General features: G+C 38.1%; 1 long non-coding RNA gene across 1 annotated transcript; it reads right to left on the bottom strand.

The window, feature by feature from the left end:
* Nucleotides 1–23,476: 23,476 nt before the first annotated feature.
* Nucleotides 23,477–52,653, bottom strand: LOC119626456 (uncharacterized). The gene is made up of 4 exons (XR_005242622.2): nucleotides 52,477–52,653; nucleotides 49,683–49,763; nucleotides 47,315–47,429; nucleotides 23,477–23,635 (listed from the first exon to the last, which is right to left on the bottom strand). It is a non-coding gene; the product is annotated as an uncharacterized lncRNA (long non-coding RNA).
* Nucleotides 52,654–72,089: the final 19,436 nt, after the last annotated feature.

Here is a 72,089-nt window from a genome sequence, read left to right as displayed (position 1 = left end):
ATGTTAAGAGAAATAAGCCAGGCACAGAAAGACACATACGGCATGTTCTTTCACATGTGGAAGCTGAGAGAAATGGATCTCATGGAGGTACTGAGTAGAATGGTGGTTACCAGAGGCTGGGAAGGTTATGGAGGGGGCATGAAGAGAAGTTGGTTAATGGGTGCAAAAATATAGTTAGTTAGAAGCAATATGTTCTAATCTGTAGTACAGTAGGGAGACAATAGTTAGCAATAGTTTCTTGTATATAAATTATCTATAATATAATTGTATTTGAATTGAAGTGTTCTCAGCATAAACCTATTTTTTTTAATGAACAAAAGTCATCAACAATATTCGGCCTGTGAACAGGTAACATGTCTTTATGTGGAGCTATTAAAAGTGGCCAAATATGGAGTCTCCTTTTGGACTAAAGTGATATTTTCTACAAACTGAAAAGGAACAGATGGCCCCGGCTTTCCTGCAGCAAATGACCCCATTTCTGGGTACACCGAGGGTGTTCCTCTGCCCACCTTTCTCTGTGTTCTTCATCTAGCGTACCCACAGACACATGGCCAGACTGGTATTCCCCAGGGCAGAACCTGACAGTGTGCTTCTCATCAGTTAAAACTCGGGCAACGGCTTCTTTTCTGTCTCTCTCCTTCCCCATTATCTACTCATGTTTTCTCTGACTTGGCGCTTTCTTGCATAAAACACTGTAATTGTGAACTCAAGCTTAGTATACCTGTTTCTATGAAGTGTTGAAGCTCAGTTGGGTGGGTTTATAAGCCCTTTCTGAAAATCCAAATCTTGGGGCTTAGAATGTATTCATTCTGTCTGAGGAGAGTCATTTACCCCTTCTTCCCTTTTTGCTCTGTCATTAGCCTTCCTTCCTCTAAGCCCAGCCCTCCTCCCTATGTCCTGTTTCTCTTCACCACCTCTGTCCCCACTACTCTGCATACACAGAGATAGAAAAGGATGGTTGTATTAACGTGGCCGGCGTAATGTGTTATTTCTACTGGGCAAAAGTCAGGAGTGAGCAATCAGAGTCTAGCAGATCAGAGGACACACAGAGAGAAGACGGTGACGGACTCATATTTCCGGGCCATGGAAGTGAGAGATGGAGAGTAAGAGGGATAGCACAGCAGATAGGAGGTAGTTTCGGTTTGGATTTAGGTCAGGATTTAGGCATTTCACACAAATGGGAAAGGGAAAACATTCTAACAAAAAAAGATTCACTTAGATCAGGATTTGATGTTTTGGGTTGAGAATCAAAGGAGTAGAACTGTAGTGGCTGCCTGAAGGGATAAAGGGAGAAGGAAATAAAAGCACTTTACTAACTCCTGCCACTGAAATGTGGTATTACCGTTTTTCCCCATTTATCTCCTGTTTACTTCCTCTCAGGGGAACCTCTTGCGTTGCCTCTTATCCAATGATTGTCAACTTCTTGAGGCTGGAAGTGTCACGTCAATCAGAAATAAATGGGGGTGGATGAAAGAAGAATTTGAAGCAGAGTTGTCTTAAGCTTTACTTAAGCCAAACAATGTTCGAATCTCCATGATTTTTTTTGTTTTCAGAAGAGGAAATCTCAGCAATAAGTGGAAAAGCTACAGCAGTATTAAACAGGAAGGTTTCTTGTCATCTTTTCTAATGAGTTTCTTTGATCTCTGGCTATACTCTTCCCTGCTAAAACCTGCTACTCTGAAGGAAGATGAGCTTTTGCCTTTATCTCCTTGTTCCATGGGTTCAGGGCCTGCAGTGGATGGAGCTAACTTCATTTCTTTCTTCTCAATGCTAGGGACGATTTCTATTAATTACTTCTTGTGAAGTCTTACACCCTGATGGATATCATGTATTTTCAGAAGTCATCTGGAAACATAATTCCATATCCTACTGATGTTGCTGATACAAACAGAAGGCAGGTAGATACTGGGTAGAAGAGGGCCGTTCCCCAGGAAAGCCTCAAGTGTGGAAACCCATGGCCCTAAATGGGAACAAGCATTCCTGTTTCTGCACCCAAATGTTGCCTTTTGGCCTGCCATGCCCCTCTATCTCGTCCCCATATAAACTCCAAACGCCAGGCTCCACGAGCAGAAGAGCAGAGGAACAGAAGAGTGGGAAGGCCAAGAAGGAGAGAAGAGAAGAAGCATCTGAACATCAAGAGGAGTTCAGCTGGTGGCAGTCGGAGAGGAGATCAGCTGCAGGATTGCTGAACTCCAGGTGAAGATCATCTTCCCACTCCATCCCCTTTCATCCCGCTGAGAGCCCCCTCCATCTGGCTATAAAATCCCCCGCATTTACCATCCTTCAATTTGTCTGTGTGACCTGACTCTTCCCGGATGACAGACAAGAACCCCGGTACCAAGATGGCACTGAGCTGGTTAACGTTTAAGCCGTCTGCGGATGCCAGAGCTAAAAGGAGCACTGTAACATGCCCGTCGAGGTTTCAGGAGTTGCAGGTACTCTCCCCAGATGCTACTGTGGGGCTGGAGCCCAAAAGTGCTCATCCCGGCTCCTGTGCCTGCCTGTCTGAATGGTCTCCCTCCTGGAAGGGGTCTGAGCATGTGGTGGCCAAACAGACAAGCCACACCCCTCCCGCACTTCCTGTGAGGGGGTCAGGGAACTCTCTGGTCTCATTGCTTCCTGTTCAGAAGATCTTCCATATGTAATTTGAATTCTCCATATTTGGAGTAAGCTCAGATCATCTTAATTTTGCTTTTGCTCTAGAATATCTTCTGCTTCCTATTTATGTGAGGAAACTTCACAGAGGAAGGTCCACATTCTAGACATAAAGTATCTCCTGGCTGGTATGCCAAAGTGGCTCATTTTCAAGGACCTGAATTACAGATAGGAAAAATATTGCCTATTACACCTTTCTCATAAAATCTAAGCATACCCTGCCTGGCCCTGTCTTTGTGGGAACGCAGCAGCTCATACGAATATCATTAGAAAAATAATAAACTGTGCCTACATCCATTTCACTCTCATGGCATTAAGCAAGACCAGGCCTTGATTATAAGGCACTGGGGCTTTTGTTCAAGAAGCAAAGTAAGTAAGTGGCCCTTTCAAGGAAAAAGAGGAATACAGTAGTACTCAGTGATATCACGGCTTCTGAGAGCAGCCTGTGATCAAAAGTAAAGGTGTACTCTGAGGAAAAAATGGTGCAATGAATGTGTGAATAAAAGTAGCCAGAAATTTGATCTAAGTTTTCAGATAGTAAATCAAAATAATTTATTTTAGTTTCTACATGATCTCTCTCTCTCTCTCCTGTTGGAATTAGATACTTAGATGTCATTAGTTATTTTATTTTGTTTACTCTGTGGCCTTTCCCTGTAGCAGGAACACTGAAGCTATTCAAAGGAGAAAAAGCCAAATAAATCAAATTCCGCAAGTCACAGCTTAGAGACACTTGCTGGTTCCTGTAGACCCTGAATCTCCAGAAAGATCTGGGATAATTTAAATGTGAGAGTAAGAGAGATTTAGAACTTTGTAACCATAAAACTTATATTTGACTGAAGATATGGGCCAGTGGATACAACTTCCTGAGGAATATAAATATGTCAAATATGCAAAAGAATATTTGATCACCCATGACTGGGGGAAAGCTACTAAGTGACTCTGTCAGGCCATACTGTTGACTTCAAAAAGGAGGAGGCTGGAAATATGAAAGACACCTTTAGAATTAAGTGAGAGTCGAGAAAATACAACAAGAGAGGAACGTATTCTCATCCACTGACTCCCATAGCACACAGACTTGGGAGTCAAAGGGTTGAGGGCTGTGTGACCTTCTCATAGTTGTGAACTGTTCTGAGCCTTCGCTAACATGATTGAGAATGAGAATCGTCATTGACTGGTTTCAGTGGATTGTTGGTGACCCAAAGCAGCAGAGCTCTGGGTGTTCTCAGGCTGCTAGATGTGCCTGAATGGGAGCATGCTGGAAGTTAGAAAGCTGATGAAACATTTTAATCTGAGCTTTGTGCCCTGAATGAGCTCTGTGTTCCTCCTGGTAGCGTACTTTACCTTAGGAATCAAAGTAGAGTTTGAACCATTTTCTTTATAAACTGTTCTCCTAACCCCCATCCCCTGCCATTCCCACACACACTGTGGCTAGCATGCTTTGGCCCACTGTGCCTTTCCCAGGCTTCAGGAGCCCAAGAGACACTAAAACCTGGATTTGTTGGAGTCGTCTATCCTGCAATTTCCCCAAACATATACTGAATAAAGAACTCTAAAACTAGTTTTCATGGGCTATTTGTTCTGTCTTCCCCCAATCTCTTTACACTTAAACTATGGCTGAAGTCAGCTCCAAAGCACTTAAGTGCCAGTGATTTTGCTATTTCGTATGCTATGTTTCTATTGACTTTAAAACTAATCTGATCATTCAAAAAGCTGCCAAACCCAGCCCCGAGGAATAAAGAAATAAGAGGCAACCTTTAAATGGGGGAGGGTTGGGCATCCATGGCTGCCGGCTAAGAGAGCACTTCCCCCAGGTGTGACTATATTAAAGCCGTATTTCACTTTAATGGGGAAAGACTGGAGGGGAATTGGGAGAAGGTGACCCCTCCTGATGCATGGGACTCCATTTGGGCTAATAAAAGACCACTTAGCTATGAGGGCACATTACAATTAAATTGTCTCTAAACAGTTGCTTGCTTGGTAAACTTCAAGAGTGGAACAGCTGGGGCATATGTAGGTTGGGGGACTGAGGTCTGTCCCTGCCCTGGAGCCAGCAGTGGATTTCAGGGGCCCTTGTAAATCTAACTGCATAGGAGGTGCTGTTGAATGTTCTTATAGTCCTTTTCTCTCAGCAGAGGACTCCCAGCCAAGTACCAAATCTGCCCCAAACCTAATATAAACTTTTTCCTTTCTCATGCTACCCTATTCTAGTTTGGTTTCAAGGTAATATTACCCTTGTTAAATGACTTGGGGATAATTCTCTCCTTTTCTATTTCCTGATACAATTTATAAAATAGAGACTATTTATTACTGGATAGTTAAATTGAACTTGCTATAAAACCTTAACGCAGTGACTTTGCTTATAGACTTCTATTTTTAATGTAAAATCAGAAAAGGTTTGATATCTGTGTATATTTGTGAGGCCATGACCATGATTAAGATAGTGAAAGCATCTGTAATCTCCCCAGATTTGCTCTTGTCCCTTTGTAATTTATCTTTCTGGATTCCCAAATCTCTACCTTAACCTAGGCCCCAGAGAACCATTAATCTATTTTCTGTTATCATAGTTTGAATTTCAATTATACATGCATTATAGACTTTATGTTATATTTTTATTTGTCTATTTAAACAACTAATTATCTTTTAAAAATCTTAAAGTAATAAAAAGTTGAATATATTTACTTATGTAATTAGGATTAAATAGTATTTTATTTCTTTGGTTTATTCATGTATCCATATGCTATCATTTTTCATCTGCCTTAAGGACTTTTTGTAACATTTCTCGTAGTTTAGGTCTTTTAGTGATGCATTATTTTAACTTGTAATGATACATTACATTACAATGATACAATACATTGTATCATTTTTAAAGATTTTTTCCTAGACACAACATTCTAGGTTTAGAGTGTTTTATTTCAGTACTTAAAGGATGTTGCTATACTGTCTCTGTGTTTGCATTGTTTCAGACAGTAAATCTGCTGCCAACCTTATGTTTTATGTAATGTTCCTTTTTCTTCAGGCTCCTTTTAAGATTTTCTCTTTATCACTAGTATTAATCAATTGGATTATGATCAGTCTTGGTGTAGTTTTCTAAATAATCCTTGTGCTTGAGATTGATTATGCTTCTTAGATTTGTGGATTTGTAGTTTTCCTCAAAATTTGAAATGTTATGACTGTTATTTTTAAAATATTTTTTTTTTCTGTCACTACCTTTCTTTTTCAGGAATTTAAGATACATGTGTTAGCTTACTTGAAACTGTTTCAGAGCTCACTGACGCTTTTTTCATCTTAGAAATTATTTTTTCTTTTATGTGAATCACTTGGATATTTAAATGTCTTCAAGATTACTTATCTTGATATTTAATCTGTGTTAATCTCTTTCAGTGTATTTTTTAATTGATACATAATATTTTTACATATTTGCTGTTCCCTTTTCCCTGCATCCTCGCCAGCATCTGTTGTTTTTTAGTCTTTTTAATAGCTATTCTAACTGAGGTAGGATGATATCTCTTTGTGGTTTTGATTTACATTTCCCTGACGATTAGTGATGTTGAGCATTTTTTTCATATACCTGTTGGCCATTTGTATGTCTTTTTTTGGAAAATGTCTATCCAGGACCTTTGCCCACTTTTTAATGAGATTATTGATTTTATTTGTTTATTTATTACCGTTGAGTTATTTTAATCCCTTGTCAGATGAATAATTTGCAAATATTTTCTCCTACTCAATACATTGTCTATTCACTTGCTGATTATTTTCTTTGCTGTGCAGAAGCTTCTTAGTTTAAAATAGTCTTGTCTTTCAATTTTTTTTTCTTGCCTATGCTTTTGAGGTCTTAGTCATAAAATATTTGCCTAGATAAATGTCCTGAAGTGTTTCCTCTATGTTTTCTTCCAGTTTTATAATTTCGGATCTTACATTTGTCTTTAATCCACTTTGAGTTGATTGTTGTGTATGGTGAGAGATAGTAATCCAGTTTCATTCTTCTGCAGATGAATATCCAATTTTCCTGGCACCATTTACTGAAGACGGTTTTTTCTCCAATGTGTGTTCTTGGTGAGTTTGTCAAAAATTATTTGACTGTGAGTAAATATGTGGATTTATTTATGGGTTCTCTATTCTGTTCCATTGGTCTATGTGTCTGTTTTTGTATCAGTACCATGTTGATACAAACTATGCAAAGTGACTATAGTTTTGTGATAAATTTTGAAGTCAGGTAGTGTGATATCTCCAGTTTTGTTATTTTTGCTTAGGATTGCGTTGGGCATTGAGAATCTTTTTCGGTTTGATGCAAATTTTAGGATTTTTTTTCTGGTTCATGACAAATGACATTGGTATTTTGATAGGGATTACATTAAATCCATGGATTGCTTTGGTTAGTTTGGTTATTTTAACAATATTAATTCTTCTGATCCATAAGCATGGAATGTCTTTCCATTTGTGTGTGTCCTATCCAATTTTTTAAATTAGTATTTTGTAGTTTTCCTTGAAGAGATTTTTCACCTCTTTGGTTAAATTTATTACTGTTTGTTGTTTTTTGGCAGCTACTGTAAATGGCACTGCATTCCTGGTTTCTTTCTCAGATAGTTCATTATTGGTATAACGGAAATGCTACTGATTTTTCTATGTTGATTTTGTATCCTACAACTTTAATGAATTTGTTTATCAGGTCTAATGCTACTGATTTTTGTATGTTGATTTTGTATCCTATAACTTTAATGAATTTGTTTATCAGGTCTAAGTGTGTTTTGGTGGAGTCTTTAGGTTTTTTTCTAGATATAAGATCTTGTCATCCACAAGGAGGGACAATTCAACTACCCCTTTTCTAATTTGGATACCTTTTATTTCTTAGCTTGCCTAATTGCTCTGGCTAGTATTTCTAGTACTATGTAGAATAGTAGTAGTGAAAATGGGCATTCTTTTCTTGTTCTAGTTCTTAGAGGAAAGGCTTTCAGCTTTTCCCCATTCGGTATGATGTTAGCTGTGGTTCTGTCATATCTGGTCTTTGCTATGTTGGGGTTGATAAAATTCAGCATCAATTCATGATAAAAACTTTTAACAAACTAGACATAGAAAGAACATACTTCACTCAGGTATTTTTATTCTTCAACATTGCAGTTTTTATCTCTAGACGTGTGATTTCATTTTTATTTATCTCAGGTGTCTATTACCTTTATGAACATTTGAAGCACAGTTATCCGGTAATTCTAACATCTATGTCAATTTTCTTTATTAGGTTTGATTGATTGATTTTTTTCCTTATTCAGGTCATATTTACTTGCTTCTCTTGTTGTGTGTTATCTTGAATTGGATTCCAGATCTTATACATTTTACATGGTTGGATGCTGGATATTTTCTTTAAATATTTCTGAATTTCATCTTGAGACTTGAAATACCTGTGAACAGTTTGATCCTTTTATTGCTGGCTTTGGAGATTTGTTGGGTAGGAAAAGAACAGCATTTAGTCTAGGCCTAGTTATGTTCCACTGTTGAGGTAAGACTTTCTGAGACTTTTACCTAATGCCCTATAAATTATAAGGTTTTCTCTCTGTCTGGAGCAATCCAGGCAGTGTTCCCATGCAGTGAGAATGTGAGCTACTATTTCTTCTCATCATTTTGGATGCTCTTTCTCCTGTCTCATGTAATTTCCTCATATACATATACTGATGAGTGCTCTTTTGAATAATCAAGGATAATATTCTGCTTGTCTCTAGTTTTCTTTCTGTGTGGCTCCCTCCTCTCTGGTATTTTGTTCTGGGAAGTCCAGCCATATTGATAATCCCAGATTTTCAGTTCTGTCTTCTCAACTCAGGATTTTCTCAGTCTTCATCTGGATTGCCTCTTCCTAAATTAAATCCTGGACACACTCTATAAAGAGTAAGGTAGGAAGGTCTTAGGCCTCAGCTCATTGCTTTCCTAGATCCCTCTGACAGATCATAATCTTTTGTTGTCTGATATTCAATTGTTCCAGGTATTTTGTCTGTTTACTTTTGGTTTGTTTGCTTCAGGTGGCTAGGCAAAAATGACTTCTGTTACTTTTACTTGGTGGAAAGTAGAATCTACATGGATTCCTTTTCTCTAATGGCTAATGAGTATATTTTGTTTTGTCTGTTAAATTTTTTCTTGAGGAGTTTTAAAATAATTTTTTAGTAAAAGTTCCATTACATTTAAGTTTTCAAATTTATTACACACTAATATTCTTTATATTGTCTTTTAATTTTTAAAAACGCATGTCATCTGCAATTATATCAATTTTTTTTTATTATACTTTAAGTTCTAGGGTACATGTGCACAACGTGCAGGTTTGTTATATATGTATACATGTGCCATGTTGGTGTGCTGCACCCATCAACTTGTCAGCACCCATCAACTCGTCATTTACATCAGGTATAACTCCCAATGCCATCCCTCCCACCTCCCGCTCCCCACAAAAGGCCCCGGTGTGTGATGTTCCCCTTCCTGTGTCCAAGTGATCTCATTGTTCAATTCCCACCTATGAGTGAGAACATGTGGTGTTTGGTTTTCTGTTCTTGCGATAGTTTGCTGAGAATGATGGTTTCCAGCTGCATCCATGTCCCTACAAAGGACACGAACTCATCCTTTTTTATGGCTGCATAGTATTCCATGGTGTATATGTGCCACATTTTCTTAATCCAGTCTGTCACTGATGGACATTTGGGTTGATTCCAACTCTTTGCTATTGTGAATAGTGCATTTTTACTCTTAGATTAATTACTTGAAAGTTCCATTTTGCATTGACCAATCCTGTCAACATTTTATGTATTTCATTTTCCTACTAATCTTTTCTGTTGTTTTTGGTGGTTTGTTTTGTTTAATGTTTCATTAATGTATTCTTTCATGTTTATTATTTTCTTCTATTTTTCTTGGAATTGCTCAAATTTTCTAAACTGTAGAAGTAACATTTTTACGAAATACTTTTTACTTCCTAAAATAGACACTTAAGACTATATGTTTCATTTTAAGAACTTTAGCACTGCTTTTATTACAATTCATTTGAAACATGTTATCAATTCTCATGATTTCTGTACTGACCCACGAATTACTTTAAAATATTTTAAAATAACACAAATACACAGAGTGAAGGTGAGAACGTAATTGTCTACCTTTGTTGGATTTGGTAGCTTTATTGTCTCATGATCTGAAAAAAAATCTAAGCTTAAGGTTAAACATATTTTGTTGCATAGTTTTCTTAAATCTTATCAATTATTTGGTTGATTTAATCTGTCGATTACCAGTATAATTTTTTTCACTGTCTTCTTACCTCCTTTCTTTCTGATGAGAAGTTAATAGTTATTTGAATCATCATTTTCTCCTTGTATGCAATGTGTTGTTTTTCTCTGATTGCTTTCAAAATATTAGTTTGTAGCACTTTGTGTGTGATATGTTGAGGTATGATCATCTTCATGTTTAGCTTCTTTGGGTGGCTGAATTTCTTCATTCTTTAAATTTCTGAAGTGCTTCAAATTTGTAAACTTCAGTTGTTAATTATTTGAAAAATGTTTTTTTGCCATTCTGTGTCCTCATTGTCTGAGATTTCAAATAATCATATTTTAGAATATTTAATATTGTCCCACAGGTCTCCGATACTTCTGCTGCTATTCTTTTCCTCTGAGTTCTTCAGATTGGATACTTTCTATTGATTCATCTTGATGTTCTTACGTTATTTTCATTACTTAGTTCAAACCACCTCATAATTTTTTAGAATTTTTGGTATTGTATTTTTTATTTTTATAAATTTAAGGGGTACAAATGTAATTTTGTTTCATAGGTTTATTGCAAAGTGATGAACTCAGAACTTTTTCTTTTTTTTGTTTTTTTGAGACAGAGTCTTGCCCTGTTCCCCAGGCTGGAGTGCAGTGGCACCATCTTGGCTCACTGCAAGCTCTACCTCCTGGGTTCACGCCATTCTCCTGCCTCAGCCCCCCAAGTAGCTGGGACTACAGGCACCCACCACCGCGCCTGGCTAATGTTTTGTATTTTTAGTAGAGATAGGGTTTCACCATGTTAGCCAGGATGGTCTCGATCTCCTGACCTCGTGATCCACCCGCCTCAGCCTCCCACAGTGCTGGGATTACAGGCTTAAGCCACTGCACCCGGCCTGGAACTTTTAATGTATCTATCACCCAACTAACATACATTGTACCCGTTAATTAATTTCTTTCATCCACCCTCCTCCAACCCCTCCACCTTTCCTAGTGTCTGTTGTCTATTATTGCACATTCTGTTCATGTGTACACATTAGTTAGCTCCCACTTATAAGTGAAAACATGCAGTATTTGTCTTTCTGTTTCTAGTTGATTTACTTAAGATAATGGCCTCTTGTTCCATCCATATTGCCACAAAAGACATAGTTTCATTCTTTTTTATGGCTAAATAGTAGTCCGTTGTGTATATGTATCACATTTTCTTTACCCAATTATCCATTGATGGACACTTAGGTTGATTCCATATCTTGGCTATTGTGAATGGTGCTGTAAGAAACATGCTAGTGATGGTATCTTTTTGATACAAGTATTTCTTTTCCTTTGGGTAGATACCCAGTAGTGGGATTGCTGGATTGAAGGGTAGTCCTATTTTTAGATGTTTGAGAAATTTCCACAGTGTTTTCCATAGAAGTTACATATCCACCAATAGTTATACGTGTTCCCTTTTCTCTGCATCTTTGCCAACATCTGTTATTTTTGTCTCTTTAATAATAATCATTCTGAGTTAGGATGATATCTCATTGTGGTTTTGATTTGCATTTTGCTGATGATTAGCAATGTTGAAAATTTTTCATATATCTGTTGGACATTTGTATGTCTTCTTTTTAAAAATGCCTATTCATGTCCTTTGCCCACTTTTTAATAAAATTGTTTCTGGTTTTTGTTTGTTTCTTTTTGAGTTGTTTGAATTCCTTGTAAATTCTGGATATTAGTCCCTGGTCAGATGCATAGTTTACAAATAGTTTATTTTATTGTATAGGTTGCCTATTCACCTTGCTAATTATTACTTTTGCTATGCAGAAGCTTTTTAGTTAATTAAGCCCTATTTGTTTATTTTTGTTTCTGTTACTTGTGTATTTGAAGTCCTAGTCATGAATTTTTTGCTGAGACCACACTTGTCCAACCTGTAGCCCATGAGCCACATGCAGCCCAGGTCGGCTTTGAATGTGACCCAATACAAATTCTTAAACTTTCTTAAAACATTATGTTTCATTAGTATCTTTTATGAGCTCATCAGCTATTGTTAGTGTTATTATATTTTATGTGTGGCCCAAGACAATTCTTCTCCCAGCGTGACCCAAGAAAGCCAAACGATTGTACACCCCTGGCCTACAACGATGTCTAGAACATTTTTTTTCTAGGCTTTCTTTTAGTATTGTTGTAGTTTCGGGTCTTACATTTAAGTATGTTATCCATCTTCAGTTGATTATTGTATATAGTGAGAGATAGGGGTCCAGTTTCATTCTTCTGTATATAGATATCCAATTTTCCAATTTTCCCAGAATTATTTGTTGAGAAGGGTATCCTCTCCTCAGTGTATGTTCTTGTCTATCTTGTCAAAGATCAGTTGGCTACAGAGATATGGCTTAATTTCTGGTTTCTCTGTTTGGTTTCATTGATTTATGTGTCCAGTTTTACACCAGTACCATACTGTTTTGGTTACCATAGCCTTGTATCATAATTTGAAGTCAGGTAATGTGATACCTTCAGCTTTGTTCTTTTGCTTAGGATTTTATTGGCTATTCAGGCTCTTTTTGGTTTCATATGAGTTTTAGGATTGTTTTTCTAATTCTGTAAAAAAGTAACATTGATATTTTGATAAGGATTTCATTGAATCTATAGATTGCTATGAGCAGTATGGTCATTTGAATAATTTATGAACATGGAATGCTTTCTATTTTCTGTGCCATGTACAATTTCTTTCATCACTGTTTTGTAGTTTTGCTTGTAAAGGTCTTTCACTTCCTTAATTAAATATGTTTGTAGGTATTTAATTTTATTTTGTTTTATTTTTGTAGCTATTGTAAATGATATTGCCTTCTAGATTTGCTTCTCAGCTTGATCATTTTTGATGTGCAGAAACGCTACTAATTTTTGTCAGTTTATTTTGTATCCTGTGAATTCAATACATTCATTTATCGAATCTAAGAGGCGTGTGTGTGTGTGTGTGTGTGTGTGTGTGTGTGTGTGAAGTCTTTCCAGGGAAGAGCCAGTACAAAAGCTCTCAGGTGGGAACACAAGTGGAAGACCAGAGGAACAGCGAGGAGTTAAGAGCAGCTGAAGCAATTGCAAAGGGAAGAGTAGGACAGGAGGCACTGAGCAAGTTTTGGGGCCAGTCCTCTGGGGAGGCAGGAAGCATGAGGGAGTTGAACAGAGACAGTTTAATATATACAAATAGGGGATTAACAGGAGACTGGAGTGACAAGGGATTGACTAGTACAGGGAAAAGAGGGGCTAAAGAACACAGAAATAGTAGCTCCAGGGAGAAGTTACTGCCTGTAGGACTGAGACAGTGTACCTGTATTAGTTCATTTTCACATTGCTGATAAAGACATACGCAAGACTGCGCAATTTACAAAAGAAAGAAGTTTGATAGACTTGCTCCAAGTGGCTGGGGAGGCCTCACAATCATGGCAGAAGGTGAAAGGCACATCACATGTGGCAGCAGACAAGAGAAGAGAGCTTGTGTGGGGAAACTCCTCTTTAAAAATCCATCGGATCTTGTGAAACTTATTCACTATCATGAGAACAGCATGGTAAAGACCTGCCCCCATGATTCAGTTAATTCCCACCGGGTACCTCCCACAAGTGGGAATTATGGGAGCTACAATTCAAGATGAGATTTGGGTAGGGACACAGCCAAACCACAGCCAAGCCATACCCAAGGGAGGAACAAACCTGGAGATGGGCCTTCGTCCTAGGGCTGAGAGCTAGACCTCGTGGGTTTGCAGGATTTCCAGTGTCTCACGATGCTCCTCTGTCTAATACATTTCTATGGTCAAGGTAAAAATGCAGTCTTCTACAGCAGGGTTTAAATAGCAGGCCCTGACCTGATTTGCCTGCATTCCAAATTGCAGCTTCATAGTTTACTCCTCTCATTTCTTAAGTGTCTTGCACAAGACAGTTAACCTCTCTGTACTTCTGTTACCTTATCTGTAAATAGGGATAATAATATTAAATCACATAGAATAACTGCTGTGAGAATTTATAAATTAATCTCTACAAAGCACTCAGAAGGATGTCGGGTGCCTAATCAGCATTCGTTCAGTGTAACTCTTATTAACATTATTGGACAGATTTCACATAATTTCTATGCCTCACAGAAATGAACAGATTTTTATGGTCATGATGATTAATTAGTTACGATAAATCTTTTGAGAAAAAATATCCTCCCCATTATGTTTTGATGCAGGGACAAGTTCAAGTTAATGCAGAGTTGATTGAAAACAGTCACTCCCTCCTCCAACCAATTAGTGGGAGTGAGTACAAGAGAGTCTTTTTAGGATACCCACATGTGAATATTCCCCTAAATTTTTTGTGGGCATGGGCTACTGGTTTCTACTTGTACCCACTGGGTTAAAAAGAGGGGAAATGGAGTGAGATGGTATGGCTTGGTATCATTGGAGAAAAACTGGGGAATAATATCTATTTTAGAAAGAAGATAACTGCACAGTCATGAACCCTGGGTACAGCCCCTTAGAAGGAGTAAACACTGAACCCAAGTGCATTAGCCCTTCTCCATGCACTCCCAATCAGTGCTGCAAAAATAAACAGTTTATACATTCAATGTAACCCTAGAAGACCCCCCTCACCAATTATTTTATAAGTATTCCTCGGAAGATAAACACATTTCTCTTGCATTTCTGTCTCTGGCAGGCATTCTTCTGCTTTCAGCTATGGAAGTGGAATGGTAGCCTGCTTACCCCGGCACCCCAAGGCCCAGAGCTATTTTGGGAAATAGGGTATCTATATATTTGCCACCCACTGGTGAAGTGTTTTATCTTCTTAAATTTCCGTCTCTATAAAGCTCTCCTACCTCTCCGCCTGACTGAGTTTTTCCATCCTGGAGTATTTGAGCATGTTTGGTTGTCCATGGAGAGCACTGAGGTGGGGCCTAATGAAGCAGTGTCAGAAGTAATACTGGAACTTCTCTTCTGTTCTGCCCCATGGAAGTGATAAAATATCCGCGCTCTGTTGAATACACACTATGAGCCAGAGACTGGTGTCATTTGATTCAATTTGTATTAACGTCATGCCTGGTGAGTATTATTAACCCCTCTTTAGAAAGAGACAACTGAGTCCAAGATTACACAGCAGGTCAATGAATGGCATGTCTCCGAAACTCCACGCACCTAATTCCAGTGCCATCTTTTTTCTCCTGTGACATGTTGATTTCCTATGAGGACAGGTAGCATGCATTTCATAATTCTCATGTGCTGGGTATGGTTCACAGAGATTAATGAGACCAATTGCCAATCATTGCAAGGAGCCAAACAGGTGGCATGGAATAAACAGGGAAGCTAAAGTTCATTTTATTAGGCAAATGACTCGAGGTCACATAGTAAAAGATAGATCTGAGGTTTGAACTCAGCTCTCTTTTCCAAAACACACTTGTTATATTGCTGCTTTGCTTTTTGAGTCAACGATCTTTTAACCCTGTCTGATCTCATCTTCTTCAAACTTACCGTGATCAATAGCTGTAGATCTGAGCACATTACTTTTTCCCCTATGAACCTAATTTTCCTACCTCACTGGGCAAATTTAATATGGTCTTGTTTCCCAACGTTTTTTCCTTTCATTATCTGGGAGGTTTTATTTTTTATTTTTTAACTTTGCTTCTTCTTAATTAAAAAAAGAGATTATATGGAACTTTTTTCCTTTGAAGAACTCATTAAGCAACTATTTCTTCAAGGACATTTTGTCCTTTGTTAAGAGATTCTTTTAAAATATATGGAGTTTCATAGTTCTTTAGACTTTGTGGTGAAGAACTAGATTCATTTTTATTAAGTCTTGGTTAAATATGAGTTCTGGGATAAGATACCAGAAGCTAAAACAGGTCCTGGGACTGAAAAAATATTTTGTTTTTCATCTGTAAACCTTTGTACCCTTTACCCTCTGGATCATTTATAGGTTAAAGTGATCAGGATCTAAGAAGGGGATTGAGATTATTAATAGGTGAAATTATATCAGAAATTATACCTGAGCTAGCTGGGAAATTGAGTGAATGAAAAGAAAATGATATTATTTATAGAAACCTGACTTGTCAACTTTTTATTAGAGAGAAAGAGGCTTTCTTGAATCCAACTGAAGTTCCAACCGAAGGCTGAATTAAGGTTGTGGGGAGTCTCCTTAATAAAATATTGAGGCTTCAAATTTAATACCAACCTAAAATTAGGTTAAAACCTTTAGAGTTGACACTATGTAAAATTCTTTTTGTAGCAGCTTTACATGTAGGGTTTGTTGTGGAAGTAGTAAATCTAGTGGGTGATACTTTAAATGCCCAAATCCTTCTTCTCTCAAAACCTACTCACTTTGGGTGAGAATCAAGCCAATTACATTCTAGATCGATGTAAAACCAAATAAAAAATAGAGAAAGTTGATAATAATATTGGTTCTTGATGTCAACTCAGTGGTAACTCTACTTCTCAGTAAATAGGAACCGTTTCTTGAACTCTCTTGTAAAAGAGTCTGGGGCTGAAAAGAAAGCTCCTCGTCTCCTTCCTCCATGAGTGGCACCTACTACTTTACCATTTGTTTCACTTTCTTCACCCCCATTTTAGTGCTTGTCTCCCTCCCTCCCTAGACCATAACTCTAGCACTGCCCAGATGGAGCACAGAACTTTTAATGTTGATCAAACTCTAACCACATGCTAGAGTTCTCTAAAGAATTTTGGGGGGATTAACTTATTTAAATCTCTTCATACCCCTTTTGGGTAGCTAATATCATTATGTCTATTTCACACATGAGGAAATCATGACCCAGCTAGGTGAAGTAACTTGCCAAGGTCACACAATGATTAAGTGGATTTGAACAAGATTTGAACTTGAAAAATCAGACACCAGAGCCCAAATTCTAAACTACCAAGCTACAGTGCCTTAAATCGCTGTTGAATGAATGTCAGTAGTCTATATGAATCTATTACATATTGATTATTCTATACATTCTAGAATATAATTTTACATTAATTTTATATGCATCATTTAAACATGTTTGCATATGTTTACATTATTCATATAATATCTACATACTATATATAGTTTATTATGCATTAGGGTTACTAATATATACTGTCTCAATATTTATTGAATAAATGTGTATACATACATATATAACCTATAAGACATATGAATGTATAATTATTCCACAAATATTTGTCAGGGTGGAATATTACATATTGTTATATATAAGGTACATAATAAATGAAAGTTGCATTATTGATGTGGAATATATGAATATTAAATTAACATGAATACTTTTTGAGTGAATAATTTTCTCCTACTTGTACCTGTGACTCGTGTGTTCATCAGAAGATTCAGGGGCATACAACATTCAGGTTGTTTTTGGAGGAGGGATGAAATAAAAGCATTTATATTCTCCATAATGACAAATAAACAACCTTTAGTTCCCCAGTTCCTGAAAGAACAAATTCTTTTTATTATGGTAACTTCCTATCACTAGGGCTTTTTTTTATGATGACACAGCTTGTTTTTCCAGGATCTTCTGGACTCTGAAGCTTCTTAAATTAATTCTTTCCACAACTTAGCAGTGACCTGTAAGATATAGGTAATGGCTTCATAACTATGATCAAATAGACTTCTCTCAAGAAGAAGCAGGATATTTAGCTGAGGATGTACCATTGCCTCTCTGTAGAAGGTCATCTGTATGCTCTGCTTGAAGGCTGAGCATACCACTAGTCTTCTCTACTAAAAGAAACCCACTGTGTATTATTCATCTTTTATTCTGACAATAAACTGAGAGACAAATAATGAAAATAAAATCCCCTACATTATTTTTCCAATGAGAAAAAAAAATCTACTGTTGTGATTAGACAATAAGCTGAAGCCAAAGACAGGAGTCTGGGAACGTCTACTGTGTTAATTCAGATTGTGGATGGAATTCAGGCAACATTCCCACATTGGAAATTGGGCAAGAGATGACCATCGGAACCAAGAATTAAGGAATTTAGAGTCCATAAGTATATATTACCTCACCCAGGAACCAGTGTAGACAGAGAGATCCTCCATGAAAAAGCTCCAGCTTGCATATGGAAGGATATATATATATATATATGTGTGTGTGTGTGTGTGTTCCTTTGTTGGTCCAATGAAGTTGTTTGCATTCATGCTGTTGCTTTAAGACCCTAGCCTTTAGTGAGAGCCTCCATTTTCCCAGAACAGTTCAAATGAACATGGAATTGAAAACAGATGTGGGCTCCAGCATGTTATTGCACAAGGGCAAATGGGGCATAGGGAGGGAAAGGAGGGGGAGGTGGCAGGGACTGCGTGAAGGGACCTTCAGCAGCCCCAGGACTCTCATCACTCGAGGGGGTCTGAACTCCGAATTCCACCAGCCTGCACTCTGAAAATGAACTCTTAACAGAAAACAGATGGGAGTGGACCTGGAGTTGGGGGAGGGGAAATGGAGGGAGGCCTGAGGAGGAGAGTGTGGTGAGGAAGGCTACAGAGCAAGCAGAGTTGAGCAGTGTAGAGTGTGGGCTTGTTAACATTCTTGGTGTAAGGACTCCAAAGTGCTTGAGGAGGTGATGCGCATTGGGGGCCACACATGCCTGGGACACCTACAGTCTCCTGCAGATAAAAATGCCTCTTGTTTTTGCTCTGCTGAAAAGCATCAATGACATTCAGAAGTTCCAAGAGCAGTGAGAATCCAGCCAGATTTTTTTCTTCGTTTTGCCTGGGAAACATCTCATCCAAACAGACCACTTGCTTTTGCAAATGCCAGTAGTCCTGATAAATCAAACTCACTGGAGTCAGCACAATCCTCATGTTACTTTCCATAAGGGCTCTGTCTGAGCTGAGGCATGCCAAGGTCCTCGGCAGCGGGGGAGGAGGGAGCGGGGCTGGAGCATCGTCTAGACAATAATACCTCCTAGGGCTTCCCATCCTGGGAGCAAGAGCTAATTCACTTCTGTCTCTTTGGACTGGCTTATCAGAGGTTTGACAGTTCCCAGACTTGAATGAACCTTTCCACCTTTTTTTTTTTTTTTTTTTTAAACAGCTTGAATCTCCCTGCTCAGTAAGTGAGAGGAAAAGGCAGATTGCTATAGGGCTGCGGTGAACCTAAGGAGAATATCATTTTGGGGTTCTGCTATGTTAGAGTTTGAGAGTGCTGCTTGTGAGTGGGGGTGGTATTTGGCCCTTGATGTACTTGTTTGGCAAGACAGCTTAAATGTTCTTGGACAGATGCACACTATGTAATGACAAAGCAGTGGTTCTCAATGGGAAAGTGGGATTGGAGAGGAGGATTTTGCCCCCTGGAGTTTGGCAATGTCCAAAGACATTTTTCGTTGTCATAACTGGGGAGAGGGTACTACTATCTTTTCATGGATAGAGGTCAGACGTGCTGTCAAATATTTTATAATCTACAAGATAACACCCCACAACAATGAACTAATTATCTGGCCAGAAATGTCAATCATGCTAATGTAGAGAAACTATATTATAAAATAATTTTTAAACCTTGTGATAGTTTGAGGACAAGAATGGTATAGATACACAAAATTCAAGGATTATTCTTGAATACTGTTTCAAGGACACAGCTTTAAGATCCTACCCCACTAAAAAAATTCTTTATGATGATGATCATACAATAACAATAATAGCTATTAATTGTATTGTGCCAGGCACTATTTCAAGCACTTTATACATTAGTAAACTTGCTTTCACAACAAATTTATAAGATAGGATAGGTAAGATCATTTTCCTTTTCCTAAATTACAGAAGAAGAAACTGAGATACACAGAGGTTTACAAATATACCTGAGCTCCCACAATTAGTAAGCGCAGGGCCGACTTTATGGGTGTTTAGCCCGTCCAATCACACGAGGCCGCATTCTCAGAAGGATTGCATGTTTGGTCTAATGCTCCGCCGTTACTGTCTTGGAAGTTGTAATAATTTTATCTTTGAATTTGTGTTTTGGAATTGAAGCTCAATGTGACAGGAATGTGCGTGTGAGCAGAGGAAGTACGTGCAATATGGATGTCCGCTGTTTTTTATTGCTCCAACCACACGTAGTGTTGATGATGTCCCTTGAACACAGAACTCCAGTTTGGATCCCCAAAGCATGGGAGTGCAGAGAGACTCAAAGCAAGTACAAAAGCATGGTGGATCTGGGACTAAGCATGGGCACTGCAGCCCCATGAGGCCGCACTTTCTGTTCAAACCAGAACTTGCGCTGAACACAAAAAGAAGGCAGTGGCGTGTCTCTAAGGAATGCCCACACATTCTATCACACCCCTGCTTACTCATATTATTTCCCTGTGTTAACCAACTACTTATGCTTGTAATGATGACATAGAAGGAAAGGGAAAGAGGACAAGCCATCATTCCTTTTTCTTTTCGTTCTTCTCTACTTATCAGTAAGCCAAAGGTAGAGAGTGTTGTAGAATGTGCACATATCGAGAAGTACAGTTGAGTTAGTTAAGTGCAGTTTCCACTGTTCTGAAAAGAAACAAAACACATGAATATCTGAATTGTGGAAGACAAATTGTGTAATTTAAGTAATTCTGCACACAAGTTAAATGGTCTTAGATTTGCATTTAAACTGGTATGCACAATGTAAAGATGAATGGTAACATTTGTGCTAATAATTTACAATTTTAATTTTTTCTCGTAATGACACTTTAGCCCTGATTTTTGGACAAGAGACCCTGCATTTTCATTTGGAATTGGGCCCTATAAATTATATAGCTGGATCTGAGGAAGGGAGTCATGATTTGAATTTTGGCAGTGCAGACCTAGAATCAATGCTCTTATCCACAAGAATATCCATTTCCATTCTAGGATCCAATGTGATAAAAATGAGCTAGACTTTAAGAGAAATTTCTCCATCTGTGACCAGACACCTTCCAGGGTACAACCATCACCCTTCTGTTGGAGGGGTGAGAGTAGGGTCAATTTTCTCCCAATTGGAATTGTTGGTTTTTATGTGTGATGATTCTGCTGCAAGGACAACCTCCTGAGCAGCATGCTAAAAACTGTCGAAAGCAGCAGCTGAACTGTTACACGCTACCCTCCAATTTGTATGTTTCAGTATCACACTTTCTATTGGTCTAGAACTCTAGTTGGTCATAGTAGTACATTTAGTTTACACATCCGTGTGATCGATGTGCCAGGCTATCTTATCTCAATTTAATCTTCTATACATTCTTAAAAGTTGACCTCTGAGTCAATAATGAGCAGAGGTCTCAGAGAAGGCGATTGTGCAGCCATGACTGGAACCCACATTTGAATGATTTTCATGGCTCCTTTAGTCCCGACTAGCCCTGCCTCACCTCCCCTCTGCTGTAAAGCTGTCCATACTTAGCTATTTTCCATCAGGTTTTTAGTTGAACATCTTTTGCAAGTTGAAATATTATTTAGAACATTTCCTTTGATTTTTAACATACCCAGTAAAATGTGACATCTTTAGAAAGTTGAATTTTTAAAAGGCTTCTTAATTTATAGCATCTTTATTTAAAATCAAGTCTACTGAAACAACTTAAAGAGCCCATCAGTTTTACTCAGTCACGTTTGCTGAAATAAGTATAAACAAAATGTTTTCCTCCAAAATACATGAGGGTTAAAAGTTTGTGGTAAAAGACTTCTCAAAGGGAACATTGCTTGGGGCCATTTTGATTGTGTTGGTGACGCTACTGGTCTTATCTTGGATGAGAACTCATATAAAATTAACTTTTGCTTTGAACTCTTTTAAAACTCCAAGCATAGATTTTAAACGAGAAAGAGCTAAAGAAAGACAACTCTAAGCAAATTTGATCTTCGTCCACATTCGTACATGTCAGCATTGCTAAGATGATCACATTCATCTCATCAATGTTTACAGCCTTTGATCTAGCATGTAAAAGAATGGATACATTGGCGCACAGCCTCCCTAGGATCTATGATATGAATGTGTGTTTTACCTACAGACTCTGCTACTCAGAGGTCTGGTTCAGCATACTCGCCTCAAAACACAAGACACTAGAGCAATGGGAGGGAGGAGAATGGTAAAGTTTGGTGGCACATTATACCCGTCAAAGGATACATTTCCGTCAAATCTTCAGGAAAAATCCCGGGAAACATATGGCCTTTTAGTGTATGATGATTCCTTAAGCATAGATGTCTATGTGCACATCTTGTGTGCATGAGATCTCTTGGTTTTAGTTTTGCTCCTTGCATTGGTTTATTTTTTTGCCAGCTTGTGCAAGTGAGACTAGCAGAGATGTTAGCATAGTCTAAGGAGTCATATGCTGCTGGGTTTCATTCTCAGCACCTCTACTTACTGTACTTACTACCTTTTTTCTTCTTTTTAAACTTGAGTATGGTTACCTTACCTCTCCAAAACTCACTTTCATCTATAAATGTAAATAAAAGCAATCTGTCTACACCATAAGGATGTTAAAAGACCATGTGGCAACAGTGTCAATCGACTGGCACACAGTAAGTGCTCAATAAGAGAATTCATGGTACTTATTATACTGAGGCCTTTCCATGCTGATAGCAAGAAAAATGGCATTTTCAGTTAATTTTTTCTTAAATGTGATGAACTATAATAAAATGTAACTTAACGTGCTGAAATCTACCCAATCTCTTCTGATACCAACACATTACAATACTGAAACACAATTGCCAAGATACTATAACTTTTTTTTTCAACACTGTATTTTATTTTTAAATGACAAACATGCTTGGCCAGTTAAAACACATAATTGTGAGTTACTGGATTTATTTTTTCAGTGTAGGATTTCAGTTTATTGGGAAACTAGAAGTTGTTACATTAAAAGTAAATTCTACACAAACATATATGCAGTAATGTAGTTCTGTGATTTTTTTTCTTTTTCTTTTTTTGTGAAGGGGAAGGGGACAGGGTCTTGCTCTGTTACATGTGCTGGAGTGCAGTGGCATATTCACGGCTTGCTATAACTTCCACCTTCTGGACTCAAGCCATCCTCCCAGCCTCTTGAGTAGCTGGGACTACAGGCATAGGCCATCAAGCCTGGCTAATTTTCATAGTTTTTTGTAGAGATGGGGGGTTTCACCATGTTGCCCAGGCTAACTCCAGAGCTCAAGTGATCCACCTGCCTTGGCCTTCCATAGTGCTGGGATTACAGGCATGAGCCACCACACTCAGCCAGTTTGCGGTATCTTGAACTCCTGAATTAGAGCTTGATTCATGAATATAAAGCATCCCAAATCTCTGCTTAGGGATCTTTGTAACTGACATTAACACGTAAATACTGACATTCACATTGAGGAGAGTTTTGCAGATAATCATTACTAATGTATATTTTGCCCTTTGATTTGAAATCAATAAGTTGGAAAAGCATTTGTATGTCTCACAGGGTAGTATCTATAACAGCATGGATTAACTCTTTGGGGTAAAAAAAAAGTATGGAACAGTTTTTATGAGTCCTTTTTTCCATTAAGTAATATTTACATCAGTGAAAACATCTGAATTCTCATCAATCTGTTTAAATTTTATTATAATTAAGCACAACACATTTTCCCTTTTTTAACTGACGTATAATAATTATACACATTCACAAGGTACATAGTGATGTTTTTGTACGTATCATGTATAGTGATCAGATCAGGGTAATTATCATATTTATCATCTCAAACCTTTATTTTTCTTTGTGTCGAGAACGTTTTCTTACAAACAGTTTTTCATGAGTTGACTGGTTTTCTAGGAGAGACACTGAATTTAGGCAGATCCGAGGAAAGTAAAATGAAAACATCAGGAGTAGTATCTCTTGATGATGCTGAAATACAAGCACAGTGAAAATTTAAACATAAGGCATTTTATTTCTGTTGATGATATTATAAAAAGAAAATCATGAATGAGTGATTCATAGATGAATAAACATTATTGTATTCACTTTTTTTTCTGTACAAAGTCCTGATTCCTGATTTTCCTTTGACCTTATGTTCTTCAGCAGCACTTGTTTTTACAATTAAGAGATAATTACTATCCTGGACCCCTGGAAACTTGTGAACTTTCCAGAGGTCATTATAACTTAGTATCTGCTAAGTGCAGCTCGAGAAGGCCCAAATGAAACAAAACTTAGAAACTGTGTTCTTAATCTTGTTTATCATTAATCCGGAGACAAATGGCCTTTATCTAGCTTATATTAAAACTCAGGCATTGGAGTCTGTGCACACACACACGCATGCACACTCTTGGTCAAATGTTTTGCTGAATCAGCTGAATTAAATGATTCGTGGGAGGCAAACTTCTCTGTCAGCTCCACATCAGATAATTGATGCTATTTATAATAGAAATGAAATAGGAGGCTAAAAACTAACAAAGAAAAGAATTCCTTGGAATTGCCGTTGTTTTCTTTGGAAGAAGGGAAGGAACCAGTGACTCAGTTTGGCCATACATTGATCTCATTAGAGAGAACAATGCCAACGCGTGGAGTAAAGCTTGCAAATAAATGTAACACTGAGACATATTTCACAACGGACTCTTTCCTAGCAATCAGATTCACTATAGGGAAAGGGCTGTGACAAGTTCAAACAGGGGAGAAAAGAGACCAAACACAGAATGAATCTCCTTAGTGTTTTGGGGGCGGGGTGGGGGCGGAGTCTCGCTATGTGGCCCAGGCTGGAGTGCACGACCTCGGCTCACTGCAAGCTCCGCCCCCCGGGTTTACGTCATTCTCCTGCCTCAGCCTCCCGAGTAGCTGGGACTACAGGCGCCCGCCACCTCGCCCAGCTAGTTTTTTGTATTTTTTAGTAGAGAAGGGGTTTCACCGTGTTAGCCAGGATGGTCTCGATCTCCTGACCTCGTGATCCGCCCGTCTCGGCCTCCCAAAGTTCTGGGATTACAGGCTTGAGCCACCGCGCCCGGCCGAAAATGATATAATCTTTAATCTACAACACACCTGAAATGCAAGGGACGTGGTATTCCTTATAAATACCCAGATGACCATAATGAAGACATATGTATCTGAAATAACTTTGGTAGAGGAAAAAGCTGTTTCTTTGTAGATGAAAGATGTTTTACAGAGACTTAAATTTTCATCCTGGGCTCATTCATTTCCAAACTTGCTTTTCCATAAGGTCTGTGAAGTAAGAGATCTAGGAAGTCTCACATCCACCATTCAGTGTGCCTTTTGACCCCTAGTTCTCAATCCAGTGCTGGATGGGTGGGGTGTTCTGTATCAGAACCACCCACAGGAGTTTTTTCAAACCACACAATCTCCCCATTGGTAGGACAGAGTCCATGCTCTGAGAGGCAGACAGAACCAGCTGAGTTATTGTATCAAAGGGGCTTCAGAGGAATATGAGTGTGCACAGCAAGGACAGTGCTATTCCCCTCTTGTTCTTCATAACTAGGAAACCTTATAGGACAGAGTGCTGATTCACTTCTAAGTGCCCCTTCTGACATCAGAAGGTGGGCTTTGTTTGGGCCCAGGATGAGTCTCTCAACACTAAAGTATTTCCTTAGTGATCTCATCACTCAGGGCCACCAGAAAGACCCATTAGAAAAGCTGAGTGGCGTATTCTTGCTGAATAAGCCACAGGGAACCGCAGGTGGGGGACTCGGAAACATTCAGGGAGAGATGACAGACAACCTGCGACTATATAGAAGGGCTAGAATTCTAATTTGATACATACGTCACCAGGAATTAAGTGTCCTGTTAATAGAAGACATTTGGAAGTTTCAGAGAGAGAGAGAGAAAGAGAAAGAGATATAGAGAGAGCAAGCAACTGTATGTAGATGGCAATTATAATCTTGGTTTCAAAGACATCTTTCTTGTTTTATGACTGCTCCTTATTCACAGCTTCCTGTTCCTGTTATGAGTGAAATACGTATACTCGAATTTTGAAGATCTCGATCTGAATGATCTTAAATCCCTTTCCTATTCTTGAATTAACTCTTTTTTTCCTATGTATATTGGGTACCTGCATGTGTGTATGTATGCTTCTACAGAGAGATTATTTCATTAGTCAGAAAACTTGATCTAATCAAAAACCTAAATTGCCTCTTTATAAATGCAAGAACCAGTGATACTGATAGTGCCTCTGTCACAACTGGCTTCTCGTTTTTTACATGATCTTTGTCCCTGGTGTTAGCTGGCTGTGCAAGGTCTCTTCAGCCCACTGTTTCTTGGTGAGTTCTTTATATAATGTGCCTGGTGAAACCTCTTCTGGATGTAAATAACTAGGATGTCGCTGAAACATGCAAGGACCCTTCCCTCTGGCTACTATTAACAAGGTAACAGTCTGATATTAACATTTCTTAGTATTTGTGGTATTACTTTTATCCTGTCCTGGTAAATCTGGGCATCATTTATATACGTTAATAGCTACTGTGGGATCGAATGATCACGCAGTTCATGATCACTTTTAGCATTTACTGAGCTTACCTTTCATGAAAGATATTTAAGAACACATTCTATTTAATTTAGTGATCTTTAAAGTCATATAAGGTAACTGTTCAAGCCCAATTTTATAGAAAAATGAGCTAAGGTTTGGATATATTGAGGAACTTTCCTAAGACAGCAGAGCTAGTAAGTGACAGAACATTGAGTCAAATTGTGATCAAATGAACCGAAAAATTCATTCTGCTCAGCCTTAGAAAATGCAGGTCATAAATTTTATTAATTATTCATTCAACAAGTATTTATGGAGCACAATGCCACACAATAGGCATTGTTCTAGGCACTAGATTACAGCAACAAACAGGAAGAAGCAGCAATACGGATTCTACTCCCTACCTGAATTGCCTGATCAAAACTCTCTACCACTTTGCCTCTGCTATCCCTGGGATGTTGCTAAGCAGTGTTCAGCTTCTACTCAAAATCCATTATTAAGGATCAACAGTCATCTCTGATTTAAATTCAGTAGCTGTGATTTCCTATCAGCCCCTTCAGAGGAGGATACTATCATTCCCACAGGGTTCCTAGAATTTCCCATTTTTACATGCCCTGTGATTGCAACTTTCAATTCTGCACCACCAGAAAAGTTATGAATGGTGCATTTTCTCCATTCTTTTCACTCTTTCCACCTCTCCCTCTCAACAGAGACAGCTGTTTTCTATTACAAAACAGGCTGACAAGGTGCTGGTCTGGAGCAGAGTCTCTTTGGCAGGTAATTTTGATGAGGCCCAGAGGTAAGGGGGTGGGTGTCTCTGATGGGTTTCCGGTCCTGTTATCAGCCACGTCCAGCAACCCCAGACATGGCTGCTGTCTGTACATAGGGCTGATTTCTGGCTTGGAGCCCATGCCTGCTGAGAGCATCAGTCATTCATCAGGGCTAATCCTTTAACTTTTTCTACTTAGGCTGAGGAAGCCTGGGAATGAGGCAAACATTCAGTCTCCCTCTAGCAGAGAACTTGGTCATTGAACACTCAGTGGTAACCTTACCGGTTCTGACTGGGCACTCATACTTTGATTTTTTGGTGGTGGTTGTTCTCGTTTTAGAAAAGTAGCAATTCTAAGCAGTAGCAAATACACTTAGTACAGATAGAAAGTAAATACCATGTGAGAAAAGACTCCCCTCAACAGCCAGCTATCTGCAGAAGAGAGGATCCAGTGATGTTTTTTTTGCACAGGGAAGTTTTCTCTATGGCTTCAAACCAGACTTTATATTGCGTTTGGTTTTCAGGAAAATACAGGTATCTTAGCAACAAGGTTCAACTAAAACCTACTGAGCTTTGTAACCTGAGTCCTATTCTACTTACTGCCCTTCTAATGGGTGCTTCCAGAAACTAGCTTTCCCCTGCACTCAACTTTACTGTTTAGATGGAAAAAACACAGCTGCAAAAGACCTAGTAAGATTTGTCATTAAGAAAAAAATTGTTCTTAGTCTTAATTGGCTTTGCTAGATTAGAACGCCGTCTTTTTCTGAAGAGCGCCAGATGTCAGGAGACTTGCTATGTAGTCCAACTCTGTGATTAACAATAACGTTAATAATAACAAAACATAACAGAAGCATTTAACATTCCGTGACATTTAACATTAACAATATCAAGCTATTACTCTGTGTTAATATGGACTAATGTATGCATGTAACATACATTGTGTGATTTAAACTTCACAGCTCTGACAAAGTAGGTGTTATCAGCATTGTCTCTCTTTTACAAATGAAGAAACAAAGTCTTAGGTGAAATAACTTGTTCTAGGATAATACTTATTAAAATATGAAGGTAGAATTTATACCCAGATTTCCCAGCTTTATCTGTTTTTTCATGTGGAAAGTAGGGATGGGGACAGGGATTAGAGCATGTTTATAAGTTTCCTCAAAATGCCATCATCCTTAAGGAAAAGAAAATTACAGGATATTGTATCAGGCTTTAACATATTATATGAAGCTCACATTAGTAATGGTGGTAATGATACCAAGTGGATTTACAGAGTTCTAAATAACTTAAAAAAAACTTTCATTTTATTACTGATATGAACTGAATGTGACCCCCTCAAATTCATATGTTGAAGTCCTAATTTTCATCATAATGGTATTGGGGGGTTAGGCCCTTCAGACATGAATTCAGTTTAGGTAATGTCCCAACAGGAGACCCGTGATGGGATTAGCACCCTCATAAGAAGAGGAAGAGACAAGAAGGAGCTCCATCTGTCTGACATGTGAGACTGCAGCAAGACAATGGTCGTCTGCAATCTAGGAAGAGAGCCCTCACCAGAAACCACGTCGCTGGTACCTTGATTTGGACTTTCAGCCTCCAGAACTGTGAAAAATGGATAAATGTCTTTGTCTAAGTCACCCAGTCTATGGCATTTAGTTGTAGCAGTCTGGGAAGAACAATGAAATTACCTTATTTGATTGCCACAATTAATCACCTTTCTAAGATGGTTAGAGTAATTACGACTCTTTCATTGTTACAGACAAGAAAATTGAAGCTCAGAGGTTTACTTGCTCCAGACACATGCCTGCAAGTGTCTTTGCGTGTGGCTCCTAGCCTTGGTATTCGCCCATCACTGTCTGAGTTTACAGCCTGTGTGTACAATGTATTCTATACAGGAGCTATTCTAATGGGACTTTAACCACAAGTACGCACCCGGTCTCAGAACTCTCCTTATGTATGCAAATCTCATGATGCCGGTTTCAGATGGAGCTTACCGAGGCCCTCAATTCATAGATGGGTTGTAACAAAAAATTACATAGGACTTTGTACTTTTTTTTTTCAAAGGGAAGTTTTCTTTGGAATGAATAATGACATAGAGCTTTGTACTTTTATTTTACTTTACTTTTTTAATTTTTTGAGACAGAGCCTCACTCTGTCACCCAGGCTGGAGCGCACTGGTGCGATCTCAGCTCACTGCAACCTCCGCCTCCTGGATTCAAGCAATTTTCCTGCCTCAGCCTCCTAAGTAGGTGGGATTACAGGTGCATACCCACGTCTGGCTAATTTTTGCATTTTTAGTAGAGATGGGTTTTCACCATGTTGGCCAGGCTGGTCTCAAACTCCTGACCTCAGGTGATCCACACACCTCAGCCTCCCAAAATGCTGGGATTACAGGCATGAGCCACCATGCCCAGCCTGGACTTTGTACTTAAAATTATGTAATTTTCAGAAATTTGAGTAGAATCCTTTTCCAGAATCAGAAATTTAAGCTCCTGCCAAGAACATTTTTCTCTCAGTCGCTCTTGCTCAGATGCATAAAATCTCCTCAGTACCCAGTCCTGATTGCTCTTTGGGCTTAGGAGAAATCCCTGCTGAAGAGCCATTTCGACCATGAGGGCCTGAGAGTTGTCCTGAACAGAGAAGCCCAAAGGTCCAGAGTGCCCTGAACATTCTGCACAGCTACCTCTCTGGGCTCTGACCAACTGGCTTCTTTCGGTGGCTGTCTGGAGATGTACTCCTTGGAGACCAAAACTTTGGGATCCAATAGCTACCCTGATTATATTTCCATGCACATATTTGGGGGAAATTAAGTCTTCATTAGCAAAGTCATTTGAATGACCTCTAACATACTGAGCATCCTAATCACCATGGAGGTGAGAGAGATAAAAGGAAGGCAGGCAAGAGAATCAGTGTTAAGGGAGCTTCTTGAGCTGGAGAGGTTGTGTTTGCTCCCATTTGTCCTCCTTCAGGCTGTCCCAGAACACTAGTGATGAACTTTTCACTGGATGTGGCTGAGACACGGCAGCAACCACATCACCACTGTGCCACCCACCCCTTCCCACCGTTTTTTCTCTTACTTCACAAAACACCTTTAGTTGTGGGTCTGACCCTTGACCCCAAACTCTGAACCAGAACTCACTGAGTCCTTCAGGTTCTCTTTGAGGAATCTGCATGGCCATGAGGGTTCAATGAGAGGTACTTTTTGGTCTGGGCTTAATTTTCTTGTAATTTGTTTCCCCTACCTGGACATAGTATCCTTGGGGAAGTGCCCTTCTTAACCAACATAGGCACAAGGCTAAGTGGACAAATTCCATGTCATCCCCAGAGGGTCCCCCCGCCTGGGGGAGTAAGCGAAACTTGGCGTTGCAAACACCTACACTTCCTTCACACTATAGGTTACAATTCTGGCATATTTGACTCATCTACCTCTCTCTTATTCAGATATAGATAAAATGAATGCCAGGCAGTTAGCTGTGTGGGAAGGGTTTGGTTGAGGATATGAGAATATAGAATATTTCACAGATTTTTCAAGTGATAAGGATTGAGCATATGACAGGAGTAGAGTAAGGGGTACATTGAAAATGTGGACTGTGTAGGGTCATGGGATCACTAAATGGTGAAACATCCACACCCACAGACACCAAATGTCTCCAGAACTGGGCTTTGTACTTATTTCTTCTTTTGTACAAATCCCTCTATCGTTTTGTCAGGTTTTATTTGTTTATTTTTTTTTGCAACTTTATATGATGTTGTAGAGTCAGTAACATTCATAGCATTAAAACTAGACTTTATGAGACCAAATAGTACCCTTTGAAGTTCACTTTTAAGTGGTTTGCCTTCAGGGACTCTGAATTGGCCCTAACATCTTCAAGACATGTATCCTTGGTGAACCTTAAATTTCACAACTAGAAATCTAGTTCTTTGGTTTCATAAATCTTGACATTCTAATGGTCGTAAGGAACTTAATGACGTGTTCAGTCTTAGAGTCAGAACAGTCTGAATTCAAATCTCTACCAAGCATGTGATATTCACCTTCATTTGTAAAATGAGAATAATGAAGTATTACTAACCTCTAGTGTTATTTTAAGAATTAAGTAAGGGAGTTTTTGAAATGCTCAGCAAAATACCTTGTTATTGGAGTCAACGGTGTTATCATGCTTGCCATTCTCCCCATAGCCAAACCTCAAACTATGCCAACCAAGCATTACTGAAGTCCAAAAGCTGTATTCACACCAGGTTGTATTCACATTAGATTTGACTAACTTCAGTGATAGCATCTTACTGCTTCCTGAGATTGCCAAGTAATTTTTCAAAATTGTAATTGCTAGAGAATTCTTTCTTAATTTGAGGCTAATCTTCTAATACCCATATATGGATTTTCATTAGGGACCTTGGAACAAAAGAATGCAAGTCAGTGACAGTTGTTCTAGCATCTGAGAGAATTCGTGTTGATGGACTCCTTTCTTCCTTCTTGTTCTCTCACTTGTTCCAAATATGATGTGCTTGGGTGCCCTTACCGCAGTAGCTGTTCTGCTTGTGAATGTGCTACTTCTTGTTGTTTGTTGTTGTTGTTGTTTGAGACAGATTCTCGCTCTTGTCCCCCAGGCCTGGAGTGCAGTGGCACGATCTCAGGTCATTACAACCTCTGCCTCCTGGGTTTGGTCTCCCACATAGCTGGGATTACAGGCACCTGCCACCACTCCCAGCTAATTTTTGTATTTTCAGTAGAGACGGGGTTTCACCATGTTGGCTAGGCTGGTCTCGAACTCCTGACTTCAGGTGATCCAGCCGCCTTGGCCTCCCGAAAGGCTGGGATTATAAGCATGAGCCACCGCACCCGGCTATATACTACTTCTTTAAGCTCCTTTTTAAATTCTCTAGATTTGGAAACCCTGTAGTCCTCACTAAGCTCCTGAATTTAGGTATTTTCCCTTAATAAAAGAAAAAAAGTTTATTAATAAATACTCATCCATTACTAAAATGGAACAACTGTTAATACTTTTCCAATTTTCTTTACACTTTTTTGGAGACAAAATAATAGGTAAAATTGAGACCCCTGTGATGTCCTTCCTAATTTGTATTCCCTTCCCTTCCAGAGCTAGCAATTAAGAAGTATTTGATGTGCATCCAGTTCTATATATGTACCCTTTAACTATAATATATGCACATATATAAAAAATATATGTTTATACATATTTGCAAAGCTATATCATTCATTTGCATTATTTAAATTAAATACAGTACATGTAAAGTTTTCTAACTTGCTTTTTCATTCAATATTATATTTTCAAGGCAGATCCATGACAATACATACGTAGGTTATTCTTTTTAACTGCAGTATATTTTATTATATGAACACATGTGATTTATCCTTGTATCTAACTATGTGTCTTTATTCACTACCACCTGACCTTTGCATTACTTCCCCTTTTTGCTACAAGATTGTTGTATGGGACATCCTAGTATATCGTTATCTGTACTCTGTAAGAGTTCATAGATTTTGTATAGGCCAAACACACACACAGGGAAGCATTCTCACCTTGGATGGCTGGGCTACAGAGTATAAATGTTTTGGGGTGATGCCACTGCTCTTTGTGATGGTTCTATTAGCACACTGTCATCAGTATTAAATGAGAGTTCCGATTTGCTCTCATTCTTGGCTAAATATTGATATTTTTGACTATCTGGTGGATTTTAAAGTGTGTCTAACTTTTTAAAAATGTTCCTGATCATTTTTATAGGTGAGCATGTTTTCACTTGCATTTTACATATGCAGTTTTCCATTTCATTTGTCATTTTCCATGAATGACACATGAAAATACTTTGCCCATTTTTCTATTACATTCTTTTATATTTTTGTATTGAATATATTTATTTTCATATTCTGAGTGTAGACTTATATGTGCTGAACATATTTCCTTTCAGTGGCCTTTAATTTTGTTTTATATACCATTATTTATGCATAACTTTTAAGTCTAAATTGGTCAGGTTTATCAGAGTTTTCCTTTATGATTTTGTCTTCTTGTGTCTGCTTTAATAAATCTTTCCCTGCTCTGAAATCTTAAATATGGGCACCTATATTTTCTCCTAATAGATTTAAAGTGTTTTTAACATTTATATTTTAATTTATTTTATTAATAATATGAAATAAGAAAAATCATTTATGCCTACTATATATGCAAAATACATTTTATGTATATGGATAGACAGCTCTCCTAGTGTCATTTACTAAATATTTCATTCTTTTACTTTGCTAATTATATCTTTACCCGTATCCAATTTAGATTTTGCTTCCTCTGTCAAGTTTTTATTTTAATGACTGTATTTTTCACTTTATGATTTGGGATTGGTTGGTTTTATCATCCACCTGTGTTCAGTATCTATGTCTTTTGTTCCATGACACCATTTTTGTTTTATGAATTTTCATCTCCAGTTTTTAAGGATCTTGAAGATTTTAATGTCATTATTTTCAATATTGTCAGGAGTGAATTTTTGTCTGAAATGTTTTATTTTGTAGGCAATCTCTTCTGAGTCTTTTTCTTCATGGCCTTTGTAATTTCTATTTGCAAACTAGTCTTGTGTAAGGAGATGTTTTTCCTCTGCCTCTCTGTATTTTCACTTCCCTGCTTTTCCCTGGGGCCCCTTTCCCATCCTCAGCAGGGCAGAACCATTCTTTCCATCATTGCCCATTCTGCCCTGTGACTGGGATGGCAGGAGCCAGGCCATGGGCCAGCAGACCAGCACTTGAGTGACACAGCTTTGTGTAAACTATGGGCTCGGTCTCCTCTTTTTACCACTATGCCCTGTGCCAATGAACTTGGTTTTTGTCCTATACAGCATGTGGGTTGTTTTGAACACTATGGTCCCTAGGAGTCAAATTTTTTGCTTATGTATTTTAGTTATTTTCTGGCCAACGATGAGGTTTCTTTCATTTTGTAAAACTAGTGTGTTTTCTCTTTTCACTTGAAATATGATTTTGCAGCATTACATATTCGGAGGATATGCACTGACCGGAAATTGCGTTTGGTGTATTTTTCACTTTCTTTGACCACTGCCAAAAAAACTGTCTTGCAAGAAGTAGAAACTACTCTGATTAATCAATCACAGTGAATGAAGGGATGAGTGGAGCAAAAGCATCGCATTACCAATTCTGGTACAGTGGTCTGGAATAGACCGGAGCAGTGTGTCCTCAGCTTGTTGTACAGAATGACCTAGAGATTCAAGTTTTTTTTTTTTTTTTTTTTTTTGAGACAGAGTCTCACTGTGTTGCCCAGACTGGAGTGCATGGCACAATCTCGACTCACTGCAAACTCAAGCGATTCTCTTGTCTCAGCCTCCCAAGTAGCTGGGATTACATGTGTGCACCACCATACCCGGCTAATTTTTGTATTTTTAGTAGAGATGGGGTTTCACTGTGTTGGCCAGGCTGGTCTCAAACTCCTGACCTCAGGTGATCCACCCGCCTCGGCCTCTCAAAGTACTGGGATTGCAGGCATGAGCCATTGTGCCCGGCCAATTTAGTTTTTTTTTTTTTAAGGGTTTCAAAGTTGATTCTTATGCTCAGGAAGGGTTGGGAAGTGCAGATCTTAAGGAATGTGCTCTGGGTGAGGAAGTCAGAAAGCATGATGTTCAGCTCTCTTTTTCTTAAAATATAAATTTTATTGGGCCAAGTCCTCTGTGGGCTCTGATTCTCTCACATGTAAAATGAAAGGGCTATATTGTATAGTCGCTGAGAACATTCTACATACTGAATACACTTAATTCTTATACTAGTGAACCTTTTTTTTTTTAAATTAATTTTGGCATCCACACTCTACCCTCGATTTGGATTGAGATTGTAGTCAATTAAAACCTCAGGCTTTTTTCCATGTGTTGCTCTCAAGCCAACATCTCTCCAGTCTGCAATTAGTTTTTACATGCAGGTAAGGACTTGGTATAATTTTCTGCCTAAATTTACTTTAATATTTGTAAACATTTTTAATGCACTATAATATGCATAAATATAAATGAGCATATTCCGGGAATATATTTGCTAATTTTTTACCAGCTACATCTGTGCATCCAGCACCCTGCTAAAAGAACAGACTCTATGCACCACCCCAGAGCCCTTCTTTGTATTCCTTTCCAGATATTACCCATCTCCCCATGAGAAACCTCTACTATGACTTATAACACATTTGTTTGCTCTTTTGGGCTGTATCTAGAATCACAAATATATACTGTCTTCTTTTGTTTAATATTGTGTTTTTGACAATTGTGCATCTTGGTACATAGATTTATAGATCATTAATTCTCATCGTTGCGTAGTATTCCATGGTGTAAAATATACCATGCTTATCCATTGTACTGATGGTGAGCATTTGGGTAATTTCCAACTTTGGCTACTATGAATAATGCTACTACGAAAGTTCTAGTAAACGTATTTTGGTGAACATAGGTTTGCACTTCTCTTGGGTATATAGCTAAAAGTGATATTACTAAGCAATAGTTCACTTACATATTTAGTTTCAGTAGACACTGCTACACTGTTTTCCAATGTGGTTGACTCAATTAAAGCTCCCAGGCACAGTGTATCAGTCTTCCAGTTGCCCCACCTCTTTGCCACATTTAGAATTTTTCAATGTAGTTATTGTAGCTTGTGTGTTGTGGTATCACATTGTGGTTTTAATTAGTAATTACCAATGATTAATCCAGTTGAATGATTTTTTTCACATGATTATTGGCAATCTTGATATCTTTTGTGAAGTATCTACTCAAGTCTCTCATGCATTTTTTCAATTGGGTATTTGCCTTTGTCTTTTCAATTTGTTTTAGTACTTCATCTATTCTAGATATAAATCCTTCTAAAATATATTTATTGTAAATACATTCTCCTGCTCTGTGGATTACATTTTCACTCAGTTGTGTCCTTTGAGAAACAGAATTTCTTAATTTTTCTATAATTTATGATTTTTAGCTTTATGTTTGATGCCTTTGTGTCCTGTTTAAAAATGGCTATTCTGAAGTTACAAAGGTGCTCTTCTAGAATGTTTATTGTTTTACTCTTAACATTTAGATCTGTAATCTGTAATCCATCTGAAATTGAATATTTTGTTTGTTGGTTGCCTAATTGGTATGATATGAGGAATGACTGTCTCTCTCTCTCTGTATACATACATATGTGTGTGTATATATATATATACACACACACACATATGCATATATATGTACACACACATACCCATATGTACACACATACACACATATTTTTCTTTTGCCAGAATTATTTTGTTACAGTCTAGCATCCAAATTTAGCAATTACTCCCTGCCTCATGTCTCCTACAAATATAATTATCATGCCATTAATACCAACACAATAACTTTTTATTAAATAATTAAAATTAATTTAAAATTGGAGTATACAACTATTCTTAGGAGTCTTCTGTTGAAATGCAAATACATTTGGAGACGTAGCACAGTGAAATTTTGTAACACATATAAACCTATTAGTGATTTATAAATCAGAAAGTCAGGCACTTTTAGTAGCCTCATGGGAATTAGGTGAGAAATAGTTCTGAGAAACAGGATGGTGGTGAGGCTTAGCCAGCATGTGGTGCCTGGCTGGAAAGGGCTGGCCTGGGCAGGATGCTGATGCCAGGGCAATGTGCTCACTTAGGGCCAGAAGTGTCAGCGAGCTCTGAGAAGTGGAATGGAAAGGCAGGAAAGAAAAATATTTCTTGCCTTTAAATTGCATGCAGGGCTGACTAAGAGTAAGTAACCGTGTTGATTTGTTTTTCCATAGAACTACTAGCAAAGGACAATGAATGTTTCCATTACCCTCGCCCCCTCAACTTGTCATGCCAGTCACCACGAGTCACCCGGCTTTCCCCAGTCTCAGTTTCTCCTCTTCATGGAGGGAGATGGGTGGATGGCTGTCTCATCACTCTCTGTGCTGGAGCCTACTGCAGTTGTAGGGTTGTAGACTCGAATGAGACTCCATGACCAGAAATAAATTATCTTCACTGCATCTCAGAAGACTACTCTGTTACCCTCTTCAACCTCCACATCTTTATGTGTGAGGCTGAATGTGAGTGTGTGTGTGTCAGAATTTAAGACCGATCTACCAGAATGCAAACTTGGCATTGAAGGATATTCTCTGGAGAGAGGATCCATGATAGTGGAATCACCCCGGCAGAGGCTGAGGTGACAAACATTGAGGTGGGACATAGAAGAAGCGTCAGGGGAGCTAGTATAGAGTGTACGAAGGGTTTTTCAACTCCTGGTTTTATACAAGAAGTTGGCTCTGTGCTCACTCCACATGGGAAGTGCATCTGTCCCTTTTTGCACCTCAGTTATTAACATCTGCCTGTTCTTAGACTGAGTATATTTTAACACTATATTTACATGTACTAGTGCTGATAATTTTTTAACTGAAAAAAATTTTCTGGAGAAAATGACATTAAGGTTATTTTTCCTTTATCAATTCAGTATTCAGAGTTAAATCACCTCAATTTTTTAAAAAGAATTTATTTTACTAAACTTGTTTTCATCTGGACAAATCCTTTTTAGTGTAAATTTTACAAAAAATATCTCATTTGAATTTAAATCAATTTTTACTCATATGCAATTGTAAACTATCTTTTGTGGCCATAACTGCTACAAAGTCCAAATTTTGTGTCTAAAAATGTTAGATCTAAATTTCTGAGGATATTTTGATATTTTAACAAATATTATTGTCATCAATATTTACTGTGTATAATTTTACTTATTTTCAGTCAATCTAAAATGATTTCTATCAAGTTTATTTTTTGTCTGTTTAATCGTAAGGTGATTCTTTGCTCGATGTTTCACTTTCAACAATTCTACTGTGTGGAGTTTTAGCTGTTGTTAATTTCTTTGTGTGTTGATTGCTTCTACTATGCTTGATTTTTTTTTTCTTTTTTGAAACAGAGTCTTGCTCTGTCACCCAGGCTGGAGTACAGCAGCACGATCTCGGTTCACTGTAACCTCTACCTCCCAGGTTCAAGTGACTCTCCTGCCTCAGTCTCCCAAGTAGCTGGGATTACAGGCATGCACCACTACACTCGACTCATTCTGTATTTTTAGTAGAGATGGGGTTTCACCATGTTGTCCAGGCTGGTCTGGAACTCCTGACCTCAGTTGATCCACCTGCCTTGGCCTCCCATAGTGCTGGGATTACAGGCGTGAGCCACTGCACCTCGCTGCTGCTTGATTTTTTTTTTTTTAATAATGTGTCAATTGTGTAAATGTTTACTTTACCAGCTAGTTATGATTCTTGACTTAATTTTTTATCTGTAGTGGCAGGTTCAAACTGTTCACATGAGTAAGTTTTACTTTTACTTTTCTAAATCTGCATTAAAATGGCCTTGTACTTGAAAAAAATCTTTTTTTCTTCTTTAGAAATCCATGTTCCATATTTCTCTATGCAGATACAGAGGAGGGGGAAAATATATGTTCCTGTGGTAAGCAATCCCTTACACATGGAGCCAAGGTAGAAAGCAGGCAGGAATGATATGAAATCTGAAGTGAGGACTGGCTCTGAGAATAGCCATGTCTAGTGGCGGCTGTGACAGACCTACTAACCAGTGACAAGTGATGTCTCAGCTTGTAAAGAAGTCCTGACTTTTTAATAATTGCCATACTGACTGGTATGAGATAGCATCTTACTTTGGTTTTGATTTGCATTTCTCTAATCATCAGTGATGTTGAACTTTTTTGCATTTGTTTGTTAACTACATAAATGTCTTCTATTGAGAAGTGTCCATGTCCTTTGCCCACTTTTTAATGTTTTTTTTTTCTCATAAACATGTTTAATTTCCTTGTAGATTCTGGATATTAGACCTTTGTCAGATGGATAGACTGCAAAGATTTTCTCCCATTCTGTAAGTTGTCTGTCCGCTCTGATGGTAGTTTCTTCTGCGTGCAGAAGTTCTTTAGTTTAATTAGATTCCATTTGTTAATTTTTGCTTTTGTTGCAATTGCTTTTGATGTTTTTGCCATGAAGTCCTTTCCTGTGCCTATTTCCTGAATTGTGTTACTAGATTTTGTTCTAGGACTTTTATAGTTTTGGATTGTAAATTTAAGACTTTAATCCATTTTAATTTAATTTTTGTATATAGTGTAAAGAAGGGGTCCAGTTCCAATTTTCCGCACATGGCTATCCAGTTCTCCCAGCACCATTTATTAAATAAGGAATTATTTCCCCATTGCTTGTTTTTGTCAGGTTTGTCAAAGATTAGATGGTTGTAGATGTGCGGTCTTACTTCTGAGTTCTCTATTCTGTTCCGTTGGTCTATGTGTCTGTTTTTCTATCAGTACCATGCTGTTTTGGTCACTGTAGCCTTGTAGCATAATTTTAAGTCTATTTGTGGGAATGTAAATTAGTTTAACCATTGTGGAAGACAGTGTGGTGATTCCTGAAAGACGTTGAACCAGAAATACTATTTGACTCTGCAATTCCATTACTGGGTATATACCCCGCAAAATAGAAATCATTCTATTATAAAGATACATGCACATATATGTTCATTGCAACATTATTCACAATAGCAAAACTATGGAATCAACCCAAATGCCCATAAGTGATAGACTGGATAAAGAAAATGTAGTGACCGGGCCCGGTGGCTCATGTCTGTAATCCTAGCACTTTGGGAGGCCGAGATGGGTGGATCGCGAGGTCAGGAGATCCAGGCCAACATGGTGAAACTAGGTCTGTACTAAAAATATGAAAAATTAGCTGAGTGTGATGGTGTGCACCTGTAATCCCAGCTATTCCGAAGGCTGAGGCAGGAGAATCACTTGAACCTGGGAGACAGAGGCTACAATGAGCCGAGATTGTGCCACTGCACTCCAGCCTGGCAACAGAGCGAGACTCTGTCTCCAAAAAAAAAAAAAAAAAAAAAAAAGAAAGAAAAGCAAAAGAAGATGCGGTACGTGGTACATATACACCATGGAATACTATGTAGTCATAAAAAGGAATGAGATCATGTCCTTCTTTGCAGGACACAGATGGAGCTGGAAGCCATTATCCTCAGCAAACTAACATAGGAGCAGAAAACCAAACATCACTTGCTCTCACTTATAAATGGGAGCGGAACAATGTGAACACATAGACACAGGAAGGGAACAACACACACTGGGGCCTGTCAGAGGGAGGGGAAAAAGCATCAGGAAATACAGCTTATGCATGCTGGGCTTCATACCTACGTGAGGGGGTGACAGGTGCAGCAAATCACCATGGCACACACTTACCTACGTAACAAACCTACACATCCTGCACATGCACCCCATAACTTAAAATTTTTAAAAAAGAAAGAAATTTATCTTTGTGCTGAGGGGAATTCAGCAGGGCTGAAGCAGAAGCCAGGGCTCCCTGTTGAAGCCACAGTGCATGTGTTACATGTTTGGTGATTTCCCTAGTAATGCACTGTGTGGAGAGGCTAAAAACTCCATTCTCCTTTGAGATCCCCTTGCTGCCTTATCTTTCCAGGCTAAGTCAATCCCCCATTTCCTCCAAAATGTGTGTTATATTCTGAAGTGGAAATACTCTGAATTCCACTTGCAGCTAAGGGCTTACTTGAGCATAGAAGAGGTTAAGTCTTCCGACTTAGGTCTCCTTTGCGGTTATTTGAAAAAAATCAGAGATGAGGATCTCCTTGAGCTCAGGAGATTGGTTTCCCAGGGGGACACCCAGAACCAGATTCCTGCACTGAGCAGCCTTTGCGTGGCTTCCCATGAACTGCTGCTATCTAAAGAATTTTTAAATACTCAAAGAATGCCTTCTTGTTTCTAGTGAAAAATAATTCAATGTTTGAGGGATTTATTACTCAAGCCTGAAGGATAAACCTCTGCATTCTTCATTTTGGACCAAGGTGCTCTCCCAAGAGCCTCTCAGCACCCTTGTTTCTTCTGGGCCGCACATTTCTTTTTTCAATAAGCTTCCGAGGCAGATAAGGAGAGGTGACCTCTGTCTCCACCCACTCTTCTGAAAGGTGGAGTCCAGAGAACAAGTCTCACATTTATATGAAATTAAAATCATACATTCATTATTTAAAAAGTATTTATTGAGCATCTGCTATGTGCAAACTATTGTTCTTTATGTTGTGAAAAATACAAAAAATAAAAACCCAAAACAGAAAACAACCCATCAGAATATATTATCTCTTTCCTCAAGGAGACAATACAGGAGAGAGGAAAAAGATGAATAATGTTACATCTCAAGCCAAAAACCTGGACACTACCTTGTGAATTCCAAGGGAAACATTCAAGGGTATGGAGAAAACCCAAACATGCAAGGGCAGAATGTATACTTTATTTGTCTCTGGGGTAAACAAAGACATGGAGGTAAAGATACTTTGTAGGATAGTTCAGCCTGAGTCCACAGCACACATGTTGTGGTGTGTTGGGAAATGAGGTTGAAGGTTGAAAAGGGTAGACTGAGGCTATGCTATGGCATGTTTTGGATACAGAATAATACTGTCCTGCCCAAAGTCAGCATTCTTTGATTGCTTGAAGAAAGTGGAATTTTATGATTAATCTGGTGCAGTTAGTAGGAAATCAGAAACAGGAAACCAACACAGCATGCCCAGTGATGATAATTTTAATACACATGTTAACTGGTTAATCTTCCTAAGTATTTATAATATGTAGGGAAGACATTTTTGTCTGCACTTTACAGATGAATGCATTGAAGGTCAGAGGGGTTAAATGACTTGTTAAAAGTTACACATAAGGGCCGGGTGTGGTGGCTCACGCTTGTAATCCCAGCACTTTGGGAGGCCGAGATGGGTGGATTGCCTGAGGTCAAGAGTTTGAGACCAGCCTGGCCAACATGGTGAAACCCTGTCTCTACTAAAAATACAAAATAAATAAATAAATAAATAAATAAATAAATAAATAAGTCAGGCGTGGTGGCGCATGCCTGTAATCCCAGCTACTCGGGAGGCTGAGGCAGGAGATTTGCTTGAGCCCGGGAGGCAGAGGTTGCAGTGAGCCAAGTTCATGCTACTGCACTCCAGCCTGGCCTACAGAGGGAGACTCTGTCTCAAAACAACAACAACAACAACAACAACAACAAAAAAGTTACACGTAAGATAAAAGGACCAGCCTTCACTTAGACCCAAGCTTCTTTACTCTCTGTGTGTCTTTGGTATACCAAGTCCATCTTGTTCCAGAAAGAACTAATCAGACCTCTTCTAAAATGTTCTGGAAAATTTAAGTTTTTGCAAACATAAGGTGGCTCTCGATCCACAGAGGTGGGAGGTGGGCATCATTATGCAAGATATCTTTGCAGAGATGTTTTAAAAGCAGAGGAAATATATGCTGACTTTCTGAATTCCACCTTTTCATTTTTTAGGCAGGGTCTGATTCTGTCGCCGAGACTGGAGTGCAGTTATATAGCTTTCTGCAGCCTTAACCTCCTGGGCTCAAGTTATCCTCCCACCTCAGCCTCCTGAGTAGCTGGGACTACAGGTTTGCACCACTGCGCTGGCTAACGTTTGCATTTTCTGTAGAGATGGGGCCTTACCATGTTGCCCGGGCTGGTCTCTTATTCCTGGACTCAAATGATTCTCCTGCTTTGGCCTCCCAAAGTGCTGGGATTACAGGTGTGAGCCACTGTTCCCGGCCTAAATTCCACTTCGTGAACAGTCCTGTCCATTTCAGCATCTTATGATGAAGAGATTTTATTTGAAGACTAGTGAAAATAAAGCGAAATTCATTCAGTGCTGAGATACTTCCTGCTAGTGAGTAATTTATAAAGGCAAGTTATTTTTCTTAGACCAATAGGGTGTGATTGAACAATTATTGTAACACTTCTGTGTTCATAGGTCCAAAGTTACAGCTTTCTTATTGCTAGAGGTGGAATGTCACATCATTTAACTTGGCATCTGATAAGTTTACCAAGTTCTATTCAACATAACTTTTTTTTTTTTTTCCTGGCTTCATTTATGATGCAAGGGACCATTGCGACTCCAAGAGGAAAAATACTTCTTATCTAGAGAAAATTTTAGCTTATTTAGACTCAGTTCTCTCCGGGGTTTTAGGAAAACCATCCAGAGTTGCCATGATTTGCCTCTTCCAATACTTTCCGGTTGTAAAACTTGCTTTTTAAATAATCCCTTCTATTCTTCCTCTTCTCACCCTACACTGTGCCCACCATTACAGATACACGGATGTAAACTCAAGGCGCACATGAGCTGCTGAGACAGGGAGAGAATTGTATTCATTTGGCAGAAGTGGATTAAGGAAGAGACAGAGGCAGTCAGCTCCTGTGACACTCAGCAGAGCCTTGTGTTCTGGTTTTCAATTTCCCTTTCCTTTTTGTTTTTTTCTTGGCCCTTTTTCCCCCTCACCACAATTATTTTCTTTTCACACCATTTTGGATATTGTTCCCTCTCTGTATTCTGGTATATTCCTACATCAAGTCAACAGCTAAGAAAATATCTTGTAAGTGATTTTCTCCTTATTGTGAATTCCAGGGACTGAAAGACCAACATGAAAAGATTCCAGACGCCAGGAAGACAGTGTCTCTACTTTTCATTCATCGTTGATTAACTTGTTCATTGAAGACCCGAATTCTGACAGGAACAAAAATTATTCTTCTCTAATAACTATTTTCAGACATGTTCTTTTGTATCTTCCTTTCCCACTTCTTATCACAGCTCAAGCATATTTCATACATTTGTGGTCGCATTCTGGGATTGCTAAATCCATTGAAACCTCAAATCTCATATGCAATACTATTTCTCTGCTCTATCCAAATTCAGATTTAACTCATTGTTCAGGGATCGTGTGTGTGTGTGTGTGTGTGTGTGTGTGTGTGTGTGTAGGTAGGGAGTGTTTAATTTTCCATGATTCCTTTACTTCCTCTCTCTGCTGCTTCCGACTTCCCAGGGAGAAGGAAGGGAAAGGGATGAAGGTTTGGAGACAGGTGCATAGAAGCTGTGCTGGCTACTGCTGCACTCTCTGCTTCTTTACAATGGCAGCTACTCCAGACAGTCTCCTGCCTTAGGAATGCACCATAAAAGAAGCAGTTATTGGTTTTCATTCTAGCCTATAACCTTTAAACCCCAATGCATGCTTGTCATACCTGGGTGAAATTTCTCAGCTCAGCAGCAGTACTAATTTAAGCATAAGTGATTCTGCAGCTCCACTTCATTAGGCTGGTGAATAAGTTGCCAATCTTCTTGAGGCACTTCAACTCCATCTCTGTGGAGACCCTCTTGGAAAATCCTTCCAGTAGGGTTGGGGGTGGTGAGGAAACCCTCCCAATGGGAAGGAGAGGAGAAAGGCCAGAGCCTTTTTCTCATGCTCTTCCTACTCTAACAACTCTCACTTATGAATTCCTTTTAGATTTCTGGCCTGTGCTTTGTAGAAACTGGTTGCTTCTCCAGAAGCTGCCTGGCTTGAGGGGCACAGGACTAATCCTACTATTTTTTATTAAGCCCTAGAAGGTATATGTTGTAATTCCATGATATTATCTTTAGGAGAAAGGGGCAATTATCTATTGCCCCTTAATTTGGGGCTGAGACAAAAGGAAAATTCTATTTAATAATCTGTTTAACATTCTTTTTACTCCCAGACCCAAGACAATGTATGGCATATAGCAGAGGTCTATTCAATATTTACTTAATGGAGGAATGGGTAAATGAATGAATAAAACAATGATCAAATAATTAAAACTGGAGAAAAAGGAAAATCATTAGCTGAATGACCCGACTCATGGTCTCTCATGAAATTGTGAGCAAGGTGTTGGCCAGAGCTGCAGGCACCTGAAACCTTGACTGAGCTGGAGAATCCATATCCAAGATGGTGCACTCACAGAGCTGACGTCTCCACCACATGGTCTCTCCATAGAGCTACACACAGTGTGGCAGGCGGCTTTCCTCAGAGCCATAGTCAGAGACAGAGACTATATCAGAAGCTGCAACGTCTTGCAGCCCAGTGTTGGAAGAGACATCATTGCCATTTCTGACACAGTCTGTATTTCGCACAGGCCAACTCCAGTATAATGTGCAAGGTGACTACACAAGAGTGTGAATAGCAAAAAGCAAGAATCATTGAGGCTCCTCTTGGAGGCTGGCTATACCATAGCAGACTATTCATATATCTTAACCCTTTGAAAGCTCATAAATTCAACAACACAGAAAAAATAGACCAGTTCCTTGAAAACCACCGGCCACCCAAACTCAGCTAAGATGATTTGCCAGTCTGAATATTTCCATAACCATTCAGGAAATTCAATTTGTAATTAAGATGTCCTGAGGAAGAAATGTCCAAGTCCAGGTGGTTTCACAGGAGAGTGCTACCAAACTTTTAAGTATTGACACTAATTTTAGATAATATTTTTCATCTCATTTTTTGAGACTAGAATTACTCTGATACCAAAAACTGAAAAGAAAATACAAATTTTAAAAAACAAAGAAAACTATAGACAATTATTCCTCATAGCAAAAATCCTCCACAAAATATTAGCAAATCAACTACCGCAATATATAAAATGAATTATATACCATGACTAAGCAGGCTTTATTCCAACTATGTGGGGCCGATCTAACATTCAAAATTGATCAGTATAATCCGCCATATCAACATGTTAAAGAAGAAAAATCACAAGATCATATAAATCAATATAGAGCAAAGCATTTGACAAAATTCAACATCCATGGATGGTTGAAAAAGAAAACTCAGAAAAATAGGAATAGAAGGGAACTTCTTCAACTTACTAACGAGCATCTTCAAAAACCCTTTATCTAACATCAAACCTAAGTGTAGATGACTTTCTCACCAAATTTTCTCCTCAAGATTAGGAACAAGGTAAGGATATCTACCCACTAATCTTAATCAACATAGTACTAGAGGTTTCAGCCATTACAATAAGGCAAACGAAACAAACAAACAAAAAGTTGGAAGTTTCTAAAGTAAGAAAATTGTCCCTATTTTCAGATGACATAATTATTTACATAGAAAATTTCAAGGTACCTGCTTCCCAAAAAGTCCTCAAGTTTTCAGAATACAAGATCAGCACACAAAAATTAGTCACATTTCTGTGTACTAACAACAAATAACTGAAAATCAAAATTAGACACATAATTCAAAACACAATCTTTTACAAAATAACTGTAAAGAAAATGAAATACTTAGCTATAAACTTAACAGAATATGTACAATCTCTTTATGCTGAAAATTATAAAACGCTGTGAAGCTTAAAGAAGAGCTAAATAAATGGGAATACTGTGTTTATGAATTGAAAAGACTCAAAATAATACAATTGTCAATTCTCCCCAAATTGATCTATAGGTATAATATAATTCCTATCTAAATCTCAGCAAGATATTTTGTAGACATATACAAATGTATTTGAAAATTAATATGAAAAGATATATAGCCTAGAAATGTGAAAACAATCTTGAAAGTAAAGAATAAGGTGGGAAGAAGCACTCCACCTGATATGAAGGCTTACTAAGGCTGCAGTAATCAAGACAGTGTAGAATTGGTGGAGAGACAGACATAGATCAATAGAAACAGAGCAGAATAGATAATGCAGACGCAGACCTAAATATGCCCATATGATTATGTAAATTAAACTTTTTATTTTGAGATAATTATAGATTCACATGCAGCAGTAAGACATAATACAGAAAGATCCCATGTAACCTTTACCTAGTCTTCCTCAATGGTAATATCTCGCAAAACCATCTTATAATATTACACCAGGATATTGACATTGATACGGCCAAGAGATAGAAGAGTTCTGTCATCACAAAGATTCTGTATTGTTCTTCTGTAGCCACAGTTTCCTACCACCTCCCTCAGTCTGTAAAAATTATCAATCCATTATCTATTTCTCTAATTATGTCACCTAAAGAATATTGTATAAATGAAATCAAATAGTATGTAGGCCTTCAGGGCTGGCTTTTGTTTTTTCTTTCACTCAGCCTAATTCCTTGGATACAAAGTTTTGCGTGTATCGGTAGTTTGGTTTTTTTTTTTTTTTTAATCACTGAGTAGTGAATGTTTCGTGCTGTGGATGCAGCACAGTTAGCTGAACCATTCATCTTTTGAAGGACATCTGGGTTGCTCTAGTATTTGGTCATTATGGATACAGCTGCCCTAAACATTCATATACAGGTTTTAACCACCATATTGAATTAGGTTGAACAAACACATATAAGGAAATGTTCCCATTTGTAGAAATATCTTTAGTAATTATAAAATATTACTGAGATATTTAAGAAATTACGGGGAAGGGAAGGTGTTCCAGAAGATTGTAAGCACTCTTCTCTTTAATCATTGTGCTTCTCCTTTAAACTCTTTTTTTATTCAGATGTCCCTGACACCCCATCCTTACCTAACCTTCCTTGAGACACCTTATCTCTTTCCACCAGATACTGAAGTCTGCGTGTTTAGCTCCCTTCTTGTGCCTCTCAAATTCCAGTTAGGAAAAAGAAGGATGGATTCTGATTCTGTTTGGATTGATGAAGAAGAGGAAAAGAAAATGGTTATCTCCAGAAGTTCTCTGATTTTCTCCTAAATTCCTAAACCCAAACATAGTTCACCAACATTGCTATTAATTTCCTTCCAATGATGAGTATCTAGTTTGCATAAAAACGTATTATTCATTTATTAACATGGCTTTTGCCTTTTTTCTTGCAAAGGAGTAACCAAGATTTAGTTATTCTAAAAGCATAGATACCCATATCTTGGCCTTAAATTCATTTTAAGGCTTTATGACATTGACTAAAAATGCCTTTGTGTGAGTTTTTTAGATAAATAGCACAATGCCAGAAATTCATCTAGCATCTGACATATAGATTCAACTCCATAAACATCTGATGAATTAATACTCCGTTTTATTTTTTTTTTTTACTTTTAGAGCATAGTGGGGATTAGGGAGAGAGTGAAAGCAATTTATAGTGCCACCTGAGGCATGGTGAAGGAAGCCAGAAGCTGTTTACATATATTTTAGAGACTACATGTGAAACTAGGATTGGATTTATAGAGATGATAGATTATCATACATGTCTTCAAAGAGCAGAGAGATGGTCAATGAATGGAACTATCAGGTTGATAGACACAGGCCATCTTGTGAAAGATCTTTCCAATAATGAGCTATTTAAAACTTAGAATCCGCTGATTTTTGAAGTAGTAATCTACCCATCATTAGGAATATTCTACTAAAAACTTCAGCATTAAGGGAGAAGATATTGTGTCATTGAGTGAAAAGTAGAGCGACATAATCTTGAAGGCCCATGCAGTTCTAAGATTCTATATGTTTATGCCCCTTGATTTTAAAAATTCTGTAATTTTTAAAATATTCAAAAATGTGCCTAAAGGTGGACTTATGAACAAGTTCCTATTAAAATATTCCTATACATAATGCCATTGGAAACAAAGTCATCTGCTCAATCACCAAGTGGTTTGGGCATCTTTAACTAAATAAAGTGAAAACTAGATGCATGAAGAAAACATCGACACTGACTGGCAGAAATGTAAGATCTGCTACAAACTCCGACAAATTTCAGAGCATTAACTCTATTTTGCAGAATCCCTAATGTCTTATTGAAAAGGGAATAGTCTTTAACTCATCACTAGACTAGTTGTTATGGTTAGTCTTCTGAGTTAACTCAACTGAAAAGCAGGTTATTTAATCAAATGCTAGTCTAGGTGTTACTGTGAAGGTATTTTGCTGATGCAGTTGTCTTTAAGTAAAGGGTATTCACCTTGATAATGTGGATGAATGTCATCTAATCCATTGAAAGCTGAACAGCACAGTAAGTTGAACCATTGATCTGTTGAAGAATAGCCTAAGGGCTATCCTGGAGGAGGAATTCTGTCTCAAGGCCCCAGCATCAAATCTGTGGCATCAAATCCTACCTGAGTTTCCACACTGTGAGCCTTACATATGCATTTCAGACTTGACAGTCCTCACAACTGGGGGATGAGGCAACTACTCAAACAATCAATCAAACAAACAAAGGTGAATTTACATATTCTCTTTGTTCTTTTTCTATAGAGGATCCTGACTGATACACTAGTTCTCTTATGTCCACTACTGAATTGCCTGCCTTAGGAAGAAGATATTGTGAGTTGATTGGTAGATTCCAGAGTGTACTGAAGTCAAAATCATGATTGCATTAAAATGGTATAGCTCTCTTTCCCTCCTTTATATTTCGTTTGTGCCATACCTTCATTTATGCAAGCATTTTTGCATTAATTCATCTTTATGTGGTGGCCTAATTCAAGAATTTGATAAGATTACTCACTGTCAGACATAGAAAAGATCTTAGAAATCAACCAAGCCAAACTCTCACTTAATAGACATGGAAGAGAGAGAGCAAAATGATTGCTATTGCTAGTACTGGGCTAAGCAGCCATGTTTCACATACATGGTTTTATCATTCTACCCTGCCTTCCACTTCCTCCTGCCAGTAGTCTCCTCTCTTCCTGAGAAAATGAAAACTGACTGATTTTGCTACCATAGGGTAAACCAAACTAGCATCTGGAATTAGGACAGATGATTATGGATGGAGTATATGAAATCATGAGGAACAGAAGTTGCTACGTTCTGTTCTGGATTCCTACTATGAACAAAGGCATTCAAGTCTCCAAAATTAGGGTGACCAGCCACATCCTTTGATTTCTGGAGCCCTCTGGGAACTCTGGCACAATCAAAGCTAATACATTATATTAAATTCACATATGGTTCAAATATGTACCTTTCTCTGTCCGAATCTAAAGCATCCAAGAAAGAAAAAGATCTTTTGCATCCAACAGCAGCTGTAGAATTTGTTTCCTCTCTAAATATAGTTTCATTTTTGAAATAAAACCAAGAGATTAACCAACAAATTATGATATTGGTACAGAGAAAGCGAAATGCAGGGTCTTAGATTTGATGCTGAAGTGGGACGTTGGCTTTCTTCTTGGAAGTGTGACTCTTCGTTGTATATGGTTGTGAATATTCTTTCAGCTGGCATTTTATACCCTAATGTTAGATACTCAGTTTTTATTGGGGAGCATGAATTTGGGTTATGAAGCAAATAAATAGTTGTTCTTAATGCCTGGAAACAGATTGAAATGCAGTGTTATAGATCTTACAACATTTTCCTACAGAGGTTAAAAATATTCAGAGATTCCTGGGTTTTAGTCACATGAAGTTTTGTGCTAATGCCTTTTTCTCAATTTTGCATATATAAGCCAAAGAATAAATGAATGACTCTAAATTAATGACTCTAAAAGGTTTCTAGACATAGTACCTCATTGGATCTTGATGTTAACCCTATGATGCACATTAGGCTGAAAAAACTAAGCTAAAGTAGAGAGTTTTGTGATTTTCCAACATCAGTTAACTAGTGATCAGCAGCATAGGGTCTTAAATCTATGTTTTTTGTCTCTAAATGTCAGGTCTTTTGATTAAGATTTTTGGCCATATAGATTATGAAAAAGAAATGTTAAGTTAAACAGTGGAACCACTCTATTTCTTACTTATGGTTTGAGAAAGATTGACTCTCCTGGAATTTAATTCTCAATGTCTAAATTTAAGATCAAGATTTCTAATGAAGTTTTATTTTTATATCTGTGGAATGCATGTCTGCCATAAATGTTGAGCAATTTTCACACTGTTGTAAGCAATGAATGTGAAATTCAAGTGCTTCCGTGATTTATGCCAGGTTGTTGGCATTCAAACATGACTCACAACTCCAAGCCAGCAGTTCTAAATCTCAACAGTCCCACCTTTCAGTTGCGGAGTTCCCAGGGTTAATGGTCTTTGGAGCCAGTATGCTCCCTGAGTTAGCTTTGAAGGTGATTCATTGCTCTGGTATGAAGTTTGAGGACTAGCCAGTTGAGGTGGATTCCATTCAGCACCCAGTTCAACAGAGAACACAAGACTGATTCAAACCCTGGCTCTCCCACCTACATAAACGTTACAAAATCAACAAACGTTCACTTTACAATAATTTGATTTGTATTTTTAATTCAGTCACCAGTTATCTACATTGGACAACGTGGAAAAGAAAAGTTGACTTGCTTATTACTGTTGGCCTATGCTGGCAGGAGGGTTAATCTTTGCCCAGAAAGTGTACACCTCACAGCTGAGTCACTCTATCTGTCTAGAACACTCCTCAACACTTACGCTGTTACTTGTCTGAAGAAGTCTGTTTTTCATCCTCTGTTGTGATGAATGCCCATATTTTTACTCAAGCTTGAGCCTTTTTTCAACCAGTAAAAATAAACCTTCTTGTCCTAAATAAAAAAGACCACCTCAAAAGATGGCTCAAAAGGAGTCCTGGAAATCAAGTAGCACTTATGCAGCATGATTTGCTTGTATTACTATAAGTGACAATGACTCAAAATCATATGGATTAAATTTTCTTGCAAATAAATACAGGCTCACTAATATGGAGTTTGATTTGTATTTTGCCAAAAATACAGCAACATAATAAGGATTTGTAGCCTTTCTTGAGCCAGAAGGATCTGCTGTTCAACAGTAGAAAGTAAAATGGATCACAAATATGAAACGTTCCAATAGATATCAATAAGGCATTCTGAATTCTTTTTAAAAGTTAGGCTAGCTGTTGATTTTGATTATAGTTAAAATTTTGCAAATGCTGTAATTTTTAAATTAACATAAACAAATACTGTTGTGGTTAATTAAAACATTTCTTTTCTCATTAAAAGGCATTGCCAGTAAAGAAACTAGGGACAAATATTTAAGATGAAAAGGGACCAAGAGCAAGTCACTGACAAAGCAAAACAAGAATTGAAAATTTCTTCTTCCAAGTCCCTTACTCAATCTTTCTTTGCCTCCCAACTTCATGCTAGTGATTATTTTAAAGATAACATGATATTAACAGTAACACATATGATGAAAATAGTACTAAATGCAATAATGCAACCTTAACTAAATGTAATTTAATATCCATGCTTAGAAATGGATTACTTAATGATTCAATAGTTGGACTAGTCCAGCTAAAATATATGCAAAATATGGTTCTGAACTGGAGAAATCATGATTTGAAGATAATTGATAAGATCCTGCTTTTTTCAGCCATATCACTAGTTATATGCAAATAACTATATGTTATAGTGAATAATTCAACTTCATCTGGATAATGCTGAACAAAACTCTAGAGAGGAATTGTAAAAAACAAATGTTTTTATTTTTATAATCTTGACTAGAAGCCAAGTCTTACAGGATTTTGCTTGGAATTATATGCTGTTATTTGCAAGCAAAGAGTTCCCTAGGCTTTTAGATTGGCAGAGCTAGTAAAATACTGTTCATCTGAGGCTATTGAATCTTAGCATTCTAAAAAGTTCCAGTCTATTACTGCTGCTAAACTTAACCTCAGGTGAGCCACACCACTGAGGCATGAGGTTCACTACTCTTTCCAGTATACGAAGTGAAAGTTCCTTCTGCCTGTGGTTTGACGAACACACTTAGACAGGATCAACCCGAGGAAGGCCAGTCCTTTAGTTTTTCATTGCTTTACCAATTATTATTTTAGTGCTTACTAGGTATGCAGGTACATGTGAGGTCCAAGCAATGTTTTTAGTTCCAGGGAACTCAAAGTCTGGTAGTGGAGAGATATGCTGAAATAAATAATTATGGTCAAATATGAATCTTATTATAGAAGTAGACACAGAGTGCTGTGGTCTTTCAGAATTCAGAATGACCAGTTATTTGAGGTTGGAGTTGGGGTGAGGCTATATCAATTGTCTAGTGCTGTGTAACAAATCATTCCAAATCAAAGAACCTTCAAACAAAAGGTATTGTTCATGATTTTGTTCTGGGATCTGGGCTCAGCCACACAGTTCTTCTGTTGGCATCTCTTGGGATTACTCATGGTGTTTTGGCTGCAGCCAGAGGATCCAAGAAAGTTTCCTTCACATACTTGGCAGTAACATGGAATTTGCAGCTGAGTGTCTTGGCTCTCCTCCATATGGCTTTTCCAGCATATTGACCCAGGTTTTTAATATAGGGGAAGCAGCTTTCCAAGAGAGTGAGAACAAAAACTGCAAGGCCTCTTGAGGGAAACTGGGCAGTCACACAGTGCCACTGCTACTGCATTCAACTGGTGAGAACAATTAAATGGGCCATTCCAGAATCAAGAATGGGGAAAACTGTCTCTACCTGCTAATAGGAGGAGCTGAAAAGAAGTGGCCATTCTAAATCACAAAGGTTTGTTAGGGAATATGTCAAAGCAAGCACTCTTGAACTGGGTCTTAAAAGATTTGTAGGTGTTTTCTGTGCTTAAATGCGTGTGTGTGTGTGTGTATGTGTGTGTGTTGGGACAAGGGATATGCCAGGAATGGCAGAGGAAACATTCCAAACTCAGTGATTAGCAGGAACAATGGGTGGTGCAATATTTGTGAAACTGCAAGTAAATGTACATGGATGAATATAGAATGCATCATATCCTCTGGGGTAGGGGTAACCTGAAGAAGAATCATGGTGAAAGGAGTAAGAAAAAAAATGGGTCTAGAGAGGCAGACTGGGCAAATATTGTGAAAGAGTTTATGTGAGCGACTCAGTGATTTGGAATTTATCCTGTCGGCACTGGGCAACCGGGAATCATTTACACAAGTTTCAAGACTTTCTGGGAAGTCACTGAATAAATATTTGACAAACAAATAAAACCAAGTTAGTGACAGAATTTAATTTTCCATCCTTGAAAAACATTTGATAAGATTAAGAAGACCTTATAATTCTCCAGCTGACCTCTGTGTCTTGTTCAGTCTGGGTCCCTGAACTACCAGTAGTAGACAGATCCTCAATCTCATGGTGGCTTTGAACGTCTTTCAAGTGGCAATCTAACTAGGGAAGGATGACAACTAAGAAAAGATCTTGAACAGGATACTTGGTTTTACACAACTGGTGTGCTTATTTGGAGTAGGTCTGGAGGTCTGCTCAAGATTAACAGTGGAGATGCCAAGAAACAACATGTTGACACCAGGACTGAGGAGCCCCTGTGGTAATGTAGGTCAACAGTTGAAAGTTAATGTTGATGTTGATCATTGAATAATGGAAACTTTTCCTTAGCTTAAAAAAACTTTCAAAGTAATTATAGACTTAGAGTGTTGTGCAAAAGAGTACCTAGGAACCCGTGCACCATTCACCCAGCTTCTCCCAAGCATGACATCTTATTATAATGATAGTACATCATACAAGGAAATTGACATTGGTACATTGCTGTTAACTGGACTATAGATCTTATTTAGTTTTCAGTACTTTTACATGTATTCATGCAGGTGTGTATGTATGTGGTTCTGTGCAATTTTGTCCCTTATACAGATTCATATAATCATTATCACAATCAAAATACAGAATTCTTCTATCACTACAAAATAACTCCTTCATGCTACCCCTTTATGTTTGTACCTCCTGTATTTATTTATTTGTGTTTCTATCAAGGAATGTCTCAGGCTTGGTAATTCAAAGAGAAAAGAGGCTTATTTAGCTCATAGTTCTGCAGGTTGGACAAGAAGCATGGTGCCAGCATCTGCTTCTTGAGAGGGGCTCAGGCTGCTTCCAGTCATGGCAGAAGGGCAAGGGGAGCTGGCATGTGCAGATTACATGGCAAGAGAAAAATCAAAAGAGAGGGAGAATGTGCCAGGCTCTTCTTAACACCCAGCTCTTGAGCAAACTCTTTCAGGAAATAAGAGAGAGAACTCACTCATTACTGCAAGGATGGCATCAATCCATTCAAGACTGATTCATCCCCAAGAACAAACACCTCCAATTAGGCCCTACCTCCAACACTGGGGATCAGATTTCAACATGAGACCTGGTGGGGCCAAGAAAACCATATCTAAACCCTAGTACCGCTATTCCTCTGTGTTTGATTTCATAACTGTGATGGTGTCGGAATGATTGTATTGGAGAAGCATTCCTTAAGACACTAGAATCTGTTTTCTGGGAGCTTTATGGATTACATTTTATGAGTTACACAAAGTTTTGTTTTATTTTCAATCCTGACACCACCTAGCTTAATGTGTGTGGGTGAAGAATTGGATAATTTAAATTGGTTCTAAGTTTAAAGACTTGTTTTGCTTGCATGTTATTCTGTTGCTTAATGAGATTACCCCATGATCCTTTCTGCCCTTCCATCTCCCCTAGTCCACCAAAAAGATCAATCTCAAAATTTACTCTATCTTCCTTTGCAGAGGTCATTGCTTTAGGTATCACTACTCTCTTCTGAAAGCCCAATTAAATACATACATATGATGTGGTTTGGATCTGTGTACCTGCCCAAATTTCACATTGAATTATAATACCCAATGTTGGAGGTGGGGTCTGGTGGGAGATGATTGGATCATGGGGGTGGTTTCTCATGAATAGGTTAGCACCATCCTCTTGGTGCTCCTTTCATGGTAGTGAGTGAGTGCTCACGAGATCTCATTGTTTAAAAGTGTGTAGCGCCTCCTTCCTCTCCCTTTTGCTCCTCCTCCAGCCATGTAAGTTACCTGCTCAAGCTTTGCCTTCTGCCATGATTGTAAGTTTCTTAAGTTTCTTGAGGCCTCCCCAGAAGCAGAAGCTGCTATGCTTCCCATACAGCCTGAAGAAGTGTGAGCCAATTAAACTGCTTTTCCATATACATTACCCAGTCTCAAGTATTTCTTTATAACAGTGTGAGGACAGACTAATAGAATATATATTTATACAATATGTAGTGTATTTGAGATACAATTATCATGACTTTAGAGGTTCTAATCTATTAATTAAAAGCTAGTGGAAATAGAATGATTAAGTGATTAAGGACAGGAGAGAAAGTGATGACAGATGCAGTGATGGTAGTGATTAAGGATGATACAGATCAAAGTCTAATTTAGTATCATCCAGACACAAAATAATCCTAGATATCAAAGTTATTTGATATGGATTTTGGCTATTGTGAAAAATATTTCATTGTGAATTAAAAATATAAAGGGCCTACCTTTCATTATTTTTGTCAGCATCTCTCTTGTCTCTCCATTAATCTGTGGGTTTATGGACTGTTAATGGAAGAATATATCCCAAGAGGAAAGTAGCACACTTTTTTTTTAAAGAGTATCTTAGATAATTGAGACTTGACTATTCCTATTGTATGACAGAATGCTATGTGAATTAGGATGCTGTAAGGGAAAGAAGAAACACTTAAATGGTCTAGTATAACATCTTTATTTCACAGTCTACGGAGATAATGTGACTGTGCTGGTTACAAATATTTTAGCCAATTTTAATATACAATTCCTGTTTCAAAACCCTATGAATCAGTTATAGTCTGACTCATACATTCACACAAGATATACTACAACTCTATTTATTTTATTTATTTCCAATCAATTCCTCAAGAAACCACCAGGAGACTTTTCATTTGAAAATGTTGAAGTTGTCATCTTCTTCAGGACAGAAGTAAATGAGAAGGCTCTTATTGGAATCAGCCCTAGGCCTGGACATTTCACTGGCTGGGGATTAAAACTCACTCACAATGCCATGGTCAGGACACAGATTCTTCCTCTTATGTAAATAATCCTCACTTACCATAAAACTCTCCCCCAAATAACTGTTTTGGCAAAAACTTATTTAATTCAGAGATCAGTAATTAAGAAGAACCAGTGCAACATCTATAAAATAACATTATAAAACAAAGAAAATATAGAGAAACTGGTGAATTTATAATGTTCAACAGAAACATGTGGCTATAGATCAAAATCATCTTAAATATTTCTCGTGATTTTTTTAAAAAACAAATACTGTAACAAAGCAATTGAATCTATAAAATAAGAATACAAAGTAATGACACAAGAGTCAGATGACTACACACTAGAAAGAAGTGAAATGTGAGTATCAAAAATTTTTTTAAAAACAAACATTTAAAAATGTAAACATAACAGAAATTAGTGTGAAAAAACAAGGCACACAAAAGGAGAAAAGTCACTTCCAATAAGACAGAAGACAGGAATGGTAGATGTAAATATGGTAAAATGAAACTAACATAATCTTAGTATGAATGATAAAAAACAACATGTAGAGAAGGCAGAGAAAGCAGATTCAACATACACATAATTGGGAGTCCAAGAAAATGTTCAAATAATCAGCTTCAGGAAAAAGTTCAAAATGAAGTCTAGCATATTTTAAAAACTAACCAAAGGTTTAAAAAGCACAGATTTTTTCAGGACTGACAACATTGAGACAAGTATCATTAAACTTGATTTGGAAGAGATTTTTTTTTTTTTCTTTTTAGACATAGCCTCGCTCTGTCACCCAGGCTGGAGTACAGTGGCATGATCTTGGTTCACTGCAACCTCTGACTCTGGAGTTCAAGTGATTCTCCTGCCTCAGCCTCCCCAGTGGCTGGGATTACAGGCACCCACCACCATACCTGGCTAATTTTTATATTTTTAGTAGAGATGGTGTTTCAACATGTTGATCAGGTTGATCTCGAACTCCTGACCTCAGGTGATCTGCCTACCTCAGCCTCCCAGAGTGCTGGGATTACAAGTGTGAGCCACCGCACCAGCCTGGAAGAGAAATTTTTTTGTACAACTATATAAAAAGACTTGTGTATTCATATGGGAAAAAATAAAGTTAGAACATTACCTCATGAATTATAGCCAAAATAAATACATAACTGGATTAAATATTTAAATGTAAGATACTAAATTATTAGATGAACCATGGAAATGAATTGTAATATTGTGGTTCCAAAGGCCTTTTTAGGGAATTAAAACTAAAAAGACTAACACATTTAAATACATTTTAAAAATCACTGCATGACAAAAATCACCAAAATAAGTAAGTAAATAAAGTTACCAATCAAGTGAAAAAATGAGAGAAACAAATTTTGATCTCCTAACTCAGAGAAAAATAACATCTCTTAATCAAGAAGTAACATAATGGGAAAATGGGAGGCAATTTAAATAGGTAAGTCACAGTAGAAAAAAATACAAATGGATATTCAACCTAACCAAAAATATGAAGTGTTACTTTGAATAAATTAAGTAAAAATTCAAACCTAGGGATTCAATCTTTCATCTGTTAGACTAGCAAAAGTTTAATAAGGTGTGAGGAGACAGGACACTATGGCTTATACTTTGTTGGTTAAAGTATAACTCGAAAATTTAAAAAAAACCAAAGCTCAAAGCACAGAACAGTGTGTAGAATGCTATTTGTGTGGACACAGAATAAGATTTCATATATATGTATATAATATATATATAATATATAGAAAATGTGTGTGTGTGTGTGTGTGTAGTTACAATGCATACCGTATCTTTGGAAGCACTACCAAAACTCTAATAATACAATAGTTTCTTGAGAGTAAAACTGGGTGGATTAGAGAAGGGGTTGAATTAAGACCTATTATAATATGTTCTTTTGAAATACTTTAATTTTTCTCTCTATAAATTTATTTCTTATTAAAAATATAAAAAATGTGTTGTATTTATTTAAAAAATTCCACTACTTCTCTCTTAAGCCTTCTCCTGTCTCAAGAACCCTAGAGGCTTACTCTTCCCTAAGGTGGAGTCGGGGTGCGTGCCTGTTGGGATGAGGGTAGGTACCTGCTTCCAGTGACAGATGTAGACAGAACGGTCAAGCCAGCTCCGTCCTCTACACTCAATGCATAGTGTATGCATTGAAGACATGGCACCTTCCCCAGGATGCACTTACTGACTCACATATATCGCAGGGCATTCATGGGGCTCAAACTTGTGCTCAGGGTCATAGCTTTCTGTAGCTCACAGTCACCATGCTCAGCCTTTATTCTTCAAGATGAATTTATTGATGTTGAGGCAGGGACTGGAAACGTTTCCAGTATCAGCCACACACTGAAGAAACTTGAAAGCCCCCTCAAACACATAGATGTCTAGACTGGGCCTGATACGAAGACTCGACACCCACCTTTATCAACGTAAATTTAATCCCCAAACTTCAATGTTCTGCCTGCCCCTGGGCTTTGGTCACAGCCCCTCAGGTGTGACCTGGTCTATTGTGACGGGTCTGCCTGGACTGTAATGATGAGAAATGATACTATGCTTTCAGCCTCTTTTTGCTAGCTGGTTCATTTTATCCTCTAGATCTAAGCAGTGTGTATGGAGGGGCCAGGGAGTAGTTTCCAACTCGCCCAAAATAAGCAAACAACAGGCAAGTAAACAAACAAAAAACTCCAACAATGACAGTTGTCAGACGATTGTTTCTCAACAGTCGTCAGATCCACCTTCATTGACAGCTTGTGATGCTGGAGCTGGGTCGTGTCCATGTTTCTACTTCTCCACTGGAGAGTGTTGCAGGAGCGTCTGTCCTCAGCCTTCTCCATGGCCAGCCGTGTGGGGCACGTTCAGGTTGCCAGACCCAGGCCAGTGATTCCCTGCCCACGAGCACCAGCCAGCTGCCAACCCAGTAGATTATTTCCTGCTTGTTGTTTTCTACCCACTACCCTTGGCCTGGCAACTGGCATCACCTCCGGCCTGGAACAGCCCAGCAAATGTTCCTCCCATCCAGCAGGCTCTCGTCACACCCTCAACAACATGCACTGAAACCCAGCCTCAGAGATGGGATTCCCCTTCCTAGTTTGTTCCTTTCTGGGGGGCTCTACCTCAGCCTTAGAATATTCTCCAGAATTTTCCTTCTTTCTTTCTTAGTAGCTAATCTTCTACTAACAGTTAATACTTTGCTAAAATTCACAGTGCAAATTGCTATAGGATTTCTGTCTTCATCCAAGGTAATATGCAAACTAACTAGGTGGAAGGCCTTTGTGCATTGTTCTTCCAGGACATTGAGCATCAATTTGCTTTACATTTGCTTAATTCAGTGGGGCCTTCAAGCTTTATTCCAGGTTGTCCTAACTATATGGTGTAAAGAACGTGGTTAGGTACTTGCACTAAAGAAGAAAGAAAGAAAAATACATTATGAGGAATTTAATTACTGTATTATAGGGAATTTAACTATATTAAGTTGCTGAGATCTGGCAATATGTAGGAGCTTGGGGATCGGTGTGTGGTGGGTGAGGGTTAGAATTTTCTGCTGACTCTTACCAGCAGCAGTGTGCTGTTTTGTACACAGGACTATCTGTTTCCATTCATTTAATATGACTACTAGGTAAACTTTATCTCTGCAACTTTTCATATGAATTGAATTAGGAAAGTAATGTGTCACTTTTCAAAACCTCACAATAGTGGTGACGGGTGCCTGAGATGTTTGATTCATCCTGTGAGATAAAACACAGAACCATGGCAGTCCCTCGTGGTGCTGTTAGGAGCAAGGCGGAATGAGACCACAGATTTGAAAACAGCTGAAAAACGAGTACTTTACCTGCTGTGCCTAGTGGTTTCTAACATAGCTGGAAAAAAATATAAATGCTTTCTGTTTGTTTCTTTGTTACATTTTCAAGATGGTCCCTGAAGAGAGACTTTAATGAGACATTGAAAGAAATGCCATAATGAACACTGGGGCCTTCCATTCATCAATCTTCCAAATCTAACGTAACGTTTTCATGAGCTTATTGAGCTATCTTGCACTGGTTAGAGCTGTATTCTCACAGAAAACCTTGCTATTGATGATCTTAGTTTGGAATCTTGCCCAGCCTTGACACCTATGTTTTTTGTTTTTTAACAAGACCCTTGTCCATGGATCAACCAACCATGGGTTAGAGAGGAGGCTCTGAGACATATTGTACTTTCAGCCAGTGGATAATTAAGATCACATGTCTATCTGTGGGGTGAGCTGTGGGTTTGTTGGCCAAATATATGCCAGCCACATGTGAAACAGGATCTCCCTGCCAAACACCAACCACAGGAGGTTGTTGTTAATAATTTCATGAGTAGACAATATGGTGAGATGAGTCCCAGCTCTGCATGCGCTGGGTTTCAGGAGCAGCTCTGGACAATGGGAGCTGTATTAGAAAGCCTCCCCCTGCTCATAGATGTTGTCATAAACTGTATGCAATGGATCAGCAGCAGCTGTGAGGAAGATTGAGTCCCTCATCAGCTGTTGACAGGGAGATCTCTGGCTACTTTTCAAGCCTGCGAGCATGACATTGCCCAAAGGCTAAAAGGCAGGTTTTGATCTCACTGAATGTCCCAAGTCCTCCAGTGATTCAGGAGGTGTTGCAGAAATGAGAGTGGCTCAGGCAGGTCTCCTAGGCTTTCCTAAGCACGTCGATCCATCCCAACCTTCCACCCTCATGCACTGTTGTTGCTGTGTTTGGCTGATTCCATTTTGATGGAGTCTTGGCTCACTGCATGCATCCAAGTGTGCAGCAAAATGGCCTAAATTTCATCTACTTAATTTAAAAGAGAATGATATGAGAATGGGTATTGATGGCGAGAGAGCAAAAAAATCACCCTGCAAAATGTCATCATCCCCATTCCATTCAACTCACTTTTAAAAGGTAAGAACACAGAAGTCTACACTGAGAAATTTCCCCAATGTCCATCATGAGTTTCTCTTCAGTGGGATCATTTGAAGCTACGTGATAGAGACCAGATTCTCGGCACAGATCAGCGTATTTCACATAGAGACCAATTCTTCACCAGATTGTGTCTTCCAGTTTCAAGCAAAATTAGGATGGTTTAGCAGAGTTTTCCTAGCAACTTGCCTGCCTGACTACTTCTGTTCTCTTAATGACTAAATAATAGGGCATTCCTTGTTTAAGCTTTGTCACATTATTTTCTGAACACTTATATCAATATCCTGAGCTCCTAGTTGGCACTTAGTAAATGCTCGGCAATGTCTACTGGCCTAGTGGATGTTAATACTGACCCTGAGCAATGTAAGGACCTGCCATTCTGCTCTTCCAACTTTCTGATTGTTTGCAATATCTCTGGAACATAACCTAATATAAGGAACAAAGGACTTAATATTGCAAAGTGGTTAAGAGTACAGAGGTTTCAGGATCAGATCTGAGTGTGAATCTCTGGTATGGTCTTGACTATACAACCTCTGGTAAGTTATTTAAAATTTAAGTGTCCCCAGTGTCCTTATCTGTAAAATGAGTTTAATATAACAATCGATCATAGAACTTTGTGAAAATTAGATAACATAAAGTGCCTGAGATATAATAAACACTGAGTATAGATGAGCTATTAGAGTTGCTGACATTACGTCACTCATCTAGTGTAGGATACCATATTCCAGTCCTTTTTAGATTGATATCATGGAAATCTGCCATGTCATGTTACCCACGATGCCCGGACATGAGAAAATATGTGGTATACGCTTTCCCCAGTGGCATTTATTTATTTATTTATTTGTTTATTTATTTATTTATTTCTGAGATGGAGTCTTGCTCTGCTGCCCAGGCAGGTGTGCAGTGGCCCTATCTCAGCTTACTGCAACCTCCGCCTCCTGGGTTCAGGCAATTCTCCTGTCTCAGCCTCCCAAATAGCTGGGACTACAGGCATGTGCCTCCCTGCCTGGCTAACTTTTTTTTTTTTTTTTTTTTTTTTTTTTTTTGTATTTTTAGTAGAGACGGGGTTTCCCCATATTGGTCAGGCTGGTCTCGAACTCCTGACCTCAGGTGATCCACCCCCCCCTTGGCCTCCCAAAGTGTTGAGATTACAGGCGTGAGCCACTGCACCTGCCCCCCAATGGCTTTTATTGGTAAGGACCTTTGAACTCTTTAAGAAAAGCACATTATAACAACTGAGGCATTCCCATCATTTGTGGCACCAGCAATAGCAGCAAAAGTCAAAATAACTAACAGGGTTCCCGCCACACTTTAACAACCTTTAGAAGGCAGTATTTCTAGACAGTTGTCACGTCACCAGGTTTTTTTTTTTTTTTAACAGAGTATGGTAATGTACTTAGCTGTAAGGCTCTTATTTTCAAACAATTTGCATCATATTCATCTGTGTTAGAAAAATGGAAATAAAAAAAATTTGAGTCAGCTAAAACTGATTGTCTCCTTTCATTGGCTTATGGGATTCCACTCCACACAAACAACTACAATGCCAGCTGGTATTTCAGCTGGAAACATCTGCAGGACCATAAATCTTTTATTGCATAATTTTTTTCCTGTTAAATTAAGTCCCCTCTTTCTGTTAGTAATTTTACTCATTGAAAAAAAAATGTGCTATGGAGAGTGACAGTCATGAACATAGATGGAACAGAATATTAAATTACAGAAGAAAATATTGAAATAAGACAATTATTGGATAATTAGGGCAAAAACTAAATGTATTTGTAACTTTCAGGTAATCAGAGCTAAAAAAGCATAATACAATCAAATCAGTTTTTAACATGTAGATACTACCTCTTATTTTTGTTATAGTTTCCAATAAAATCTCCCAGTAGCACAAATTATTGATAGTAAAATCATTGATTAGTGATAGTAGATAGATAACTCGTAATTTTCATCTGACAGCTATTTGATACAACCATGCAGGAATATCATTTTATCAAAAGAATATAGAATTATTTGATATATTAATAGTAATTTAACATGATAGTCATATAATAATATAATAGGATTGATTTATGACAATACACTTATGTATTATATTACATAATGCCAAATGACTTTATGGTAGTAAGGCATCCATTTCACTGACGACTCTCACTCTCCATCTAATTTACGTCTTAGAACAAAAAGAATGCTAATCATCCTTGGGTAGAGTAATTGATTAAGTACTGATTGAGTTTCACTGAAGCCTAACTTATTTTTTAAGGTCCCTAAATATGATGGTGCTATAGGGAGTACTACTGAAGTGACTTACTGTCCAACAATCAGGAATAAGCGTAATTACTGAACCCCCTCCCTCCAATAGCTTTATGATTTTGGAGAAGAGAGAAGATGAAGTAGGGAAATATCTCTAGAACAGCATTTATTAAAAGTGAGCTTTAGAGATCATTTGCATCTGGATTATCTGGAGGGTGTTTGATAAGCTCGCAGAATCTCAGACTGAGATGTAGACTCCATCTTTGGGCATGGCTTGGATCTGTACCTTTCACAAGCTACTTAGGAGACTCTTTGGTACATTAATGTTTGAGAATTCCTGACCTAGAAAGTCATGAAATTGGGGAAAACAGGTTTATCAGGCCTGTAATTCGTTAATCCTGTGAAATGCTTCCTGGAACCACTAGCATTGGTTAGTAAACACAGACACCTTGTGGTTGCCAGTATCTAACTGAAGAGCTAATAGGAAGGCTAAGAATGGTACCATTGCTACTAGCACGATCACACCCTCTACCAGTCCCATTTGGTACATGCTGTCCAGAAAACTCAAATCCTGAGGAAAGCAGGCATTATTACATTTAATCTCACTTCTTAAAATCACTGGGCAAAGTAATTTGGGATTATACTCTGGAGTGCAAAGCTCTTTATTCGGTTCTTATGTTTTTGAAGTCCAATATTCAGATAGATTCCTTTTTCCACCCTCTCCCTATAAAGAATTCAAATCCTAAAGAAATGTGGAACACATTTCTTCCCAGCCTAATGAAAACCAGAATATTTTACAAATTGTGAATCCACATGTGGGAACTCAGGAGTTTATATACCGATGTGTGTGAATGTATGATTGTGCAAAGAATTAGACTCCATTGCAAACACCATCTCAATAGTTCTGCTCACCAAGATCCCTAAGGCCTTACTTAACATTGCATTTTTAATTTACATTACCATTAAAACCTTTTATTGTGTTATTTAATTCAAAAAGGTAGCTGAATCCATCAATTTCTCATAGATTGACACACGCTCTGGCAATCCATGGAATTGTCCTTCATGAAGGTTTTCGTTACCTTGTGTTTCTATTATTATCTGCAGATATCTTTCTGTAGTCTGTGATACATTAGGAGTTCAAAAAGAAAAGGTGACTGCAAATGTGCTTTACAGTTTGACCAGATGTGTAGCCAGTGTCATGAAATACATCCAATTATACTATAAATAGAGGGTAGAGGCTTACTATTTACCACTTGGTGATTAATAAAATGTGCAGAATGCTGAGACATGTCTCACTCCCTATTACTCAATTACTATAACCACTCTTCTTCCAGAAAAAGACAAGTCTTGCAGATGTTAGAGAATGGATTTCATAGTGGAAGTCTCTTTAAAATAGCCTGAGAAAATGGAGCTTAGATTGCAAACCAGAAGAGGCTGGATTTTTCTTCTTTTTTTCCAAAAGTAATAAAACTGCAGACAATAAAGATATTCAAATAAATAAAACAAATCTCTGATTTCATTAAATATTCTCTAAATCTGAAAGTAGAAAGCTACACATATATTGTGAAAAATTTGCTCTTGCAATTGGGCTACTGTATTTCCTATAAAATTTACAGCAAAAAATATATTAATCTGTAGTTGTTAAGAAAATTATCTGTCTTTTGTGAAAAGTTTTCTACCTTCTTTCTCCCTGTGGTTTCAGGTTTAGACAGTAAGGACATTTCTCTATTTCAATTTCTTGTAGGCTCACATCCAGTAGAATGTGAATCATGTCTCGTATCATGTGGGAAAGCTACTAAGTTAATTAAAGTAGCTAAGAAATAGGAGAGGGCAAGAAAAAGAATATATATATATATATTATTTTATATACAATATATTTATTTTAAATATATAAATATATAAATGTAAATATATATATTTATCTGATACATACTAGAAATTCAAAATCCAGAGAAATATATAAGTTGCATTTTTGGGTGGCTGAATGAATGTATACACTTTGTTGATGAAGTGCTTTCCACTGTAAACTTTAAGCCAGGCACTAACCATTTGCCTGCTCCCACACTGAGACCCAGGGCAGGCATGTAAACAGAAGTGCAAATTTCCCAGAACAAAATTCCTGCTGAGGATGCGGGGATTATTTATCTAAATTCAAAATAAATCCACAGTCTATGTTTCTCTAACAGCCTGGGCAGACATTCACCCATTCTCTGCTCTCCCACCACCTCAGTTTTTTTTTTTTTTTTTTTTCCTGGTAGAATTAAATATTGTCATTTTCTGAACATGATGATTGATGCTTGGGTATTTCTTTCCTGTGGCTGGCCTTGGCTGTACTGATCTCTCATTTCCCCAGCTGTTTCCTATGTAACTGTTACATAAGATTACTTTTGCCTCTGCTCACTCCTTTACGGGGGAACCGTTGTGGTTCAGTTGCTTCCAAATGCATTTCAGGGCAAGGCAGTATAATAGAAGCAGGAAGAGATGGCTTTTTGAATTGGTGTACAGCAAAGCCAAGTGGAAAGTAAAGAAATTACATAATAGATTTGAAATATGTTGAGCAATATTTTGGAAAATTCTGAACTGGGGAAGACTTTTTGCTTATCTTCATTGGATTTCTACCATCATTGACTTCAAGTGTTGTTTAAGACATCTCTGATATTTAAAGATGATATATCTGAGTGTGAAGACTACTGTGATAAATTCATTGATTTACAGCCACTTTCTGTTAGCTATTTAATTATATCTTCCCACTTCTTTTGTGTGTTTCTTTATCATATAGGACATTTCCAAGCACTTGGATATAGTCACTTGTAGCTGAAACTCTAAGACGTGACATGCTTTAAGAGTTGATGATGGATGAGGGAAAAGATATTTGTTCAACCCTTCATATGCTTCTGGAAATAAACAACAAAATAGATGGACAAGAAGAGAAGAGACAGAGAGAAGAAGAGGAAAAGAAGAGGAAGGAAGGCAGGAAGGCAGGAAGGCAGGAAGGAAGGAAGGAAGGAAGGAAGGAAGGAAGAAAGGAAGGAAAGAAGGAAGGAAGGAAGAAAGGAAGGGAGTGGGGAGAGGAAGAAAGGAACTGTGTCAATATGCTTATGGTGAAAGTTTCCAGAAATAACCACCATATGTGGCTACATGAACCACCCCTGGGACTATTGCCATTTGGTTAAAAAATGAATATGTTACTTGAGTAAGGAACACAGTCTCAAGTTCTGATTCAATAAATTGGCATTAGGGTGAAAAATACCCATTAACTTACGTTGCTGCCTTCTCGTTAAAAACAAAACAAACAAAACAAAACAAATGATCATGTAGTATTGACCTCTGGGACTCAGTACAATCAGATTTCAAAATACCTTAGGCTTGAAGGCTCCCACCATTTCCCTCAGAGACTATTTCATCATCCAACTGATCTAAAACATAAGGAAGTTTTTTCCAGTTATTATTCCCCAAGTTCCTTTTTTACTAAATGTCATCCTATTATTTACACTATTCCATTGTGCTTTATTTTTATACCTTGTATTTTATAGCCACCAAGGACTGGATGATGGCTGGTCATCTAACCCTCTTTATGCAACCTGTTGCCAAGAGAACACAAAAGAGTTATTAAGTTGTGCATTTTGGAGGTTTGTAAACCCTATTCATAAATCAAGAATCCTTCGAGACAGGGATATGATAAAAGGAAAAATTGCCTTTTACATTCACTTTTCTTTTTTAGTTTCAAACCCTTCTACCAACTGAGGTGTCTGCCAATGTTCTGATAGATAGAAACCCTAGGGTGTGAATGAAAGAGCCATGGCCTGTCAAGGTAGGAAGGAACCCTCCCTAAACATGATCTAGACCAATCCCTTCATTGCTAGGAGCTTCTCACATATTCCTGTCAAGTCATCATTCATACTTCACTAACAAGGGATACGAATGGAGAAAGATAACTCCATAAAATAAGCAAATTTCCAGATACAAAGGCACAGTTCTCATCTTCCATGCGATGGAGCCACATCCCCTGGCTTAAAGGAACAACAGAAACCACAAAACTCAGATTCCATGCATGCCCTTTCACAGATGAGGAGTTCTAGAAGTTAAATGTCAACCTCATTTAACTCTCATATCCTCATAAGGTAGATTTATCTCCATTTCAAAATGAGAAAATAGGATTAGAGAGTGAATTAACGTGCCCATGTTCTCACAGGCTTTAACTGTTGGAGTCACAGTTTGTGATTAGTAAGGAGCTCTATGACATGTTTCATGGGATCACAACTTGAAGATTATACCTCAGGTTGCAGAACAAACGCCTAATTATCCATCAGACCAGCCACAGAGATAGTCGTATTTGTTTCTGTGATGAACAGCTAATTCTTACTTCAATATTTACTGAAGACCTACTATGTACTTGGCAATTTTTTATTACTGGAGATACAGTTGTAAACGAGAAGATAAGCATTCTGTTCTCACGGAACTCACTCTAAATAAAATGAATATATAGGATGCATAGTTTATTGGACAGTTACAAGTACTGTACAGAAAAAATAGAGTGAGAAAGGGAGGTGAAAAAATAACTAAAGAAATAAACAAATACATGTTTATCAAGCCATTTTATGTGTGGAGGAGAAAAATAGAGGAAAGAAGAGATCTAGGTGGGGCTGGAGTGGTGATGGAAGCCTTCTCTCTGGAGATAGTGTTTAGACCAAGACTTAGAGAAGATAAAGGAGAAGGCAAATATCTGTGGGATGAGCCTTGAAGGCTGAGGAAAAACCAAGTGCAAAGCCTCTGAGGTGGGGAGTGTCCAGCCTGTCCAAGGAAACACAAGAATTTGTCCCTCTGAGCGAAGTGAACTATGGAGGCTGCAGTGGAGAGTGTATCAGAAAGGACTGTGTATATCCTGTTGCTCTTTGTAGGCTCTGGTAAGAACGCTGATTTTAACTCCATGCGAGATGAAAAGGCATTGGATAGTTTTGAGTAGAATGACATTATCTGCCTTACATTTTGAAAGGATCAGTCTGGCTGCCATTTTGAAAATGACCTGCAGGAGGTCAGGGGTCAAAGAAGGCCAATTAATATTTAATTGCTAATTATTATTTCAACAATAACAATAGACATTTATTGGCTAGTTTGATATTTACTTTATACCCATTGTCTCATTAATTTTCACAGTCTGAGGGGTGGTTATCGTCCTTATCTCCTTTGTGTAATTTCTAGTTGAAGTTTCATGGGATTTTTGTGACAGTTGATTCAACACACATGAGAGCGTGTGTGTGTGTGTGTGTGTGTCATATTTGACTTGAATATATTTAGTTTTGAAATAATTTTTAATTAACAGTATCAATGTATTCGAGATTTTCACGCCAATTCATATAGTATCTGGAGATGCTTAGAAAAACAGTGACTGTCAACCCTGGGTATACGTAAAAATCACTAAGGGCTTTTAAATTGTCTTGTCTCAAAGATTCTGACATAAGGAGCTGCTGGTGGCCCAGGCATCTGTGCTTTTGAAAGCTTTTTAATGTCCATTCAGAATGGAAAAACACCTTTAAGCGGACCTCCAATATTTGAAAGGACAAAGCATCAAAAATATCCCCAAATAGTTTGATTTTGAATGACATTATTTTCAAGAAGTAAATGCATTGCAGTCAAATTTGTGGACTACCTCTCACATGTTCATCAGGGCATACTGTGTGTATTTTGCAGGTGAGCTTTCTTTTGCCTTCTTCTTTTGCCTCCATTTCTTTACCCTCTTCAAGTAAAATTGTGTCTGTTCTTATAAAGTCCATAATTTTTAAGATACATTAAAAATATAGTACCTGAACACTCAGCAGATAATTCTTAATACATATTTACCTAGCTGCATGAACTAACTCAAATTTTTATGAAAGAGAAGGAAATTAAACAATAATTCCACAAATCATCAGGTTTCTATGGACAAATGTACAGAACTTTCAGACTAGAAAATATGGCACTTAAAACTGGGGGTGTAAGGGGAGGGAAGGAATGGTTATGGGAGGAGGATTTTCTACTTTCCCACAGTCTTTCTTTCAGCCCAGGCTATTTATATAACGATATTGCAGATAGCTACTTCTTGTCAAAACTGGGGCTCAGGCAACAGTTCAGTGAGGCTGGGGAAGGTCAAGCCCACAAAGCCACAAAGAAATAGCCTTAGGGACAAGAGAACTTGTGAGGCTTGTGCAGGGGATCAGAGTCAGGGCAAGGATTTCTAGAAATGGGCTAGGATTCTTCAATAAAGGCCCACTGCTGTAGCAAATCATGCCAACATTTCAGAAGCTTAATGGAGCAAGATCTACTTCTTGTTCATATGTGTGTGCAACCTCAGTCCATAATGGTGGAGAAGTGATACTTTGTCCATTGTATCACATTTGTTGAAGTGGGGACTCAGAAGTCCCCCATCTGCTGACTCAATGGACTCCAGGGAGTTGTAATTATCCAGATTCTCTTCAATCTGCTAAACCATGAACAAGCAGAGAGAAGATCATGGGATTCTGGGGGCCAGGCCAGAAACTCTTACATATAAGCTTCACCCGTGTTCCATTGGTCAAATCTAGGTCACATAGTGCCACCTCATAGCAAAAGGAAGAAAATGAAAAATGGTAGAATTGTCTGTCACAGGAGCTCGGGGATGTGCAACTGAATGGTAATCTTTTTCGAAAGCTATTTCAAATGTGTTATCATTTCAGAAATTTCAAACGTTAATATGTCTATTTCGGGAAATCACAGATAACTGATCTTTCAACATGACATAATCAATTATCACATTTGAACTGAGAAACAGGGTCCACATTTTTAAAACATTTTGTAAAGGTATAACGGTAAAATAAATTTACTCTGTGCAAAATTAGGTGACGGCATTGGCTGCCTGATAGGGGAGACGTGGGCGTCTGGAGGAAGCAGCATCAGCTATCTGGGATGGAGTCAAGTGGAGAGTGGGGTCCAGGGTCAGGAACTGAAATGTGGGGAAAGTGGGACATAAGGGAGTCCTAATGACACCCCTCACTCTTACTCCAAGCCAAGAGGTGAGCATTGGCTCACCAAGAGCCAAGAAACTGAATCAGGAGATGGGTGTTTCACTTTGCCCAGGCTTCAGTGATTGGATGGAGTTGAAGTGAGCAAAGATTCAAGTGGGTCTTAACAGTGCCATCACATCTTTAGGTGGCCACAGACTCCCTGCCGCTCTGTGGCCTAGATACTGGTTCTCCTGAGTGCCTGAAGCCCTCTCATCCAGGACTAGTCCTGAGCACTGCATATGCCCTTTGATGAGGGCGGGTGGTGGGAGGGAGGGGTTCCGAGGCTGTGTTCTCACCTGCTCTGTGCTACTGAGAAAACCACAGCTCGCCTGTTCTCAGAAGCTCACATGGACAAACCCTGTACTGGAAGGGACTTTAATATGGTCATGATCCCTTGATATTGTAAGACAGAGAAAATCTTTCAGGGTGTGGTTTCCTGACATTCCCCATAATGAAGAGTCTACGAGCTCTGTGTGCATGTGTGTGTGTGTGTGTGTGTGTGCATGCACGTGTGTGAGAGAATTGTAGGAAACAAACTTTAAACAAAACCATTTCTTGAGAAACATCTTGTGTAGACCCAAACATGCATTATCATATTTTGCTTTAAGCTCCATGTAGAGCTGAAACATTGTCCTGAACCTTGACTCCCCTTGGCCCACTCCCCTCATTAAGAAGTGCCCTTTCTCCCCTCATTGAGAAGTCCCCTTTTCAAAAGGGAAGTAAAAGCTGTGAGTAGCACCTATGTTGTCAGAGAGGCACAGGATTAAGTACTACTTTGCTCTGTTTTATTGATATCCCCAACCAGTCATACAAACACCTTCTGGTCTCTAGGTTTGGAGCCATATAAATAAATAAGAAAACACTTTTTTTTTTTTAAATAAAGAGATTTCTAGTCTAAAAAGGTATTACTGTTTCCTTTCTTTCTTGTCTCTTTAATTTTGTTTATGTTCCAGATATTTTTGTTGTTGTTTGGAATAGAAATTTGGGTGAATTTACTTTAACATTTTGTTATAGACTTTTGGCCTTGTGATAGGAAGACAAGTTACTTCTTGCCCACCAGCTAGACAGTTAGCTAGTCAATCAACCAACAGATGCTTAAGAAGATCCCACTATGTGCAAAAGCATTCTGGTAGCTACAGTAAAGTTTAAAGCAGAAAAAAGTCAGTTCTGCCTTTATTTTATATATATCTATATAATGTCTAATATACATATATCCATATTTTACATTAATATATATGAATGTATTAATATATGCATATTTTATATATGTATACATACATATATGTATACATATATGCATGTGTGTTTATATATTTTTATATGTGTGTATATATGTATATATACATATATGCGTACTATATATGTATATGTAATTAGATATAAAACATGCATAATACATACACGTATATATCATTTACATCATATATAATGAATAACTACTATATACTAGGTACTTTGCAGTGTCTCAGTT

This window comes from Chlorocebus sabaeus, chromosome 1 (genome assembly GCF_047675955.1).
Source record: "Chlorocebus sabaeus isolate Y175 chromosome 1, mChlSab1.0.hap1, whole genome shotgun sequence".
Classification (NCBI taxonomy): Eukaryota; Metazoa; Chordata; class Mammalia; order Primates; family Cercopithecidae; genus Chlorocebus; species Chlorocebus sabaeus.
The sequence above is the reverse complement of the archived record's forward strand: the minus strand, read 5'-3'. Positions and strand labels throughout refer to the sequence as shown.